Source organism: Rousettus aegyptiacus, unplaced genomic scaffold, assembly GCF_014176215.1.
Source record: "Rousettus aegyptiacus isolate mRouAeg1 unplaced genomic scaffold, mRouAeg1.p scaffold_m13_p_1, whole genome shotgun sequence".
Classification (NCBI taxonomy): domain Eukaryota; kingdom Metazoa; phylum Chordata; class Mammalia; order Chiroptera; family Pteropodidae; genus Rousettus; species Rousettus aegyptiacus.
Genome location: NW_023416284.1, coordinates 60,909,190 through 60,981,278, shown reverse-complemented (window position 1 = coordinate 60,981,278; position 72,089 = coordinate 60,909,190). Strand labels below are relative to the sequence as shown.

General features: G+C 36.4%; 1 long non-coding RNA gene across 1 annotated transcript; it reads left to right on the top strand.

Moving 5' to 3' along the window:
- The first annotated feature begins 28,624 nt into the window (after positions 1-28,624).
- LOC118613618 lies at positions 28,625-61,472 on the top strand. The gene is made up of 4 exons (XR_004955552.1): positions 28,625-28,723; positions 38,677-38,795; positions 60,066-60,112; positions 60,516-61,472. It is a non-coding gene; the product is annotated as an uncharacterized LOC118613618 (long non-coding RNA).
- The last annotated feature ends 10,617 nt before the right edge of the window (positions 61,473-72,089 follow it).

Sequence of the window (72,089 nt, the reverse complement as noted above, 5' to 3'; positions counted from 1 at the left end):
CTGGCCCTCTCCATTTTATACTCGAAGGTAACCGTTCGTCTTAATTTTGATTGAAAGTAGAAATAAGACTATAATTCAGCTAAAAGAGAAAGAGAGGCAAGGCAGGGCAGGAAGAAACCTTAGATCGCTTTGCCTGTTGTTATTTTAAGCTTAGCAAGGAAAATAAATGTGTTTTTCTTTTACTAATGTTACCAAAAGAGAAAAAGCTTTGTGGATTATAGACATGGTGGCTTTTTGAAAATGTATCTGCTGAACATCTGTCATGTGAGACAGATCAGGAAACTTAGGAAGTAGAGATTTTGTGACTCACAATGTGTATTCAGATTTAAATAGAACATTCATTGCCTTCAATTTAATGAAGGACTTTCTGATAATTAACTCTGATCACCTTACCCCATCTCATCTTTTGTTTGTAACTTTCAGCACATTTGACAAATATGAGTAAATGTGTTGACAATGGCTTTGGAGAGATAGTTCATCAAAATAGGTATCTGCAAGGAAGTGGTGCTTGAGGAAATTTTTAAATGGAGAAAGTGAGACAGTGTGACACATACAAACTAGTCACTCAATCTGTATTGAGCTCCCACAAAATGAAGAGAAGAAAAAGAATTCTGTATAAGGGAGAAATTAAAAGAAGTTTGACTAGAAAGGAGTGAAAGGGGTAGCAAAGACAAGTTGTGGGTGTATTCTAGACACTTCCAATTCAAAGGCTGGGACATTGGAGTTTGCAATAAAGAACATGAGGATTCAATAGGTATCTTGAGGAGAGAAGAAAAAGATCATCAATAGATTAAGGAGAGTTATCTTGATACGGGCATTCAGGACTTTGAATTTTGCAACCATGCACAAAATAAATGCCAGATAGGGCTAAAATTTTATTTGTTTCTGTAGTCAAATTGTGCTTATTGTAATGAGCAGGAGATATAAGAACAAATTGATATATTGGGGTTATGTATTAGCAGTATCATCTGCAGTGACAACGGTGTAGTAAGAAAGGAATTGGGTTAAAGAAAGTATCACTAGTGACCATTCATGATGGTCGTATGAAGCAATATGAATTAAAAAATTGGAAGAAACTTGGAAAATGTCACATCTGGGAGAACAAGTCAACAAATGAACTGCGTGAGACAGGGGAAATTAGGGAACTTACATCCTTACTGAACTGATGAGACTTTTGGAAGTTTGCAAATAACATCAGCCTAAGGAACAGAAGTAAAGAATCATAGACTGAGTGGTTCAACAACTGAGTTTAGGAAACATTTATTTCTAACTTACTATGTATAGGCAGCACTTGAGGCATAGTTAAAACAACAACAACAACAACAACAACAACAAACAAACAAAGACTACCAGTGACACTGGAGCAAGAATTCCCTTGGCCATTTTAGCCCAAAAATGCACCTGCTGATGTGGCTCCCGACAAAGTCCATTTCTCCTAGATGTAAGAAAAGCCTGCTGTAATCTTTTAAGCTTTCATTTTTAGGAGGAAATCAAATGTCTCAGTGAGGGAAGAAGTACAACTCCCAGCCCTTCCTTCTGCCAAATCAAAGTTATAATCCTTGGAGAGATGTATGTCCCAGCCAGATCACTTTCACATCCAAACAATATTGTCCAGATTCCCGGAGTAGTAGTCCTTGCCCTAAAGGAGTTTATTGTTTTGCATTTCAGGTATTATTTGCTCAGAAATAATTGGAACGTAGCCTCAAACTACCTCTTTGTCTTATTCTCCCTTCCTCCCTGCCTTGCTGTCTCCATTTCAGGCACATTGGCTTTCTTGCCTCTCACAGAATGTGATAAGCACTCTCCTACCTCAGGCTGTTGCCTTTGTGGTTCCCTTTGCTTGAATATTCGTATCCCAGATACCTGTGTGGCTCACACTCTTGGTGTCTACAACAATGTAACTTTATCGAAGTGATCTTCCCTGATGATCCTCCACAAAATAACTCTACTCCCCCACTGCCACCTTTATCCCCTTTAATCCTGCTTTATTTATCTTCAGATTTTTTTTTATCACCCCACATAAACTCTGTTCTTTTTAAATTATTTCTTTTATTTTGTGACTTGAATATAAACTCATAAAAGCAAGGTCCTAGTCTCCTACACCGAGAACAGTGTTTGACTCACAGTAAGTGCTCACTAAATATTTGTTAGATATATGAATTAGTGCCCAAGGAAAAACGCAAAATGCACTTGGAACAGAGATGGAAGACAGAGTGATCTTAGCCAGAAGGGCTTAGAGAAGATGTTGTGTATCTACTATGTGCCCATCTCAGTGGTGGTGATGGAGGGAAAGGAAAAGCACAGAGGGAGAGAGCGAGAGTTGGAGGGGGGGAAATTCTCATCCAACAGTGCTCTTCAAAGGCTATACAATGTCAAACCATAATTACATCTGAGAACAACGATCAGAACTCAGTCTCTGAAAATTACGTCATTATGAGAGATAGCTTAAGGATTTTTTCATCCTAAAGAAATACACACACGGATTGGTTTTAAATTACTATAAATAATCCAGCTAGTTTCTAAAATAGAGGACACTCAGTTAAACAATTAATTTTATTTTTCTTATAAGTAAGTATCATGCAATACTTAGGAAAAACTTATACCAATAATTTCTTTGTTGTTTCTCTGAAATTCAAATTTAATTTGGGATCCTGTATTTTATATGGAAACCTTATGTTATAAGGAAGAACATAACAAAAGGAAGGTGTGTGTGTGTGAATCTTTAGAACTCAGAATTTACATAATTAATGTAATAAATATAAAGCAGGGGGATTTCATACCAGAATTCATTTATAAATTTAGGACCATTATAACGTTGAGACAGATTTGGTGAATTTCTTTTTGTTTGTTTTTTTAAGTCACTTTTAACTGAATTATTTCAAAGTTTTTGAGGATCCTAAAATGTATTTATTTAAATGTTGCTTTTGTTGTTGTTGTTGTTCGCCATGCTCTATAATTTCATGGAAGATTTTGGCCTAAATAATTCATTGCATATCATGGTGGCAGTCTGGCTTCCTGAGTATTTTAACAAATCTAACTTCCAATTCAATGTTCTTTATTTGGGGCACATTTTAGTACTAATTATTAGCACTAATACTGACAAATGTTGAACTCACTCTTAATAGACGTAATGTGAAAATTATAATTACATTAAAATGAAAATAACCACAGAATAGTTACCAAAACAACTTTAAAAATTTTATTTTGGATAAATAGAAACATGGCTCAAATGATACTGACGAAAAAAGAATACTTCTGTTTAGCAGCTAAAGAAATGCTGTCATAAGGCTAAGCATAAAACTTTGAAATTATGTCTTAATAATTTTTTAAATTATAAATTAATTTTTAAATGATTATTTTTAATTTTGTGCTTAAAGTGAAGAGTTGTTAAGATTTTAAGTAGCTCTATTTCAAATTGCCTACTATAAATATTTACATAAACTACAATGTCCTTATATAAAACTGTCTCTGACCTCAAAAGGCTTAGGCCTGCTTTGGAAAGTAGTAGGAACAGAAATGAAATGATTACAAGAAAATTTATTCAGTGTGCTATCAAGTTCTAAAGCCAAAACTTCAAAAAATGGAGAAATCATCAGGGGAAGGAGCAGTTGGGAAAGCTTCACCAAGAAACAGGGGCTTTATTTATTCCTTATACAATGGTTGGAAATGTATGCTCAGAGAGGAAAGTAAAGGTAAGACCAAAGAAGAAGCAGTATGCACAAAACTTTGGACAGGAAAATAACAATGAGGGTAGGAGAAGCCAGAGATGATGCAGAAAGCAAGAAAAAATAGAAATATTTCCATTTGGAAATGGGACATAATTATGAATCGGAAACATAGTCTTATTAATGAGAATCTTAAAGACCACAGCACAGAGGGTAGACTCACTGTCATGGGATAGTGAACCATCATGTATGCCTGCCCAGGAAGTGGGCTTCATGAGAATGGTGTTTCCGGTGATATTCATTGTTAAGTCAGCTCATCAAAACTGACTCTGAACACTTCAGTACTACCCAACTAAAGTTCAGAGGACAACAACTGACATTATCATTCTCTGAGCACTTCTTTTTAAAAAGTCATCTTTCTTTACAGACTTTCGAGCTTGTAGGGTTACTTCTATTCAGAATGAGGGCCCACGAACAACTGTCTGTGGATAGAAATCAATACTTAGGTCTCTGAAAATTGCAAGTAGGTTGGTGGCTTAGTGACCAGAGGTGAGAGAATAGCTTGATCTTGCATCCTTGCCACAGGCAGATCCCCCACTGACAGCCACAGGGATGCGGCCTATGTCAAGGCTCTCAGATCAGGCACTAAGATTACTTTCCAAGCATTAATCTCTCTGAGACCAGGCACACTGTTCAAAGAGATGTCACTTCTGTGCCATTCTCCCCAGCTAAAGAAGAAGGCATTTTTCTGAGATACATTTTTGCCAGCTCGTCCATCAGAGAATGTTTATTTCTTCATTAATTTCTCTTATGAACATTGTACAAGTTACACGGTACAGTACCTTCTGATCACTTATTGCCCAGATGTACTCTCTGTGACTTGATGGAAAGTGCAACTTCCGAATGGAGCTCTCTCATTCCCTGTGTAAGCCATCGTGCTGCGATTTACAGGATAAAGACATTCTTTTTAGACACCATAATTAACACTTGTCTTATTTATACATCTCCTTTAACATCATGTCCCCTTTAAAAATATTTTTATTTAAAATGACATGCAAGGAAATAGCTCGGCACGCGTTAAGAAGAAAAGAAGAAACAGCAAACCACCGATAAATCCATCTGTTAAAAACCACAGTACACAAATTGAAAGAGTAAGTTACCATTATATGTCTTAATCTCCCAGCACCATTGTTTGTGCTTATTGTTTCTTGCAGAGCAGTCAAAAGATATTTTTTTTCCATTAGACCAACTCCTTTTAGTTGACACCCTAGAAATGCTTTGCTTCTTTTAAATAGGTCTATTATGCTCTCAAAGACCTATATATTTAGTAAGTGCAGCCATAGTAAAGTAACTAGTCTACATGGTTTTATTCCTCTATTATTTATTTTTGTCTTCTCCAGCTCCCCTTTCAAATAATTTATAGTTACCAAAAGATTTATTAAATTGCTCACCAAAGTTTCCCTACTACATGCAAACTATGATTTTGCCTCTAGCAGAGCAAGATGTAGTAACTCAACAGTCCTAAGATTTCTTTTCTTAATTCTTAAATGTTTCCCTTTCTTCATCCCTTGTGAGATAGGTGAGAAAAGCAATTGCCCCCACTGCTTAATGCATCAGAACTCAGAAACTCTCTCCATCCTTGTAATTTTGAATCCCAGCCCAGCTGGCAGTTCCTGGATTTCAGACTCTGAATATGAGTTCAGCACTTTTAAATCAATCACTCTGAACAGTATTACTGTCAAATGGAAACCTTTTCTTCTTTGGCAGAAAGGCTTTCCTGATTTCGACTACAGCCCTGGAGAAGTGAACAGTCTCATAAATGAAACCAGGATGTAGGAGAAAAATTAAACTAGATATAATTTTCTAACATTGTCATTGGAAGGGTCCTGTTCCATTTACTGTTCTGTAAGATGAAGCCACCTCTGTGCCCCGTAGGATTTTTCAAACAGTTTCCCCCTTCCAGGCTAATGGCTTGTTGCAGTTTGACTAGCAAGGAGTTACTTGGGTTAGGTGGAAATAGAAGGAATGAAATACCCCTTGGTTTTTCTTCCCCTAACTCAGAATACTCCCTCAAATTATTAAAATGCTTTTAGAATTAGGTTACTTCATAAATTTTGCCTATTATTGCTGTTAGCAGGTTACGTCCTCCTCTAAAAGACCCGTTGTTGGCAGTGGGATTGGTGGGGCAGTACAGAGACCTCTTGGCTTAGCCAGATGTGACATAGGAGTTTCAGGAATAGAATGTCTCACTCCATTTTGCTAGGACAAGTTTGAATCTCAAGCCTTGAAAATTAAGAAATGTCAAAGCCCCTAAAATAATGTAAAAGACCAATTCTCTTTAGAGTCTTAAATAATAATAACTCAAGAAAATTTTATACTTTTTACTATTCACAAACTTTTCTTGGCTTTTTACACATACTTCTCATTAAGGACCGTACATGATCCACTGTGCTCAAACATCATAATAATACAGAAATTATTTTTTATACTCTCAGCATCTACCAGGCTTTTTTATTTTCTGTATACATGGGTCTCCCATTACATAAAATAATCTGAAATATATAGAAATATAGATTCTCAAATGTATTAAGGAAAGTCCATAGGAAGGTCTAATTTTCTTCATTAGATTGTACTGAAGAATATTTACAACTTTCCTGCCTTTTTTTATACAATGACTGTGTTTCCTATGTCTCTATTTCTTCACAATGCCCCAAATTTTCCATATAATCCCTTAGATATCTTGAAATGATTTTGTCTATAGAAAACCATCAATTTGTGAACATTGAACATGGGACTTTTGGGCTCTAAAGTCATACTGGGATTGGTACTTACAGGTAAATGTGAATACTGAGAAAGAAAGATTTAAAAATGTATGGAGTTGAATATAGCTGACAAATTTATGGAAATAATATTGGAATAAGTACATTCATTCATTCAATATTTATCTAGCACATATTTATTGAGTGTTTACTATTATTGAGTATCAAGTACCAGGCATTATATTAGCTATTGAAATTCAGCAATAAGAGAAACAGACATGGTCTCTGACTTTATGAATTGGCCTCTTTGAAACAGGAGCTCTAAGCTCTTGAATTCTTTGAAGAAACATCACAGGACTCAATTGATATAGAATTCCAAAAGTCTAATCAAAATGTGTAATAGAAAGCAAGGAACATCATGGAAAGGCCATATAAGAATGGATGGCTAAGAAAATCATAGACTATTTGAGCTAAAAAAAAGCCCCTAGATGTAAACTTTTTCCCAGCCTCCTTATTAACTTAAATGAAACCTTTGTTTATGTTCACCTCATAGTTAATGGCTGAGCTGAGTCTGGAACATACTCCTCTTGACATCCGGGAAAGCACCTAAAAAAGGAGTGTTCTTTGAATATTTGTATCATAAAATCTGACTTTTAAGTGTATTCACGGTACAAGAAAAAAGGTGTTATAGGTTGAATTGTGTCCTCCCACAAAATCCGCATGTTGAAGCACTAAACTCCACAGCCTTAGAATGTGACCGTATTTGGAAATAGAATCATCGCAGATGTAATTAGTTAAAGTAAGATGAAGTCATACTGGCGTAGGGTGGGCCCTTAATTTAATATGGCTGATGTCCTTGTAAAAAGGAGAAATTTGGAGACTGACATGCACAAGGCAAGAACGCTATGCAAAAAGTGGAGTTACACTGTCACAAACCAGGGAACCACTAGAAGCTAAGAGAGAGGCCTGGAATAGATCCTTCCCTGGCATCTTCAAAGGGAGCATGAACTTGATGACAGACACCTTGATCTCAGACATACAGCCTCCAGAACCGTGAGATAACACATTTCTGTGGTTTCAGTCAGGCAGTTTTTGGTACTTCCTTATAAGAAACCTATGACACCAATATAGAAGCCAATTCCATCTGAAGTTTATTCAGTTTGTTCAGTTATTCATCAAACAAGTGTCTATTGAGCACCTACTATGTGCCAAGCACTGCACAAAGCATTGGGAATGTAAAGATGAATAAGACACAATTCCTATCTTCAAAAAATACATAAATAATCTAAAATGTTAAATAATTATGTTGTGGGGCTCCTTCCACCCGCATCTGGGATTCACTTTCATCTGTGTGGTTCTTTCTCAATAAATATGATTTATTCCCCTAATTGACACAAAAAGACAAGATTCCACTTCTATCTTGGGCTCAGCCTCTTCCCTGGAAATATGTAGAGTTATTGCTTCCCAGGAGTAGTAGCTCTCTCCAATCTGTGAGTCATGGGCCCGGGGGGTGGAATCCAGGCCAGTGACAGTCCCTTTGCATGCTAGTAAAGCAAGTATATCAAATCCACCCACTAGAGGAGCACACGGAGCCCAGCACTGAGTTCCTGTCATGCTTTATCAGGGCCATAAAGTGAGTATTTAAAATTTTAAAGTTTTCGAATAAAATATACAAAAGTTGATTATTTAGCAGTTTATCAACTTTACCCTCCTGTGGCAAAGGGAACAGACAATAAAATTGTTCAAAGGAGGCTTCAAAACTACTTTCTACCATTTTATTGCAATTTTAAAGAGGACAAAAAACAAGTCCCTCAGTAGGCCCCTGGCTGCCTTTGCTGCTTCCACCCCTGAGAGCTTGTTTGCATTCCTACAGCTGATGCTGCTGGAGTCAGTCCCTCTTTACTCTCACTGGGACCACACGGTCACGGCTTCCAGGGCTGTGCCTGTGACAACCAGAAGCCAGAGGAATTGCGGGAACTCTGGCCCACGAAACCAACCACAGGTCAAGTCATGACTTAAACCGTCCTTGCTTCTAATGACCTGTTGCCTTTCTCCATTCCCCAGGGACCACCTGCTGCAAATCTTTCTGTCCCCACTGCCAGTGTCCACTTTCATGCAAAGAACGGTAAGAATAAATTTAAAAGGAATGCAGAAGTAGACAAAGGTTATATTTACTCTTCAGTAATGTCTCTTTATGAGGATGATAAGAGGCTCACATACACAGCACAGGGAACAAGAGAAAGAAATCGTGCTTCTCCAAAGTTGTGAGCAATATCCACACTATTTATGTTTCTAGAAATCCCACTAGAAAAGCCTGGGAGATAAAATTCTAAGTGAATTTATGACTGTCTTATTTTCCATGTTTTTTAGTGCAGTTGCTATTTTTACATGAAGCCAGCTCCCTTTAAATCTCACCTTTTTATCTAGAAAAATATAAGCTCATAATGTCCAGAGTATCTCTTTTAAGTGGCAGAGAATGAGCCAGAGGTCTAGTGCATCTGAGATCTCTTTAGGGCCTCTTGGCCCTTTAACATTTTTGTTTTATTGTCTCCTCTCAGCTGCAAGAGAGCATGATGGGAAGCTGAAATATTTCCCCTGTGGGTTTCTATAGGACTTCCCGGAAATAAGCCTGTGCCTCACTGGTTAGTCTATTTAAGGCAGTGGGAGCATCTAGAACAACACTCAGAGAGGAGGTGTCCCACAATGAAACACAAAGAATAACCCAAGCTTGAGCAAATGCTTGTGAGACCATGGAAAGAAAAAAATTTAAGAAACAGATTATTATTATAGTTATATATCTATTCACTTAGTCATTTATTTTTTTAAAAAAAATGTTTATTGAGCACCTGCTATGCATCAGGTACTATGCTAACCTCTAGGGATATAATGTTGCACACAAAAAAAGACATGCTTACTATCTCCACAGAGCCCACAATTTGATGAGAGGAAGGCATCCATCAAATAATGATGTAAAGAAATCAGTTAAAAGTACATGTGTGAGTATTGTGAAGGATAATTATAAAGTGCTATGTGGGCATAAAATGAGCGAGTTTTACCTAGTCTGAGGTGGAAGTAGCGGGGTGAAGATCTCAGGGATGGCTTATCTGAAAAAGTATTTATCGAAGTAAGAATTTAAAAAAACTGTGGGAATCATTTAAACAACCAAAGACAGAAGTGGGGATGGGAACGCAATAGGGAGCATTCCAGACACAGTTTAGAAAGAGGTCAAACGTCTTTGGCAAAGGAAGAAGGGCACAGTCAAGGAACTTACAGAAGACCTGTGTACCTCAACACCTGGGGAGAAAGGTGTGAAAGGAAGCTGGAATGATTGGTAGGAGGCAGCCAGTCCATGCAAGGCTTGGCAGACCCTATTAAAGCTTTGGAAGTGATCCAAAGAGCAATGGAGAGCCAATGAAAGGTTTAAAGCAGAGAAAGTAACTTGAGGAGAAAACCATTGTTCTTGCTATGATCAGTTGGAATTAGCTGCAATCCAGAAAAACTTCATGCTATCCTCTATTCCACTCCTGGCCCAGAACTATAGATCCTAGAAATCCAAAGTAATTCCTACAGTTTACTGTGGGAATCTCAGGCTCGACCTCATTTTACTTGCTTGTATAGTGATTGGACAATCTCATGTACCTCAACAAAGTGGATGGCAAATTATCATTTAAAAAGTCAATTTGAACTGCACACATAGAAAAAGTAGCAACTAATAATTGCTAAAACAAAATGTTTCATTTGAAATCTGAGCAGAGCCACCAGCTAGGAGGGTAAGTAAAACTTTTTGAAGATATTTCTGTATTACCTTTAATTTGTTTCAATATCTATAACCACTTTTAATATATTACTCCAGATACTATACTTTTAACATGGATACTACAGACTATCAAAGATTATCAAAAGTGATAGTAATGTAACTTAAGTTGTTTACCTTCAGAAATAATGAGGTGATTCATAACAACAGAGCAATAACCACACTTCTATGTTACCGGCCAAGAAAATTTGGCTATTACCCAAATTTGGGTAAATCACAGCACAAACACATGTTAATTTTGGCTGTCCCTCCTCACTTAACTAAATGTTTATTTCAAATTATCTGAGCTCCCTGCATTCATTTTTACTCTACTCTTCAATACGCTGTGGATGGGGGGGCTCTTTTCAAACCTTGACTCTGCTCATGTCATTTCCCTGCTTCAAAGCCTTCTCTGGCCTCCCATTGCTCTGAGTATGAAGGCCAAACTGTAACAGGGCTGCAGAGTAGGCCTGTGGGTTCAGCCCCAATCACATCTCCAACCTCACAGTACCTCATATTCCCCAACGCTTTCTGTACCTGGCTTTCCATGAGAGGGAAAACAGCCCCTGTCCTCAGGACATGTATGGTCTGGTGAGGGCTGTTACATTACATTACATGGATTCCATTATTGCTATGTAAATGGGCAATTTTTGACAGAGTCGATGCAGGATGCTAGGAGAGAACATATGGTTGACACTTAATTCAGGTTCATAGAATCTGGGGAGTCTTTCTAGATTCAGATTTTTGAACATGTAACTTCAGGAGTGAAGGCCACACAATTTGAAACTTGATATGTGTTCTAATACTGGTCACTCTTTTTTTTTTTTTGTTCCTTTTATGCTAATCTTATTTCCAAAATTACATTGTAAACTCCTCAAAGGCAAAAATTATTACTTACACTTATATATCCTGAACATTTTCCATATGGTGCTAACCACATGGTATGTGCTTCTAAATATATGTTGACCAATTAATAGGACATTAAATTCTTACCTCAGAGTGTGTGGGGCAAGGAAGAAAATGGTAAAAAGTGCTGGATATACCAAATCAACTAGGAATTAAAAACACAGCTAAGGGAAAAAAGGTTGGCACAAAGATAAAGCTTTACTGGTACTCAATTTTTTTTTTCAATTTAACAGTGATAATGATATAATGACTATATGATTTAATTGGAAGGTAGGAGCCAGAAAAAGACCTCACTAACTCACACTAATGAGAGGTAGCCCCACTGCAGTCCGACTGAGGTTATTAGTAATTGATTTTCTATTTTTAAAATATGTGCTTAGCTCACTCTGGCCAACATACACACAAGCTGACTGCAACACAGAATACATTTTGTTCTTGCATTTTGTCAAGTGTAGTTGCATTTTAATTATTTATGATAATACTTAATAGTATATTAGTAAGTGTCTTGTAGTGTGGCATGTAAAAATAATGAAGTCTTAGTAATACGAGAACATGATAGAGCTCTCAGCTATTAAATCTTTGCTGAGAAGTGAAGTGAGACTGCGGGGTTCTTTGTGAGAACTGGGGGTTTGCAGATTAGGGAAGTGAAAATTAGCAAAGTTTTTCTGAATTACATTTATGAAGTATATATCTGGTGAAATTTGAAAATGCATTGAATATGATTAATGTGTTTGAAGATGACAAATATGTTAAGATATATGTTTCTTTTATGTGAACTGCTTAGTAGATATTACGACTTTTATAAAAAGAAAGTAGGCCTCAGCTGTTTCCCTCCTTGATGGCATACTTTTATATACTTTATTTTTATTTCCAACTCCCACAGAACACATTCTATCTCCAGATTATTAAGAATAATTTGAGCATGGGAAGGTTTTTTAAATTTCAAATTAATCTTTCTTATGGTTATGGATGGAATTATAATCGTTTCCTGAGGAAAAATAAGATTAATGTTTTAAAAGTTATATAAGACTTGACTTCATATTTTTGCTATTGGTATATTTTACATAGATTTTTTTTACTTAAATATTCTGTTACATCCAACTTTCCAATTCCAAATTCCAGAAATAAATTTTACAAGATTCAGTTGAATAAATGCCTGCCAAAGGACTCCACCAAATCCTACCTCCACACACCAGCCCTCCTACTACCCTAAAAAACAGCCCTCATTCTCTACAGCAGGGCTTTGTTCTTTTCTGCCATTTTAGAAGCGTTTGCCCAGTTTCTTTCTTTGTCTTGGTAATTGAAAACGTTTCCCATTTCTTTCTGGGCTTTTTTTTGCAGATCATGTCTTCCGTTTCTTGGACTAGCTCCTTCTTCATTTCCTTCCAATTTTGTTTTCATCCCTCTGCTTTCTCAAAACTCATCCCTCATTCTCTTTAAAACCCTCCTGGCACCATATCCTTATTCTAATTGATCCTATTCCCTCACCCACTAATTTTTGAATTTTTTTCTCATTTGTACCACCCTCATAGAGTCAGTCCTCTGACTGAAATTAAGGGTTTCGTCCTATTACTAAAATATTGAGAATATCTATGCTTGAGGTTGTACATTTCAAGTGGCCAATTTTTATTACAGCATTTACATAGTTACTTTAAGTTTATTGGTGAGAGACTAGAAATTGAATGTTCATAATAAAAAGAATTATGGAAAAAAGATCTATTATATTACTGCCAAAAAATTCAGAGATAAAGGAGGTTTTATCTTTATTTTGATTGATAGCTAAAGCAAGCTTATAATAAATATTAAAATTATTAGCCTGGATGAATATTTTGGCAGTTCATTTACTATTTATATGTTTTGAATAGAAAATAAAAAGAATATATATATATAAGTATATATTTTATCACTTATAGGGATTACATTTTTTATTTGCCTTATACAAATAGTTGAAACTTGGAAACTTGGTTATAAGCATTAATCAGGCCTCTCATGAACAGGAAAAGATATGCAAGGCCTGATGTCTAAATAACATGGCTAGCACAAACAACTTAGAAAGTATGGCATACCAGATTACCTAAGAGGAGACCTCAGGGCCCCAGGTCAATGGGCAACTTGTGTAGGTAGAGAATCCAAGAGACTTGATGACGATTATGGTGCCTTCAGCATCGTATCAGGAATTGAGGCAGGTGTTTTGCCCAGGTGGGACACTGGACAAAGTAAAGTAGAGCAGATTCAGATTCAGGGTTAGGTTTTCTCAGAATATAAGTTTTTAGGAAAGTGAGCAGAAACTAATAAAAACTCAGCTGCAGAACTTGGACACTTGAAGAAAGCATTAACTTAGGAGCTCCATGGCTATTATAGGAACACTGAGCCCTTGGTCTAATTAGTAGCACACAAAATGTAGGAGCACAATGGTTAGGGTTGGAGTGATCAGATTCCACTGCATTGGAGCTATGAGAGAAAGAAATATTGCCTACTCTGAAACCAGACTGCTTAGGGAACTCTGATGAGTGTCACCCCTCAGGAGAAGTAATTAAGAAACACAGCTGGGTAAGAGAGAATCAGAAGCTGACAAGCAGTGATTTCCAAAGTGAAATATCTATGTCTATATATGTATCCATTTATGTACACAAATAAATATGCATTTATGAATAAGTATGCACATATACCAACACAGCACAGCTACCCTTCATCTTGCATCAGAGAAATTTGTGGCATAAAGGGTCTAACCTAATGTGTAGAAATACCACTCTTTTATTTATGCCAAATGTATTTGGACACCTGTGAAATTTGATATTTCCCACATTCTAGTGCTCTCAAGTCTCAGAGTATACTAGGTACATACTAGGGAACAAAGGGAGGAAATTATTTTATGAGGACTTCCATTTCTAGATAGCTTGAAAATTCTCTCAGCGGTGAAACACCTAGAAATTTTAGTTAAAATATATATACATACATATATATACGCACACGCGCACACACACACGCACACACGCACACACACGCACACACACACTTTTAAATGTATAGGCCAGATCACAAGAAAGTCAAGGCAAATCACATGGTTCGAAAGTAGATAGAAAATTGACAAGCAGTGCAATAAACTAGAACTGATACTTCAGTGTTAGTAAGAAGAGGTTACCAATCTCAGTAAGTAAACAATAGGAGGCAATACCTAGAAGCTCTGATAAGGGAAAGAGTTATAACTGGGACCAGTTATAAATCTGTAACCAGAGAGCATAAATTTAAAAACCTTGCCCACCTGTATAGGAAAACAAGGATGCTTTTCTGTATAAACATAAACTCTAAATGGGAGAAAAATACACACTTGAGAATTAATACCTTGTGCTTTCCTTTAGGCATGTGTGCTTTTAAAGTTATACTGTTGATATGAGTAAGGATCATCTCAAATGAAGTTGTGATGCTATGTATAAAGCAAATGCAACCCTCAATGGGCTAAATATGATTCTCAGAGATTAATCTCTATTCCAAATGAGCTCTCAATTCAGAATTTACAAAACACATTAGAAAACAAATCACTATAAACAAAAATTATCACATGTAAGTAACAGGATTATATACATCCTACTCTCACATAAGAAGTATAGAAAACAATAAGATAATTATGTTTAAAATGACTAAAAACTTTAAAAGGCAGTGAGAACATGATACAAAACTAAGATACTATAAAAAGAAGACAAGTCTGTCATTGAAAAGAAGGAAATAGAACATATAAAAATTTTAAATATAGTCACTGAAAAAATAAAACTAATAATCTGTTTAAATAAAAGATAGATCTAGCTAAAGAGAGAATTGAGAAACAGGAAGCTAGATCTCTGGAAATTATTTTTTTTAATGCGGCATAGAAAAATAAAATGAAGGATAATATGGAAGAGAGTTTAAGAGATACAGAGAATCAAATAAGAAAGTTAAACATATCTTAAAGAAGTTTAGAAGAAGAGAACACAGAGAATGGATAAGAGATAATATTTAAATGGTAATTGAGAAGTTGTCCCAAAGTTGCTATGAACATGAATTATCAGATTCAGGAAGTATAAGTAATCTTAAACATAAGTAAAATTGAATTCACACCTAGACTCATCATAGCAAAACTTCAGAATATCAAAATTTTATAAAGTTTCTAAAAGCTGCTGAAAGAAAGCAAAAACAAACAAAACACCTTTGAAAGAATAAAATTATATTGACAGCAGAAATCAAAGGAGAATAGAATAATACTTTCAGTATATTAAAACCAAATAGCCACCAACCAAACCCGTATGCTGTTGTAACCACCTATAGAGATGGATAGATTTTTCACCCAGAATTTAGCTCAGATATGATGCCACACAAACACCAAGAGGGTACAAAAAGTTTTTTCATCATAAAATGAGGCTTTATGGAGAGAGCAAACTCCCAAATAGTTCTGAAAGTAGTTTTAGAGAGTATGGAAAGGAGACTGTCTTATGATGGTAAAGTAGTTAAGGGCAGAGGTAAAGTTATCTTTGCATGATCTAGTGTTTATAGGGTTTGAATTTTCTGCTGCTACCACATAAGTGTACATGGATTGTCAGGTAAAAAGGTATATTGTGCTCCTTTGAAAGTGAAGGCAAACTGTGACTTAGAGGATGTTGAAACAAGCATAGAATAAATTTATCTGAATCCATGACTGGATCCATGATTTACCAGATGCTGATTGGATGGGGCTAGTAATTTCAGTAATATTAAATATGAGGGCCACAGCATTAAAGTTGCAGTGATCCATCATGAGATGCTATTCATCTTTTCCACGTTGAAAACAGACAAAATTGGATTTTTAAATAGAAAAACAGTGGCCATAGCCACCCTTTTTCTAAATAGGTCTTGTATAATAGGTTTTAATCCAATTTAATTTATATTGGGCATATTATATATTTTAACTTGTGGGGGGAGGTAAAGATCTTTTTGCCAAGCCAATTGTAATTGTCAAAGACTTAATTTTAATTTATTTATCACTGGGTCAGAGTATTTGTGAAAATTATAGGGTATTTTAAGGCATTCATATACTCTGATATATCCTAAAATTGATATGAACATGGGAGTGATACGCCTATGGGAGATTTAAGCAAGGCAATAGTTCCAAGTTAAGATGAGTCGTACCAGTTTGCGCTCTACTTTATGTTCAATGTAAACTCCCCTAAGATTAAATGGTACCTCATTTAAATTTAGTGGAATCTCCAAGTATAACTGTAATTTGAGCCCCAGTATTGATTAAAGCCATGAAGTTTTACATATATATATATATATATATATATATATATATATATATATAAAATCTCAACCTATATATCTCAGTTGATGTTAAAATTAATTCAGAACCTATGTTATAGAGGCATAAAAACTAATCAACATTCTTTTTTCTTTTTTTGTACTATAACTTGTTTTAGAATATTTGGATATTCAGTTGGGTCAATATATGAAATTTTGCATCAGTTTTTTTGTTTGTTTGTTTTACATTCCAGGTTTCTAAAATTCAGAAGTTTTTGTTTGTTTGTTTTCTTTTGCTTGGTTTCCTGGTGACTGAATAAACTTTGGACAGGTCCTCTCCACCTTGGCCACATTTATAAGTTTCTTTTTCCAGGGTTCATATTAGTATCATCAGTGTCAGGATCCTCCCCCATGGCAATGGTTGAATTAACTACTTGGCTGTTACACGGGATGATGTCATGAGTGTTATCCCTATAATACTGACTATCAGCATCTTTTTTGGTGGCAGAGGTATAATTAGCAGCAGCCACAACAAAGGCATTTTGTAGAGTTTTAGTGAGCAATCTGCTTTCAGGAGTGTGGACCTCAGCATGCTATATGGTGAGTTTCTTCCTTCATATCAGTGACCACTCAACTGGCCTGTATATTGTACAAGGTATCCATCTGTCTTTTCCCTGAGAGCCCCTGTAGCAGTGAACCCCAATCTTTTTGATACCGGGTATGAGATTCTATGAGAATCTAATGCTTGATGATCTGAGGTGGAGCTGAGGTAGTGATGCTAGTACTGGAGAGCAGCTACAAATACGGATGAAGCTTTAATCACTCACCCACTGCTCACATCCTGCTGTGTGGCCTGGTTCCTAACAGGCCATGGACTGGTACCTGTCTATGGCCTGGGGGTTGGGGACCCATGTTCTATAGGATGGAAAGCAATACCTTGTTGAGACACAAAACCAACAGTCACATGATAAGAGTTGTTCCCCTTATCCTGGCATAGGTCATGGCTTATGCTGGAATCAAGACAAACAATTCAGTCTGACACATACACAAATGTCTATGCTAAGCACACAACCCAGGGCCACTTTAAGGTGTGCCCTTATCCCATATGCCTGTCCTTAAGCACCAATTACCAAACTTTCAATTTGGGATCAAGTGTGCTCAGCGAATTCAGTTCAGAGCAAAAACTTTCCAGGAGGCAACAACACAACTTAAAGAACATGCTAGTCAGCAGACAGGAGTGCCAATTATGAAGTCGAAGCAGGAGAAGAAATACGGCTGGTGGTATAGTCATTGCCTAGATACCTTGCTGACGGTACCAATTGTTGTGGTCACTCCTCAAAGATGGAATAGATCTGCCCTCACCCAAAATTTGGTTCAGATGTTGAAACTAATCTCACTCACGTATCAAGAGGAGATAGAAAGGTTTATTACTCATATAGAGAAGCTTGCTGGATAAAGAGGACTGGTTCCCAAGCAGGTTCAACCCATGGTTTCACATTAGGGAGGGGCAAATGACCTGGAGTTTATGGTGCTTAGGGGTTAGAGATGCGGTGAGAGTTCTCTCATATGGACCAGTGTTTGCATGATTTGAATTTCCTGTTGGCCCTAAAAGTGAGAGCATCTAAGCTTTCTTATTAGCTCTCTTAGATGTGTGACAGAAGAAGATGAATAAGTGGTGAAGCTTTAAAAGGGTCAGGAGCCAAACATCAAATATGGAACCAGACTATTAGTTAATTATTATTCAGATTGAGGGTAAAGTAAAATATCCTTAAAAATAAAAACTGAGTTTATCATAAGTAGAATCTCAGTGAAGGAATGGCAGAAAGGTACACTTCAAGTCAAAGAAATATAAACTCAGAAGGAAGGTCTGAGATGGAAGATAGGATGAGCAAAGAAATGAGTAATGTTACCTGGTGGAATCTATTATGAGGGCCAGCTCTCTCCACTGAAGTTTCTTAAACTCATTAACTTATTTGGTAACATTTAAAGAGTGCTATTTTAGTTGCTGACATTGTAGTGATATACAAGGTAGAGAATATCCTAGACCTCATGGAATTTACTTACATTCTCATGGAGAAAGGAAGACTGCACGCCCACAAGCCAGCTACTCTGCTGCTTCTGCAAATTCTTGTGGTCCCAGCACCATATCAAGTTGGTTCCTGTTTTTTGATTTTAGAGGTTGTGCACCTCAGGTGCAAGTACACATCTATTGCTCAACTACTTCCCGCAAAACAAAGTGTGCAGAGTATTATGCTCACAGAGCCTGAGGCTTTTATCCTGAATCAGAAAGGTGAGAGGGCACCTCAGTTCCTGAAATAGCACCTAAACACCTTAAATTGATATTTAAAACTCTTGTAACATCTTGAAGGCATTGACACAGTCATGGATCAACAAGTAACTTCCTAATGAAACTATTTAAAATTAATTATTTCTTCCTTTGTTCTCTCAAAGAACTTCATTCTACCTCTGGTTTAGCCTTTATTCTAAACTGCTGGTCCAATTCATGGTATCTTTGGTGAGCCGCTATTTTATAATCCTAGAGTATGAATTTAAAAGATCTGTGCTTAATTTCTGGATTGCCTCTTTATTGGTTGTGTGATCTTGGGCAGGGTTACTGATTTTTCTGAGCCTCAGATTCCTAATCGACAAAACGGGAATACCAACAGTCCTTAATCACGTATTATAGGAAGAATGAAAAGTGATATAGCCTGTAGTGTGTTTCATTCAAAGCTAATGACAAAACAATATTTGCAAATATTATTTGTTTCTGCTACTAAAATGTAAGCTTTTTAAGACAAGAGACTATGTCATGATCTGCTTTTAAGTCAACTCACCTATCACTATGATATACATATTATGTATACACACACACACACACATATACATAGCTCAATAAAATTAACATTTATTTTTAAATTTATTAAGTTTCAATTTAAATTGAATCCCTATCACTGACTCGATTTATGCTTCTTTCTGCTTCCCTTCCCCTCTTCATTTTATCTCAATTTTTTTTTTTTAATCTCTTCTGGTTTTTTTTTTACCTTTTTTGTCTTCTCAGTCTCCACAGTCATGAAAGTCCCAAGAGATAGTTGAGAAAAATAAGATTAAACAAAACCCTTTTCATAAGGCAAAGCAGTCATGGAATATAAATGGAATTTAATTTCAGAACGGCATTGGATGGTTAGGCATAAACTCCTAACTCCTGGAAATACAATGACAATAACAGGCCTCCCCACCAGCTCCCCAGACATGTGGAGCTGTGTCTTGGTGCAAAGGGAGTGAACTGCTACAATCACTCAGGTCAACGTAGCCATCCGTCCTGTATGTGGTTGTCCTGCTGGGGTTTGGCAAATGTATCAGGAAGTCCTGTCTCCATGCTGATTTCTTGAGTATAAACTTCAGATTCCATCACAGTGGCTGCCATTAACTGATGGAACCAATTAAGCAAGCAGCACTACCTGCTGAAAACTGACCTAGCAAAGACACAGAGGAGGTGATGGCAGTTTGAAACAGATGAAACAAAAAGATACCAGACTGGGTTTTCTTCACGTTTTGTTTTTAGAACATAAGTTCCACCAGTGTGTTCTCTTACACTGACTGCTTTGAGCAACTACTTCCCCAGCAACTCGAACAATCCGCCCCCCCACTCCCCCTTGGCCTCATTCCTTAACCTCACTAAGTTATTACAGTTAATACCGTGGTTAATGGTTTCTGGAAAGACGATATCTATCAGCATCTGAGTGTACACATTTTGGCTTAAATATTGAGAAATCATCGGTATGTAATGCAAAGCCTGGGCGTGCCTGCCTGTAAAAAGTAGCTCATTAGGATTAATCTTTTACAGAGTGACTAATGCAAAGAGAACGAGGCCCTTTCCTCTCTGACTCTACAGACGTTTTGCCCAAGCTTTCAAACAGGTCTCTTTGGAATGCAGCTGGTCACTCACGAAGACTTTACCCAAACATATGGAAATTAAAAACCTTGATTTTTTTTTTTCAATTTTGTATACTCTAGCAAGTTCTTGAAAATCAAATAGCAGAACCTAAGCAGAAGATTGACTGCCAAAACACATGCCCAGTTGGGGAGAAGTGTGTGGGGACTCATCCAGCATACTTCAAGAGCGTCAAGTGCAGCCTGGTAGAACTCTGTATTACCTTCTGTTCTGATTCCTGAGCTCTGCCAGACTTTTGTTTGAAAAAGCATCTCTAGGAAGCAGTGCATTTGTTACATTGTATCTAAGAACACTTTTCTTTCACCTTGGTTCCTGCTTTTAACTTGAGTGGAAGGACTGGCTCAGGACAGACCAAAAGGACACAAGATGGGTGGCATTATGCTGAAGTGTATGTCAGACCTTCTCGGGCCCGGGGTAGGAGGGAGGTATTTTTCTGGTAAAATTAGGGTAAGACAAAAAGAGTTTTTGTCCACATGCTATAGTGGGCTAATAGAAGTCAAATTCTTTTCCAGGGTAATGTACTTGTTAGTCCCCCTTTAAAAAAAAAAAAAAAAAAAAGAGGGTAAATTTGCTGCTTTATCAATAAAAGTATACAGAGCTGAATACCTACACAAAGAAATTTTCAGTATAATTTATGGCATTTCATCATGTTGAACTGCATTCCAAGTAATTCACCCTGGCAGTTTTACTCTCGAAATGGAAATCTTTGTATTTTTTCTTGCCTTTATCAAATAAAATGAGTTTATGTTCAACTGTAGTCCATATACTTGATAATTTGTCTGACTGGGTAAGGTTATTAGCAATTTAAGAAATAAACCCATTTGGATTTTCAGAGAGAGTTAACAGAAATAAGAGATTGCTATGATGATCTTTTAAAAATTACAATGTAACACATAAAAGTGAGATTTAAGTAACAAGATTTTCCATATACCAATAGCACCAGGGAAATTCAAACTCAAATTCCCTCGATTAATTTCCAGGGATTAAGTGTTTGATATTGAAGTCAATGAAAGATACATTTTACAAAGCTGAGAGGTCAATTCAATTCAGAAAAGCGACCAAACGACCAAACAGCACACTGTCTTTAGAGTTTCTGTGGTTAAAATGCATCCAGATCAATCGGGTGAAAGGTTTTGTAAGAGTCTCTAGTCCGGTTAGCGTGAAGTGGAAGGCAATGGTCACAGCTCAAGGATCCTGAAGGTCGCAAATGATAGAATGTTAGACCTGTAAGGGCACTTGGAAATTATATAGCACAACCCCGAAGTTCAATAAAAGAGGAATTTGAGGCTTGAAGAGATTAAATGACTGGCTAGCACCACTCAGTTGGTCTGTATAGATGCTCAGTCGCTTACCTTTCAGATAGAAATTTTTAACTCTACCATCATATTCTTTCAGGAATTAATCATTTTCTTGAGTTGGCTTCTTTTGCTTTTATATTTTATACTAGGGATGGTAATAATTCTTGAGTAAAATCTGATATAATTTTCAAAATTGTGACTTACTGTGTTTAACTTTTATTTATTTTCTTGTGACATTGTGAAAAGGGTAGATAGCATTTTATGCTTGCATTCAACTTTTTCATTTACAAAACACTTGAATATCAAAGACTTTGCAATAATATAGGCTCCTGAGTTTTTAACTCATTTACAGGTAAGTTATTGAGGATGATCGAGGTTAATTAACTTTGCCCAGGTCACACAATCAGGCAAGAAGGAAGCTAGAACTTGTAGTGTGTTGTTTACACCAAATAAGTTGTGCATGGGTAACAAAGGTAAAAGGATCAACTCACAAAGTTCTTACTCAGGAGGAATTGAAATGTTCATTTGTTATGTTCCTGTAAGACCTTCACTTGATGGCTAAGAGCATGAGATTTAGACTCAAGCGGAAACCCCACCTCTACCTTATACTAGTTGGGAAATATTGGTTAAGTGATCGTTTTAAGTCTCAATTATCTCATCTGTTTAATGGTGATAATGACCACCACAGGTTTTCTATAATTATTATTAACCATTGGTCACTGGCACCAATTCAATGCCAACAGGAATCCCCAGTCTGGGACCTGGTGAAGAAGAAAACTTTATTCAGTGCAAACAGCTCAATCGTGATGCAACGCAGCTGTGGAACAGCTCAATAGTGTTACAGCTTAATTATGAAGCAGCAGGGCTGTGAGGTGGCCCTGGGGCTAGGCGGCTCTACTTTGCTCTGGTCTGCTCCATATGCTCTGCTCCACCTGCTCCATTCTGTTCGGCTCTGCTCTGATCCTGCAAGACCTTCTTCAGTGTTTCAGCTCTAGCTAGGGGAGACAGTCTCCAGTGTTTGATGGAAAGGAGATTGCAATCCATTAGCAAGAAGGAAGCTGACTTATACAGAGAAGTCCCTGTCCCCAGTCCCTGATTGGCCCATCCTCATGCAAATGAGGACCCAAATCATTGCAATTTGTTTGGTCCAAAAAGCACTTTCCTGAGTGTTCAGAATGAATCTGCTCTGATTGGCCAATAAAGATACTGGGGGATATAGATGCCCTGATTAGATGGGAAAAGTCTCAGTCTTATTGGTTAAAATATAATTTCATAAACTCCTTTATGAGGGTTGAATCAGATGTCAGGAACACAGTACAGGAGCCAGGCAGTTTAGTGCAGGCTTCTCCTTGAAGCATGGCTTTCGTGAGGCTGCTGTTTAGAAACAGCTGCTAGGCTCTGGTTTTTCATTTGTTTGTTTGTTTGTTTGTTTGTTTAATTTGAGCCCAGTTAGCCACTAGGAGCCCTTCTTGGTAGGTATCTTCTTTCTCAGGGTACACACTATTAAGTGGCTAGTATATGAAAACAAAGTATGTATCTTATTGTTTGCCATCCGATAAACACCGGATACTTAAATAACTGTTACCATTCTATTACTTCAAGTTATATTATCAGTGATGCATAGTAATGTTTCTCTTTTATCAATAGAGACAGACACAGAGACAAGAAAGATGTTTTAAATAAGTTTCAGTGAACAGTGTTAGTAATTATTTTCTATACCTTTCCGAATGCAAGCCCTTTAAGGGCAAAAATATGTGTTTTGTGTTTGATTTATATATAGGATATCAATAATGATGAGATATGTTCAGCCACCTATCCCTAAAACCTAGTAAGTTTCTGGAAGAGAATAGGTGCTTGATAAACAGTTGTTATTGCTAAACTATTGTTATAGTTTAATATTGACTTGAAAATAATCCCTACCCTGGGCTGACTGTCTAGTCAGCTTGCTTATTTATTTATCTATTTATTTATTTACTTTCAGTATGAAATGTGAGGTGTAAATTTGCTTTTCTGTCTTAAGGTCTCAGTTCTCACATGCCTCTCATATGGTGAGCATCTTGCTCTGCTATTCTTTTCTCTGTTTAAAGTTATCATATGTAAATCTTGTAGTATGGTCTCTGCTACTTGTCTGGCAAGCTAACTATACTCACTAACTGCGCTCGACTAAAGAAATTACCTAATCCAGCAGTACAGAAAAAAATTGGATGTTTTGAACTTACTGAAAAATGATATGATACCACTTTACTTCTTGAAATGCAAGGATTTTGATAATCGATGATTTATAATTTATATACTTGATTTAGCTACCTCATAAGATTAAGCTTGACTGTTCAAAAACTGATTTTTGTTATATTTTGCATTAGTTTATTTAAAAGTGAGGTTGAATAAAAAATACATATATGCAAGTGCACCTACATATATAATTTGTACGACTAGTTGAGTGAGGAAGAGAGAGCACAGGCCTGGTTTATAGATGTTTCTCTACTATATTCGGGCACCACCCAAAAGTGAGCAGCTTCAGCACTGCATCCTCTTTCTGGGACACCCTTGAAGGACTGCGGTAAAGGGAAATCCTACCAGTGGGTAGAACTTCAAGTAGGACACCCGGATGTGCACTAAAGGGAGAAACAGAAAGAGGTAAGAGTCTCTATAGATTCATGAGTGGTGGCCGATCATTGGGTTAGATATTTAGGGATTTGGAAGGAACATGATTAGAAAATTGGCAATAGGAAATTTGGTGAAGAAGTATGTGTATAGACCTCTCCAAATAGGTGAAAAATGTGAAAATATCTGTGTCCCATGTGAATGCTCATAAAAAGGTGACTTCAGCAGAGAAGGATTTTAGCAATCAAGTGGGTGGCTTGACCCATCCTATGGATACCAATTGGCCTCTTTTCCCAGCCACACCTGTTGTTTCCCAAGGGGCTCACGAACCAAGTGGCCGTGGTGGCTATGTCACACCATAGACTTCCACTCACCAACACTGACCTGGTTTCAGCCTCTGCAAAATGCCCAATATGCCACACTGGAGACCAACACAGGGCCCCTGATATGGTACTATTTTCCAGGGTGATTAGTCGGTTACCTGGTTGATTGCATTGGCCAGTTTTCATCATGGACAAAGCAATGGTTTGCTCTTACTGGAATGGACATTTATTCTGAGTATGAATTTGTCTTCCCTGTACACAGTGCTTCTGCTCAAACTGTCATGGTGTTTCATATAGTATTGCATCTGATGATAAAACTAACTTCATAGGAAATTAAGATAAGAGAACCCTGCAGCAGGTGCAGGAGGGTGAAGCATATGTAAAGACCAAGAGTGTATACAAAAGGACAGAGGCAGGGAAGGCCATGGTATACTTGGTGATTGTCAAATACTAAGGCCTGGTTGTAGCGTAGATGCTTGTTGGGGAGTGATGGGAAATGAGGGTACCAGTTTGGTAGTCAGGAGTGGTGCAGAAAGGGACATATGCTCTAAGCTAAGGCAAGTGGATATCACCTGGAGATCTACTGAAAATTCTGAAGTCAGAGGATGAAAGCACTAGATTTGCATTTACAGCATTTAACTCCAACAGAACCAAAGATGGAATGAGGTATCACTTATGTTTTCTAGGCCATAATGGCCTGAAAGTAAAAATAGGTTTGCATTAACACGAGGTGTAATTTCCCTGACTATTCACAGACCACTCCCACTTTTTTCCCCTTAAATAGATCTGGGAGTCCTCAAAGGTGTCGCCTGCATGGTCAAGTCCCTTTTGTTATTCTGTGATATTCACTATCTCCTTCCTCCCTATTTAAATATGTAGGAACTGGAGCCAGAGTGCCTGGAACTAAATCCTGTCTTCTCCACTTACTAGCTAAGTGAATTCAGTCAAGTTATGAGGAAGAAATAAACTAGTATATGTAAAGCACTTAGGACAGTGCCTAGCATAGTAAATGCATAATAAATATTAACTATAACAATTATAATTCCTATTAGAAAAGTGTTTTATCCTGTGGGTCTTAATTCATTAATGGATCATAAATCAATTTAGTAGGACTAACCAGCATATTTTTTAAAGTAAAAGAATATAGGATACAATACAATAGACAATATCATTTGAACATAGAAACTATCAGAGTGCCAAGGGTTAGCATTGTTTCATGAAACTTTGTTTCAGTATACATGGATGTATACATACATATGTATGTGTGTACTCAGTTGGGATAGAAAATGTATTTCTCACTGTCCTTAATGGTGAAAAAGCAGAGATATGTTGTTTTAACTGTTGTAGCCATAAAACCTTGTTCTTGGAATGTAGTAGGAACTCAGTAAATATTGGTTGGCATCAGTGAGTGGATGCATGGGAACACTGGCTTCCTGTGGTTATGTCTCCCGTGGTCGTCAATGTCCAATGCCGTTCTGTTGCTGATGTTCAGTCAGGAGACAAAGGCTGCTGTTCGGGTGGCCACCTAAAGACTGTTGATGGAACTGAAGTCTCTGCTGAGGACACCTCCTCCCTACCTTCCTGAAAAAGGTGCTGAAACCAATGTCGCCAAGGGCTACCCTTCCAATTTTACCTGAGATTGAAGTGAAATTATCTTTTGACTTTCGCCTACAGCCACCTGAGACTCAGACAAAAGTCTAGGAGGCTTGCTAGAGAACACTCTTGAGTACAGATATGTTGTTATCTTCAGAATCGCCTCTTTCCTCTGATATTAGCCCCTTTTTCTTGAACCAAGATTCCTTTCTTTGTTGTTATTTTCCTTAAATCTTTTTTTTTTTTTTTTTTTTTTTTTTTTAGTTTGTTTTTCTGGTAGGTTTTAAATCTCTCATGATAATAGAGCCTTGGTGGATGGCCTTGCCTTTCTGGACCTGTTTCAACATGTCTATATCCTATGGTGACTACAACTGATCTCATGCCATATCAGGGCCTACTACAATAATCTTGGCAAAATATGACAAGGGCCTGAACCAAGTCAGTGGCAATATTAATCGAGAGATAGTAACATTAACCTGAGGAATTCAAGACAGCAATCACCATGCATCCACTCAAGGGTAATATTCAAAATACATAACAACCAGTTTATCAAGGACACTGACCAAACTAATGAGTGCCACGAACAATCAGAAGAGACTCCAGACACAGGCAATACTGTAGCTGTGAGCCCTTGTGTACTGGATGAGTCCTGGCTTTAACTTCCGTGATTGTTTTGGGTCATATTTTCAAAAGATCAAACTAACAGAGATTTATGAGCAATAGCATGGAGGTTAGAAGACAAGGGGGGGTGCTTTATTATTAAAGTGCTCTGGTAGAAGTCAGGTAGCTGATAGACTTGTCAATGGTTGTGTTGCTGTGGGCTGAGTCTAAATGAATGAATAACTATGTTTAATGATCACAGCTTAAGAACTTCTAGAGAACACCTACCTTTGAGAACTCACCAGAAAGTTACTGACTATATCACACACAGAGGTGAGACTTCTGTTTTCATAATTGCCCAAAGCCTTTTAGCATGCAGACATTTTACCTATTGATCTGACTTTCCAGTGGACTTAGAGAAGGCAAGACTTTTTACCATTCATGAAATTAGAACATCATTCTTAAGTTGATAATAAGCCTGCTAACTGTTCATTCTTACTTGGCCCAGAAATGCCCTATAACATTTCACAGCGCTAGACCTTTCAAACTGAAAAATTAATTTTGATATGAAAAAAAAAAGATTCACTCCTATTGCATTTGATCTTTGAAACAGTAAAATTCATGATTATTTGAGGCTCAGAAACATTTCCTTTTTTAATTCACTAAACTTGTAAGCTTTATCAGTAGTATGAAGAAAAAATAACTAACCTGATCAATGCCAGAATCTCCTTTAGATTCTCCTAAGTATTAAAACATAACTTTAACGTTTACATTGGTTGGAGTTGTATGTTTTTCATTTCTTCTCTGAGTTAAATATTAGCTATTTTTACCCTACCCTATTCTGTTATCACATACAGACACAAAATTATACGTGTTTGTTGACAGAGAAAGAAAAAAAGTTAATGACAGGAAGTATTTTGTAGGTGTTTTGAGAGCTCAAAGAGGAAACAGGAATGCTGTTTACAATTTTTCTGTATCTTAGCCATGTCCTCCCTGACTAATATTCTTTCTTCTAGATTATTTCATACATTTTAAAATGTTCAGTTCCCCTTTGTTCCTTATAAAGGAGTCGTGGAATGAGGATTCCAACTTAGTTAGACATGTTCTGACAAGAACACTTCCAACAACACAGAAAGCACAAACCTGTTAAGGATTTCACCTTTTAAGAAATGACAGAATAATTACAGGACAGAATGTCCTTCATGAGTAAAAACAACCAAACTAAAGTGCTTTCAAGGCTGGTGTGGCCTACTTCTCTCCTGGCAAGCTGCATAAATCATCAAATGGGAAGGGGCTGCTTCATGGGCACGTGGCACACGTGAGTGAGTTTGTGTGTGTGTCTGTGTGTGAGAACATGTGCAAAAGTGCATGTAGGAATGCACATGGACACCTCATGGGTTAATGCACTCCATTTCGGGTTACTTGAAACTCTGATAATAACCCCCCAATACATTTTACCAACATCTCTCTCCCCCTTAATCTTTAAACCTCAGGCTGCTTTAAGGGGAAAATTTAATCCATATATGTCTACCTCATTTTCATTTAAATCGTCAAAAAAGTTGTTTTAAAAGAGTTCTTTGATGTCCTAGACTCCCTTGAGCCTTTTCTTAGCCTATTTTCTTAAAAACAGGAATTAGCATTTCCCAGGTATAGGGGTGCACCACCTCTCCTCCCTTGCAAACACGACCCCCACCATGTCCACCTCAAGTCTCAACCGAAAAAACAAAACAAAACAAAACAAAACAAAAAATTTGGAGTAACTGAGGGAGTGTTAGTAGAGAAAACAGTTTATCTGAGGATCAAAAGCATTTATAAATATGAACTCTTAATGTAGGGGCCCCACATGGAAGTTAATAATTAACATTTCTGTTCTTTCAGGACCTCACTCTACCCTGAGGATCTGCCCGAAGAAATGCTCCATCTCTCCACACTTGACTGGAGCCTGCATTCTGGAAACTTCAGACACATGGATCTAAATGCAAGCAGGTTTTTCTGCCTTATCATATTTTTGATAGACCTACAGATATGCCCATGTTGAAACCCATATTTTTTGCCTTCCAGGTGGTACTTTACTTCTTTGCTTTGTGCCTAATGTGTATCATTTCATTCTGGTTTTCACATTCAGGACAGAACTTCTTAATCATTTTTAGATACACAGGAGTAGGCATATTCCATCTTACTGTGCACAGTATTATCGAAAGAGTAATCTATGTTTGGCTAAAACTCAAGGGTTCCCACAGTGAAGTCCTAACTTTAATCAATAAAGAAATCTCAGAAAATTGTTTAGAAGAAATGCACAGTTACAGAAAGAAAGCAAATGTTATAGTCCTAGAATTCTTACTTTTTTGAAGACTTTTACAATAAGGGAATTATGTTTCGAATATGATATCTTTCTCTTTCCTTAACCCTGTTGAAGCTTCCCAGTTCAGATTAAATTCAATTAAAATTAGAGGAAACAAATCTGTGATAGTGGTTTCTATGAATCATCCTGAAGAAATCCACAATCATCATACACCAAGTGATAAATCATTTTGGAATCTGGATATAGCATTCTGGTTTTGAAAGCTCGAAATCAATGTTTCTATATTGTTTTTCAAATGCGAGGCTGATTACGTCACCCCATTTAAAGTCTTCATTTAAAGGCTGCTCAGTGCATTCAGAATAAAGGACAAAATTCAGAATAAAGAGTCAACCGAGCTGCACAGGATCTCATTACTGTGAGGCTTCTGCTCCATCTCCGTGTATGCCGTATCACAGCCTCCAAAGTTCCCTCTCTTCTTCATTGGCATATGTTTATATATCTCTGTGCATTTGTGGGTGCTAACAACTATCATAAGAGTGCTCCCCCACTTTTTATGCCTTCTGGGATATTCCCTCATTCTTCAAGACTGCCTTAAAAGATAACCCCTCTGCACATAGCTTCTCTTAACTCCTTCAGGCAAGATTATTTTGATCTATCTGTCTCTTTACCTTTTGGTCTTGCCCATGAAAATGTAAGCTTTTGGGGAGAGACACTGTATAGTAGTGTTATAGGACCAGCACCTGAGATAGTACCTGGCAGAAAAAAAAGTTCTGGGGATAATTTCACACACATCACCCGCTCCCACTCACAGTTGTAAGCCTCCAACCCTGCAGAGAGGAAGACAGTCAGGTGGGCTCTGGGACCTCCAGCCCACTTCAACCAGAGCAGCCTAGCTTTCATCTGTTCACAGTCTAGGTTTCCATAGTAGTACGCATGAGGTATTTATTAGATGTTTACTAAATGGATGGGTGAACATATAGATGGGTGGATGGATGGATAGATGAATGGATGGACAGACACATGGATGATTAAGGTGTAAAATCTCAGAATTCCTGCCAATTAAACAAATCCACAAATATTTACTTACATATAGTGTTTCAGTGTTAGGTCCAATGAGATCTATAATGGAATAAATAATTCAATATCCAGTTGAAGGAGTTTAGGATTAGGTAATGAGTCAGGGCTTAAATACATTAAAAAATAAATATAAATTTCAGACCAAAACAACAATATAAATCACACAGGCAACTTTTGAGGCTGAAGATATAGATGCAATTCCAAACTGAAATAAGGAGGTCTTAAATAATGCCTTAAATAGTATAGTATAGTATTTTTAACTTCAAGTACATTTCCATAGATAACCTGCTCTAATACCACTGCCATGGCTGGAAAGTAGTGTTATGTATGGTTGAAGAAAACATGAGGTAAAATAATAATGATGATAATAATAATAATAGCAGTAATAATAATTTTTTCCATTATTATTATTATTTTAACAATGATAAATTAATAAGTTAAGTGACCAGTCCAAGTTTTTGTAGGTAGAGAGCAGCAGAACCAAGAAAGACTAATTCACATCTGTCTACCAGGAGCAGATCTAGGTTTTGTGAGACCTAAAGCATATACAATTTGGGTGGGGGAGCTTCCTCCAAAAAGTAAGACAGAATTACAAATACAAAATTAGAAAGTAAATATTTATTTAGAATGAGAAAAAAATTCACAACTTAATGTTTTATTAATTGTGTGACATACACTGGTGATGCTTTTTTCCTACATGTTTTTGTCTGTATACTCTGTTCAGACTTCCAACCCTGGGGTTTGTCCTGTATCCATCTGGCAGGACCAAAGCTATGGTAACCAGCCAGCTTGGCATAGTTAAAAACAAAGCCACTAAGACTTGAATAAGAATTGGCCTCCACTTAAGTTGTGTGCAAATTTAGAATGCCCTACAATATTCATTTATGACCTCACCTGCGCCCTCCCTTAAAGGGCAGTCTGGCATGAGCGCATGTTTAAAACTGAAAATAGCATTTTGTTGGACCATCATTGAATGGCCCTTGAGATAATCAGAAAGCCACAGTGCTGGGTTAGGCTGGAAAGGTGTCATCTTTTTCAGATCACCTGGCTCCTGAATCAATAATAAATTCTTAAGGAGAAACTGTTTTGGTTAAATCAGTTTTAACCAAACCGATTAATGGTTAATAACATTTATTACTTTATATCCAGTTCTAAACACATAACATGGCGTGCAGACAGCATATAAACCATATTTGGTGAATAAACAAAGGAATAAATAACAAAGGATGTTTTATATTAAGAAACAGCATTTAGAACAGTTGCGTTGAAGCACCCGCTCCTGTGGTACAGATAGAGAAATTTGAGGAGCATTCCCTAATAAACAGCTGTTGGAAAGAGGCCCCGACCATTATCTAAGGAGTTGGCAAGTTTATACACAGGACAGAGCAAAGGGAGGTAATGGGGTGAGTCAGTAAATGAGCAGGAGTTTCTGGGACTTGGACATAATGCTCTTAGCTATACCATAGGAAAATTCTTCTTTTCATAGCATAGGAAAATGAGTCTTCGCTAAGTTGCTGAATATTTCTATTGATTTCCATTTTAAATTTCTTGTTGAATTTGTAAGAGAAATTGCCCAGGTTTACCTTCTGTGCCCCCATTTTACTTCTGGCCTTCATATCTGTTTGTCAATTGGTTGACAGTTTTCATTAGCCCTGAAGCGTTGGTGATGTTACTAACAGCCTTGTATATATCCTTTACTTCACTACCCAAAATAGAAAAAGGGTTGCCATAAAAAATCAAGGCAAATGAGTTCTCTCTTTCCTCTCTCACTGTTGGTGCTCATTGCAATCATGCACTTTCAAATCTGTGTCAAAAATATATTTGGTTAGTATATGCACACGGACAACACCTCCCACTGAGTTTGGTAATTACTTCCCAGATTACTCCACACGTAACGACCTTGGTTCCAACGCCCCTATTGTTCATTGGGTTTTTGGTGTTGGATCTCTTTTTTTCCAGCCATGTAACTAACTGCAGATCTTCTGAGGCTCAGGATGAGGAATACCACTTTATGCTTGGTGTTTGTCTCTTCCTTCCATAGAGCTCAGTTACTAACCCTGTTGCATACCAAGACATTTTGATCTTGGTTACTCTCTCGTGCCCCTTTTTAATTCTTCTCCAGTACATATTTCCTGTAATGTGATATTTGTGTAGGAGCCTAACCATAAGGTTGATATGCTCTGACCTTTGGTGTTCAAATCATTTGTGAAATCTGCTGCATGGCCTTTTCACTTTCAGTTTTCTGTCATTGCTTCCTTCCATTATTTTGCTTCATTCACATTTGTGTTTGCTTATTGTGCACCCAAATACATCAGATATTTCAATGGCAACACAGATGCAGCACACACATACACACACACATACACACATCATCATCATCTTTTTATTTTCTAAGTTATCATAGGGTATGATCCCTGAACAGCCTTTAGAGTCCTCTTCAGAAGATTATTATAAAAACAGAACAATCAAATAAGATAAAAATTCAATGAACCTCTTGACAAACTAGGCTAGGCTAAATATGAAATAAAGGACATTAATATAATCTTTTCTGTATTTTTTATGCAGTGTTGTATCATTTATCCCCTTAATCTTTGCTTAAACAACTTCTACTGGCCCTTCAGTTTTCAGACTCTAAAGTGTTTCTCAGAGCTTTAAAACACTTTTCAAACTTCATAGTTATTTGGTCCATGTCTATCTCTTTCTGAAACTTTGAACTCCACAAGGAGGACAAGTTGTTTATCCACTTGTTTATTGCTGTATCCCAGTTCTGGAAGATAGGAGGTGTTCAATGCATGTTTGTTGAAAGAATAATGAATGAATCTCACCTTATCTTTTTCTTTAGTTGTTGATCTTCAACATGAATGTTTTCTGTTTTATATTCTTTTATTCTAGCTAGTTTTCTCTTCTCTATTTTTAGAGTTGTAGTGCTTCTTGACTTCCACGTAAACCTTGTCTTGTCTTTTATGTTCTTTTTCTTATTTGTTGGCTTTCAACTTCAGAGGCATCATAATGTGTTTTCCTCCTATCATTGTCTACATCTCTATAAGGAGTTGCTTTCAGTAATGAAGGTAGATGTAGATATCTTGAGCCTGAAAAAGAATTAGGGGTGCCACTTTGAGAACAATAATGCAAAATTATAGAGAAAAATTATGGATAGGCTCTTGGGGTTGGAAAGTTGACCTCTGTCCACTAAACATGTTTCTGTCAGTTTCCCATAGAAATGGTGGCAGATATTGTCTAACCAAGACATCAAGAATAATTCTGAAAGCAAATCAAATTTAATTTTTAAAAATTATTTAACAGAATAAAGAGACAAAAGAGAGTACAGGTTAAGAAGGATGTGATGAAAATTAAGCAGAAGTAAGAATGAGAGATACATTTGAGAGTCAGAAATTTGGGAGTTAGCATCAGTGTGGCTCATGAAAATCAGTGGTAGAATAGTAGTTAATGGCTTTTGATTCACAAGGTTTAAATTTCATTTACTGGTTGTGTGGCCTCAGGCAAATTACTTAATCTCTCTAAGTGTGCTACTTTTATTTGTAAAATACTTACCATATATGGCAATGTTTAAATTTGTTGATGCACGATCAGGTATTTGGAACAGTGCTCACCAAATAGCATTTGTTGTAGTTGTGGTTTGAACCATAAGAAAAGCCTTTGCTCAGGAATTGCAGAAGGAAAGAGAAGAGCAGGAGTGGAAAAAAACACTATTAGTAAACCAACATCTGGTTTCCTCGGGTTTATTCTACCTTCCATGCTATCCAACCACCACCATTAGTCAGGAAGCTATAAAACCAGTACAATTTCTAGCCCTTGAAGGCCATTTCGATGAATGAAGTGAAACACTTGCATTTCAGGAGCTGACTATTGTCCCTGGTCAGTTCAAATGAGTCACAGCAGATCAACTGAAAATGAAACATGGGCAGCACATAGCAAGTCTTTCTCACAACAGCATCACCAAAATGATAAGTGTTCACATTGCTCAGGCCATGATGAGTTTGCTTTGGAAGCCCTTCACTATTGGACACCTGGTTATTGATGCTTTCACTAGAAAGCTCAAGGAAAAAGCCTGGTTTGGTACTGTGGTTCCTCTCAGAAAGAGTGGAGAGCCTGGAGAGGCCTATTTTTCTAAGGCAGTTTGCCTCCAAGCTACAGACTATATCATGATGATAAAATGATAAACACTAATGATTACCACCTCACATTTGAATCTATATTTGTAAAGCAAAATGCATTCTAGGTCACAAATCTAGCATCCTTGTTTATTATTTCTTTGTGCAACATAAAACAAGGGGCTGAAAAAATAATCTTCCTCTAATGTTTAATGTTTAGGTTAGGCTCTTGTGTTTTTGCTTTTACACATGTTCAAAATGTTCAAAAATCCTGCTAAATACTATTTCTTGTTCTCGAAATACAATGTTTTGAACTCTATTATTCCACCTTCATCTGCTCCCCATGAAATCTCATAGCATGGAGTAACTTAAAAGAAATATTGTTCCTATGTGGCTTTCTTGTTCTAATTTAAGACAAAATTCTGAGGTATTGTAAAGTTTAGAAAAGCTACCTCAAAAATCTGAATACTTAGCTGTATTCACCACATAAATTTTGTGACATTTCTTTAAGTGCTAAACCCTGGGTAGACTATCCCATCCATCTTTCTAAACATTGGCTCAACGATTCTGAGGTTATTTTAAATGGCAAGACAAAATCTGATTATATGAAACATTTCTCCCTATTTTTTTCGAACCCTGGAGGTTAGTCTATTCTGGCTCAGCTCTGTAAAATCAGTCTTGAGTTTATCAGAGCAGACGTGGAATGTCTTACAGGTAAAATCTTGTCCCCATAACGACAGCGTGTGCTCAGCCTGGCTCAGAATTCTCTGACCTCTCCATGGGTAGATTTGGCTTGGTGTTGAATTTCTAATGTGGACCTGAGATCTTTTAGGTATCTTTCTTTTTGATCTATAATAAGTCTAAATTTTATTGGACTTCTACAAATTTCTGAGCCTACTCTAGGCCTACCCTAGAACTAAACTAATTTTATAACATGGCAGGTTATGGCAATAGTCCAATAATTACTCACCCCCTTGTTTATTATTACTATCCCTTCAGGAAGAGAGATTTCTTGTAGGTTCCATTTAAAGTTCTCATCGTTTTTACCCCTTCTATCTGTATTACCCTCTATGAATCTTGAACTATGGCATGTCTACAGTATGTATCTGTCTTCAGTATGTATCTGCTTTTATTATATAAAATGGAAAGTTATGCATAGCTGTAGATGTCACTTATCTGATGATCAAAGAGGGAAAGGGATAAAAAGAAGCGAGGCTTGGGCCAGACATGACACAGGATGAAGCTTCGTTATGCCGCTCTTGGTTTTTGAGAGTGGGATTCCTTTTTCAAACAGGATAGAAGAAGCTGTTTTTAAAATGCATGGCCAGCCACCAAGGCAAAGCGCGACGGTTGCCATTTAAATGGAGATTGTGTCTCTGCAACAGCCAGTAAACTTTTTTTGGAAAGAAGTGTTCATCGAGGACTTAGCATCAACTTTGTATGTAAATGTATACTAAAAATAAACCATGCATTATGGATGATAGGTACATGGCACTGTCTCAGGATTTTGCAGACTAGTTGGAAAGCAAGCCCCTTACCTACAAAACATTTCATCCAAACGTCCATTTCCATTTCCAACCAATGTGTTGTGCAGTATTCTGTATTTTTTTTTTTTCCTACCAGAGCCTCCAGACTAGCTGTCGGGGTGACAGACACTCTGCCTTATCACTAGCTCCATGTAGACCAGCATATGGAAAAGTAAAAAAAAGATCTGCAGCCCAAACAATGTGCTTCTGTTGCTTGTTTCTGAGTGTTCTGTTGGGCTGGTGCTCTAGCTGTCCCACTGATAATGTTTTCTGGTCTGAAAAAATGATGAAATCAAACATAAGTTAGAAAAGTATCCAAGAGGAACAAAGAAAAATGTGGAAAATATCTGTGGTCTCAAATGATATGTTTTCATTTGATTTCATTGAAAATGTTTGCAGATCTACAGTATTTGAAATGTATGGCTCTCCCTTGGAAAATTTAACTTTCAATATAGGCAAGCTCCTCAGTAAAAAACTATAGGGGTATCAGTGGGTGACAAGTTAACACAAACTGTTTTTGAGAATGCGCTTGAATGTGTTTAATATTTGACAGTATAGAGGGTCCTTTCGATGTTTTTTGGCACTATAAAGTCTCTCTTTTTTTCTTTTCTTTTTTCTTTTTTTTTTTTTTTGCATATTTGGCCTCTGCCACTGTATTCAATGTGTAGATCAGTTCTTGTATATAGCCTTTGACCCAAACTAGGAACCCCAGTTTTGAGCTGCAAAGATGTCCTCCCTCCTGATGTTTGGCTGTCTATCTTGGGGTTTGAGCTATGTCCTATGTGTTTGGCAAAAGGACCAGCATCCAGGATAGGCTTCATCCTCAAATATTTCTTCAGGAGGCTGCAGAGTTTGACTGCGTTCATAAACATTTTAATTTGGACCTTTAAGATGCCACCTGTTAAGTGCAGCTAGCTTTCTGCTGTCAACAGCATACTTTTTTAAGTATTATTTTGGTAAATGGAGATCCTCTCTCTGGCAAAGAAATTCTGATCCCATCCTTTGCCCTGTTGCCTGAGTACATTGGCACAGGCAAGAGAGGCTCTGAGCACAGATGATCAGCTTTTGAGAAATCCAAGGGGGTCCAAGATGACAGCCTCTGACACAGACAGGCATTGCAGAAGGGTATTAATTATCCATAACTACAAGCATTTCCATGTGCATGCTTTCCACCTGCTGGGCCTAACTATGTGACACTCTGACTTTACCCACTGTGGGAATTTCTAAAAGGCATCATCCTTATGAATGGTCTTTGAGCACTTGCAATGTGAGAACATTACGAGAGGTGCTGGGAACCAAAAAGAGAAAAGGCAAATCTCCCAGCCTGTAGAGACTCACAATCTAGGTAAGAAAGAATTAAACAATAACAACAACAACAACAACAACAACAAAAGCCCAAATACAAAGAGCACTATGTTTAGGGAAATTACATGTGCCACAGGATTTTAAGAAAGTAAGTACTTCAGTCTGTGAATGTGGCTCTAGGTGGATTTGGATATCTTGGACTAGGCCATGAAGTTCTTGAGGATCCAGACTTTGGTCTGATAGAATGGACTCTTGTGGAATTCGATTTCAATAAGCTAAAACAATAAGGTTTTTGCTAAGTAGTGGATTGCCTGCAAGTTGGAGTTGTGTGCGCTTTTTCATAGAAGTAGAAAACTGTACAATAGAGGTGGTCAGCCCTGTCTCAAAGTATATTAAATTGAGCTATGAGGGAGCCATGTAGATGTAGCTGCGGAGGTCCTTGTTTTCACAGGAAAGCCTTGATAGATAAGAAAAAACACTGAGGCCGCAGGCTCCTGCTTTGAACTGTGCAGATGTGAGATGTGTAAAGAATGTTACAAGCCCCCTGCTTTGACACAGATAAGAGAAACAGAGAGAATATAGAGCCCTGGTCGAAGGCTGAGGCCTCGAGAAAAGGCAATGCTTGTGAATTTCAACAAGCGAAGGCTTCTAGCAACCAGGGTATGGGAGAGTTGGGGAGAGGAAGAATATCAGTAAGAACTGTAGTTTTAGAGAAGAGATGAGTATATATACTGGCATAGGAAAAGCCAGGAACCTTGAGAATCAACTGGCCTTCTAGGAGAATCATGTTTGCCTAGAGACCTCATACCCACAAAGAAGGTATAAACTAAGAACATTCTGAACTGCCTTCTATATCTCCAGCCATTTCCAGCCTGGCTGCAGCCTAATAAACTTGTAAGCCCCTGGTGCCTGGTTGACCTGTGGGTTCTTAATAAAATTTGATTGCATTGAAATTGAATTGCTAAACCCCCAGAAATTGACCCAGGGTTGACTCTGCTCCTTCAGATTGTATAAAAGGACTCAATGTCCCCAGAATCACACACATTTCCAGGTGAAGTCCAGGACCAGGGCATGTTAGTGCTTTGTGTTCACTTTTGGGAAGCTGAAGCATTCTGGGAAGTATAAATTCTTCAAGCATTAAGTTTGTCTTATTCTTGCCCAAGCATGATAGTGGAGCCTTTAGTAAATTTTTAACTTGTCATTAAAAATGCCTTTCATATCAAAATTTTCAAGGGCACTGATAGCTGAACAAAAAGAAAAAGCAAGCATAGGAATTATAAAAATAAGCAATCATTCATTTTGAATACAAAAGGAAAATGCACCTCTTTCAGAGTATTTCAAGAAATAACAAAGTGCATTTTTTCTGATAGATTGCTATTAAGGAAACCTCCAAACCGATTAGGCATAAGAATATTGCTTTGCCACTTTTTTTGTAAAGGAGGAAAATGAATGAAGTTGGAAGATGTAAAACTTACAATGTGTTTTCAATTGTGGATCATGGCACTTTCATCCCGAAATTTGGGGAAGATAACTTTTAATTACAGTAATAAGAACCACATGGGCAATGATTGATGTGAACCTGATGTGTCCTATTCCTTTATTAATCTTTTTAATTAGAGGCAAAAAGCATGCTGTATCTGCCGGGAAGGAGATGAGATGGGCTGTGATGCTCTGCTGCACTTCAGGACTGGAGAACCTGATTGCTCACCCAGGGCCTCTGTAACCTGGGGCCAGAGGTGAGGGACCCAAAGCTGGGAATGCTTGCTTCCAGCTGGGAAGGGCTTTTCTTATATCTCTTGCTGCATCTGCATGAACAACTTTTTTTTTTTTTTTTTCCCTGTTGTATTGGTTTTCACTGGCATTGTTAAAACTAAGAGTTAGGGAGAGAATTTAAATTGTTGCCACACCAGTGTTGGGAGTTCACATCTGCCGTAAAAGTGAGGGTGAAGACTTGAAATGGCAGATGTCAGGGAAGATAAAAAGGGAGCCCAGGGCGTGATAGAAGCATGTCAAAAATTGTACTTAGGCCACAGAAACAAAAACAATAGGGTCACCATTAACCGAGATTGCTGGCTAATGACAGAATTGGCAAAATAGGATAATACAGTTGGAAAGAATAAAAAACCTAAGTAAGTAATCAATATTTATGAAACATGTAGTACCCCCTTGAAGTTTAAAGGTTATAGAAGTCAATTCTTTGGGCTCTGTGGTGTAGAATCATTTATTCATTCAACAAATTTTTATTGAGGACTTACTATGTATCAGACTGTGCCAAGCCTGTGGATTCTATTATTAGAAAGATACCCTGGAAGTGCCATAATCTCATGAATGATACAGGTACATATGTGAATATGGAGATACGATAAAGGAATGATCGAGTTGCCTGGTGATGAAGGGGTCAAGGTAGCTCTTGACACAATGAGTAGCATGTGAGCTGACTATTAAAGAAAAATAGGGATTTTCTAGGTATTTATGGAGAAAAAAAATGTTTTAATGTTTTAATAGAAAGAGTAGACTCTCAAAGCTATGGAGCTATGAAGTAGCATTTTCTGTTCAGAAAATTACATGTAGTTGGGTGGTGGGCCTGGATGGGGTGAATGATGCATGGTGAAGCTTGAGATCTAAGTGGAGGCCCGGTCAAAAAAGGACTTCATCGTGTGGGTGATGGGAATCCACAGACCGAACTTAAATAAGGAGTCATTAAAGTGTGGGGAGCGCAAGCTGCAGAGTCAGGGAGACTCTGGACAATAGATTCATCCTTTACTAGGTGTCCAGATTGTGGCAGCATGAATGCCATGGACCTGTATCTGAATCCTAACTCTGTTTACCACTCTCTCCAAGTCTCATTGTTCTTGTCTATAAAGAGGAAAGAATACCTCCTTGAGAGTATTTGGTGAAGAGACAGTAATAAAGGATACAAAAGTGTCTGGCATGTAGCATATGTTCAATAAATGTTATTTTTATTTGCTTGTATTATGTCTAGTTCAACAGAGATTTGTTGCAGAGAACTTCAATAATTAATATGCAAGTTATTTTTTCATAAGTCAGGGTGGCTAGTCCCATTCAGTCAGAGTTTTACGGCAAAAATTGCCAGAGTTTAATTCCAGATTTTCTGATGAACTTTAGTGGTTCCCAAATAGCTAAATTTTTCATAGCCCACTTATTACATGTGCTGCATTCAAAACAGGTTAGCCAAATAAACACTTAAAAAAATAATAAGGCTCTGAGAGAGGGGTGAAGTGTTAGGAGCTGTACTGAGAAAAGAATCTTCACAAAAAACTTTGGATGATGACAACCTCTATTTCAATAGACAAAATCCTACATCTTCCCCTTTAAACCTAGTTTGGAACCATCTACATAAGACTTTCATTACACAGGACATGAATGTAGTACAAGGTGAAGTAGTAACAAAAGCAGAGCACAGTGGGTTTGCTGAGACTGAAGGCAAGTCCACTTCTGGCCAGAGCAGGCCAGAAGAGGGCCAAGCCGTGCTGAGGAGGGAGGGAAAATGCTCATGCGTAGCATGGAAGGCTTCAGGGTGGAGGGCCAATGTTCCTCCTCCTCCCCACAGTGAATGGAGGGAAGGACCAGAGCGAGGGACCAGACGATTTTCGGCCATATCCCTGTACACATGTTTCCTGACAGTGTATCCCTAGTTCTCTCAATGTCCAATGCTGGTGTGTTCTATTTTTATGATCCAGTTCATGTTCTTGGACTTCGATCAGACGGGACACAGATAAATTTTGGCTTGTCTTTTTCAAAAAATTAAAGAGCTTTTAAGTCAGCGCTCCTGAACATGACCTGCCCTTGGGTCCTTTGGTGTTTGGCACTTGATTCTGTGTATGTGTGGGGGAGAGGACCCAACAAGGGTGTGTTCCAATCTCTTCAAATACATTATAGCCCAAAGCAAATGTCAAACTTTCTTGGCTCTCTTTATGTATATAATGACCTGGAGGAGTCAAACTGTGGAGCTCTGCAAGAGAAAGAAAATATGAGAGAGAAAAGCCAGTACAGGCTGCCCCATAGGAAAAGAGATATTATTAAGTAATCTTTTTCCAGAAAACTTATGATCAGTTTCTTCATTGTCCACTGTTGTCTTTAGTAGGATTTGTTGTCAAAATACCACCAAGAGCCAGTAAGTCTTTTTAAAATTCTTTTTCCTCCTTCCTTTTTTCCCCCCAAGGGACAAACAGGTGTTGGTTTGCTCAAATTAAGAAGAACAAAATGAGGGCTTAATCCAGTGTTGTGTGCTGCCTCCAAGGGGTGTCAGCAATGTCATTTGTAAGCAGTGCTTGTAACAGTGAAATTATAAAGTAACATTCATGATAGCAGCTGTTGGCTAACTGAATCTTAGGGTGCCTGATGCTCCCTCATTTTACTCCCTTATCAACCTCGTTGGTACACTCCCTTCTTGTACTTCTTAATTGAGCAAACCAACCTGTGTCTCCGCATGCACAAAATATGTCACTAGCTGGCTCTTGGGAGTCTATTAACATGCCCATCGTGAAGATTCTGAGACAAGCCAAAATTCATGCAATGAAAAACTTGATTTAACCCAGCATTTCCTGTTAAATTGAGTAAGCTCCTGTTTTCTGGGGATCTAGGATGAGAATTGCTGATCAGATATTCTGAAAAAATTGTGAGTCTTCACGCTCGAGTAATAGAAGAGATACTTTGCAGTTTCTGAGGAGTTTTGACACTCAAAGGATACCATGTCAGAGGTCATCTCCTCTTTCTATGGTCAAGCCAGCCTCAATGGTTACCCACGACAGCTGTGTGTACACCTGTGACAAATGCACTTTTTCCTCTCTTCATCTCATGCTTTTATTTCTGCATTTCCTCCACAGACTTGCTTCCCCAACTCTTCAGTAGATATTGAGTATTTTCTTGTCTGAGATTTAAGCTTCAACTTTAGACCATTTAGGTTCTTTTGAGTTTTAGCCAGCAGAAAATAGCTCTAAGACTAACTTCATCGCTTAAAGATTACTGACTTGATGGAAATTTGGAAGCCTAAAGAGAACCGTGGAAAATGTTTTGACTTGTATTTTTCCAACTACTTTAGTTCTGCCAACTGAAGATCAGTAGGAAGAAAGATAAAAGCAAATCCTTGGTTAATTTAATTCCATCCAACGCATCTATCCTAGGATCTCATTAATTAATAGTCATATTATTCAACAAACTTATTGAGCACTTACTATAGGCTAACCAATAGGGAGTCAGGGGTACAAAAATTGATAACCTATTATTAATCTCAAGTAGATTAATGGCTCTTGGCTGAGAGTTTTTGAATCTACATTTTTAACAATCAGAAGATTCTGAAGTGGTCTGAAGACAAAATTCTATGAAACTGTTCAGCAATGATTTGATTTTCTAAAACCTAAATTTATTTTCAAAATCAATGAAAGCGAAGAATGTTAAATACCCTTTAGTTCTTACATCTAGTCCTGTCAGCAACATAGACCTTGAGTCCTGTTGGTGAAGGTTTTGGCAAACAGAGAACATATGTTGACAGTATCTTGGTTGATATTAATGGTCCCAAATGAATCATCCATTAGTGATAAGAATTATCCACCTTAGCTCTCCTAGTGCCAAAGATCTCTTCCTCTATGTGTTGCCCATAAGCCTCCTGTTGGTTTTTCAAAACTGAAAAAAAAAAAAAAAAAAGGTGCTAACTCAAATGTAAAAGGAAGCAGAGGGAGGGGTGAGGCCCTTATTTTCCTTAAGTGCCTCGATATTAGTGAAAGAAGCAGATCTGAGCAGTTTATATAACTCTCTTTGCTCATGAGAAGAAGCAGCTTTCTCCTTTCAATCTTGGCATTGGTTTCTAATGCTCTTTCCTCTTGCCTGTAATTAGAGCATTGATTTAAGTCCTAATAAAGTACTTAAAAGGTACAGGACACTCTGGGCCTGCTGAGGGATAATAGAAGTCTCTGCTCTTCTAAATTACTGTCTTTTGGACTGGACATGAAGAACCCCAGATCAGGATCGTGAGTGTGCCCCAAGAAAAATATTGTCTACATTTTCAGATCATGGTACAGCTTCTTGGCGAGAGCATCAGCTCAGCCCTATAACCTGCTCAGATAAAAATATGGTAATGGTTTTGTGTTCATGGGGTATCACATTTAAAGTGTTATCGTAGAACTCTATAACCACGTAAGTATGTATGATTAAACAAGAGAACTTTGACATTTGAGAACCTAACAGTTAAGACTTTTGCTTTTTTTATGAACAAATGGCCCTAAGAGCAGGCCACTGATTTGCAGGGCTGATGTTTAGCCAGTACATGTAAGTTTATCTCTGCTGGTTGATCATGGCTGGCATCTTTTCTCATTGGCTGAGTGTCCATTCTGATCAGTTGATGGGTCTCACTGGACTTTGCAAATTTTTATTATTATCCTGGTGGCTTGTGATTTTTGTGAAGATGTACTCTTGAGTTCCACTTGTTATGAGTAAATAAGCCCAGATGGACCACTCTAATCACATCTGAAAGGGGCTCTTATATTTTTAAACTAGACTTCACAAAACAATATGTTTTATTGATGTCCATAAAAATAAGGATTTTCAAAGTTTTGAGATGTATTTACTAGGAACGTGAAGAATCCACTAAACTGCAGTTCAAATCAGGCAAACACAAGCTGTTTACATATTTTAAAACCTGAGCACACCATGGTTATTTTCGATGTTCTTTCTCCCCATCAAACTTAGGTTTATAAAGAGACTCTGTTGACCTTCCTTTTGTTTTAAAAACTGTGATTTCAACAAGCTATGGGGCTAGAACTGGGCATACCATAAAGAATAAGTCAGACCGTGGTCTCGCAGACCTTACATTATGATTAAATCACATTTCAGTACCTAAATTTAAAACATATTTTTAACACCCCACCCCAAAGTATCACGTGACTAACACTGCTGTTGCTACTTTACTTCCCTCACTACTCATGTTTGCCAAAAGCCTTACAATTGTTCTCACCTTCTCAGAAACACTGTCTGTTCATGTGCTTCTCTAGATTTATCAAGCAATTACTGTTACAGGCATTATTTTAAGCATTTATACATATTATTTAATGTAATCTACCCAACAACACTGTGAAAGAGGTGTTCTTACCAAACCTATTTCGAAGACTAGTAAATTTAATATCATAGAACTTAAGTAACTTGTTCAAGGTTACAGAATTAATAATGGTAATGCAGGTGGTCTTACTCCAGAACTGGTGAAGATATAATTATTACTTAAACCAAGTAAGTATTAAGTTTTAAATACTAAAGAAATGAACCTAGCATATGCTATGTGTTTTTCCTTGTTTGACTGCTGAAAGTCAGAGCTAAAGTCACTGACCTTCCTGGTTAAAAGAAACCTTAGAGCTCTCAAAGAGGAATTGAGAAATATTTTCCTCAGCAACATCTCTGACTGAACACCATGCAGCTTAGAGCCAATGGTGAGGTATATATTGTTTAAGGTTCTCCATAGAAACAGAGCCAATAGGGTATCTGCATAATATATGAGGAGATTTGTTATAGGAATTGGCTTACATAATTATGGAGGCCGAGAAATCTCACAATCTGCTGTCTGTAAGCAGAACTGGTGATCTAATTCAGCACAAAGGCTGAAGACTTGAGAATCCAGGGCAGGTGCTGTAAGTACCCACCTGAGTCTGAAAAGCTAAGGACCAGAAGACCAATGTGCAAGGATAAAAGATGGATTTCTTAGTTAAAGTAGAAAGAGTGAATTTACCTTTCCTCCACCTTTTTGTTCTATTCAAGCCCTGAAAGGACTGGACAATACCCACCTGCCTTGGTGAGAGCGATCTTCCTTATTCAGTCTACTGATTCAAATGCTAACCTCTTCCAGAGGCATCCTTCCAGATAAACCCAGAAATGTTTTAGCAGCTCTCTGGACACATCTTAGCCTGGATGACTTAATATGTAAAATGAACTAGCACATGGTTCTTGTCACTTCATGAGCCAACACATTTTACTTATAGAAATTTGACTTTTGTAGATTTTTTCTTCCTGAGGCACTGAAATATTTCTCTTGGTAACTTTCTCTCCTTGGGCTACTTCTCTCTTCTAGAGTGATCCAGAATAAGTCTAGCCTGTTTTGATAGGTCCTCTTTCAATTTCTAGCACTGAATTTTCTCTTTTATAGTCTATTTTTCAGAGATGTCTTTGAACCTGTGGCCAAATTTGTCCCACAGATGCGATTTGCTTCACTTGCACAATATTGGCCTTTACAGAAGCGCTTTCCTTTTTAATTAAAATATAGCTAATATTTAAAAGTTGGGAAGTTGGATCTTCATCTTTTCTTAAAAATGATGCTCTCTAAGGTACTTTACTCACTTTCTTATACAGAATCAGTCATCTATGCAGCCACTGTGCCATCAGACAGGAAGTTTCCTATGCGAGGGACCCTCTCGATGACTCATCATCCTGCTTACACTTTTATTTTTCTTAAGATAAAAATTAACATTATAGGACTCATTTCTCTATCAAAGAATGGATGGAGAAGAAAAGGACTGAGAAGTCTGCATTTTCAAGAAAAATAGGAGCAAGAATAATTCTTTAAAGAGTTAAAAAAACTGTTCTTTATACCTGGCCTGCTTGGCTCACGTTTGTTACTTGCTTGGCTCCTATAAGGCTTCTGAGTTCATGACCCAGGTTTTAATTTTGTTTTTCCTATAACATGTTTGCCAAATCTCTTACTATTGTTCTCGCCCTCTCAAAAATACTTTAGTCAGTTCATATGCTTCTCCAGATGTGTTTCACCAACAACAGAAGGCATTGGGTCTTTGACCTAGAATGCCAGTTTGTGACAAACTTCTACTTGTATTTCCTCGCTTTCCCCAACCATAATATTTTTGTCCACTTATTACATATTAAATGTCAAGACAAAAATGTGGCATTCGTCCAGGTAAATTTTTTTTTTTTTTGAAGCTTATAGAAAAATGATAAGGAGACAAATCTTCAAGATGTGACATGGCAAGGCCAGGTAAAGGTCAGGTCTTTAAACATAAAATGCAGAATTTCCCTGTTGGCTTTCTCAACCAAAGTGTCAAAATGTCATTAACCAAATTAGAATCTCAACAGAGCATCTTCAGGCATTGTATTTTTAGGGGGGGGAAAGTAGTCCTTAATAACTATAACTGGGCAAGAGCTCATCTTAATAGCCCATTATATTGATAGAAAGAGCAACTAATGACCCCTCATTAAAATCTAAAGCCTCCAATTATTTTATTATTGTTATTTAATATCTACTGAGTTCTAGCTTTAATTTTACCCAGTCTGTCCTATGAATGTAAATGTCAGTTGGTATGGAATGTAATTTAGGCTTCTTTTTGGAATAATATTAAACATTTTTTTTTCAAGTTTGGCAATTCCTTAACCTTCTCAATACACATGCACACACTCCCCCTTACCCCCAAAGACACACGAATCTGTTGCTTTCCTTAGCATACATTTTTTCCTATTATTTCTGTAATAGAAGGAATAGAGGAAACTTGCCTGAAGAAGAAAAAGGAAACATGACTTTATTCTAATCAATTGCTGAATTAGGATTATTTTAGCTCTTTTTATAGCTACTATTGGTAAAGAATTTGAACTGTAACTATGAAATTTTGTTCAAAAATAAGTCAAATTTTGTCCTCTCATTCCCTGAACTTTAACTGCAATTGATCAGTGACTAAATAACGTATTTCAGAGAAAAGAAACCAAAGTGGGATCAGAGTGCCCATAGCACACTGTCACTTTTTGGTAGCATAAGAAAGGTCTGTCTCATGCTCAGACTTTAGTTTCAGAAGTGGCAGCTAAATTTCTGTCTCTATAAACCAAGAAAATAGTTTTATGACTATTTATTACATAATGATTGTGGGCCTCTGAAGCAAATCATCTCTGCAACCTCGAGTTGTATACCTACTTTCTCATGGAGAATTCAGACTTTTCTCATAATTTATTCAATTTTCCATGCTAATTTATGGAGTACCTATTATGTGTACTAGGTATTTACTGTAGAGCAAGGATTAAGTCCATGCCACCTGTCCTTATGAAGCTTCAGGACTAGAAATCTCTGAGATGCCCATATTCAGAGATATGTTCAAAATATTTAACAGCAGTAGAACTCCTACCTGGTCAGAACAGATAGCAACAAATCAGAATGAATTTTAGATATTTTGCCATATCGGTACATGTAGGCTTCGTTTCAGTCTTGATCCTACACCCCAGTTAAGGACTATTAAAAAAAAAATTCTATTTTCTTGAAAGAGTATTCAAAATCTTGAGACAATAAAGAAGAATGCAACCTAAATTATGTGTAATGCCATTCTCTTCTTTTCTCCTCCACATAGCTGCTCTGGGCTCTCTTCTCTTCCCGGCAAAGCCTGGCCATGTATCTGAATGACCATCCTAAGCTGTCGCCAGCAGATTTCACAAAATTTCTATAGAATGCTTTACAATTACTATTCAGTTAAGCAAGTGAGCTCAAGATCTGTCAATAGATTTTTTTAAATGCCAAAGGCAATATTAGAATTGAAAGAAACACACGCAGAGACACGCACACACGTGCACGCACACAGAATATTCTTTCTAAACATCTGTTTGTTCTTTGCTCTATCACTCTCTCCCTTCTGCTCTCCTGCTTCTCTTTTCCTCATTAATGAAGTGTAGATCAAGATACTAAGAAAACTCTCTAGGAGAAGATACAAGGATGGACAGAAATTTGTAGTTTTTTCTCCTTCATTGTCAATGATCCCCCTGAAAGTTAACAACAACCTGATAGTGAGGGCAAAATAAGGTCAAAGGTAGGAAAGTAACCTAGAATTCCGGCAGCATAATATATTATTAATAAAATTATTTTAATAATAATAGATAATAATTATTTTTATAACAAGAACACGTATAACTTCAAAGGTATTTTAATGTAGTAGTTGAAGTGACTCATAAGGCATTAAAAATAGTGTTACACCATATTTAAGACCATAGCAAGCTAGAATAATAAGAATAAAAAAAAAAACACATGAACTAAAATGTGAAGCATTTTAAGACCTGTTAAATATTGTATGTTTTTCACAATTTTTTAAAACAACTTTAGGGAAGCATATTTTACATACATAATTCACCTATTCTGAGTATACAACGCAATGACTTTTATTAAATTAGCCAAATTGTTTAATCATCACTATAAATCAATTTTAGAATATTTTCATCACTCTAATAAGATCTCATACCCATTTTCTGTTAATTTTCATTTGTATCCTGTGCTCCAGGAAGCCATAATGTACTTTTTATCTCCACGTATTTACCTTCTCTGGACATTGATATAAGTGGAATCATATAATTTGTAGCTTTAGTGTTGGAGTCTTTCACTTAGTATAATGCTTTGAGGTTGTCTCTGTCAGAGCAGGAAGTAGGTTGGTTTGGGGGCATTTGTTTGTTTGTTTGTGGAGCAGTATTCCATTGTAGAGCTTTATTACATTTATCTATCCATTCACCAGTTGCTGGACATGGAGATTATTTCCAATTTTGCTTATTGTGAGTAATATTACTCTTAAGATGGTAAGTAATATAAGCATCCAGATAGAGGTACAATTTCTTTTCTCGTAGGTAGATACCTAGGAATGGAATACCTGGGTCATATGAGACAGTGAATTATAATGAGAGAGGAAGGAGGAAAGCCTTTAAATTCAGGCAAATCTCAGTTTTAGCTATAACTCTTGCATTACATTGGGTCTCTCTATATAAGTCTTAATATTTTTATCTGTAAAATGGAAATGCAGTCTATATTGCATTGGGTTATTGTGAGATGCAAATAATAAAATATAATTTAAATCCCCAGTCTAGAGCCAAACACATAGAAGTTACTTGGTAACTCTTATGAATGAAACATTATAATCAGGAATAAAGAACTATATTTAAGATTATAATTCATCTAAAGTTATCAGAGCAAAAAGTAATAGTGTTTCAGACCAGGTTTAACCATTCCTCATTACGGACATGGATAGATAGATACCTAACTTTTTTGAGCCTTAAGTTTCCTAGTCTATATAATCCACCTCTCAGAGTTGTGAGAATTTGGTGGGATCATATGGGTAAAAGAAATTAGTATAGATCTGTTTGACTTTAGATGCTTAGTAAGTGGTAATCCCTGATATTATTTTAAGGGAGCCTCCTTATATACATTTATTTTTCTACAACCGGACTCTTCAGCTATATAAGCCTTTTTAGAAACTTAGACAGGAAAGTGGGCATTCATATAGTCCTTCCATAGGTTAGGAAAACTGAGTTTCAAAATAGAACATCATAATTAAAATGACAGCTAATATTTATTGAGCATTCATTAATATGTAACACACTAAGATGAGCATTTTATATACCTATCACATGGAATCTTTCTAATAATCTTATTTGTAGATGCCCATGTTGATAGAGTTCCCTTTCTATAGGTGAAGACACTTATTTACAGAGATTAAGTAGATAAGAGGCAGAACCAGGACAGAGCTGTCTGCCTCCAAGGCCATAATCTTAACCATTTGGCTCTAATGTCCTATGTTCTAGGACAAGGAGTAAGCTCAACCTACCAGACTCCCAGCCCTCTTGGACTCTGTAAGTCATATGTTCTCTGTGAAATGTGATTTCTAAACTCAGATTAAATTTAACCCCTGCCCTCAATATTGTTGGTGGGAAAGCCAGCCCCAGTTAATTTTCAGGGTCCTTCTATGTTTTTGAATTGTTTAAGAATCCTGGACCTTATGCAATCCCAAAATTTAAGTCCATTGCTTTCAGTCATCATGATCACTGCTGAGATGCATAATATTCATGCAAGTCCAAGGCTAACAAATTTTTTGCTCATGGCATCTACCTCTTCTTTTCTTATACTTTGTCCCTAAATGCTTCTCCATAACTTCCAAGGCTTCTGTAATTACTGTTTCATCCCATCTTCAAATGTTATACTTTGAGAATGTTGGAATCTCTATGGTTTGGCTACTCCTTTTTTCCTCTTTGCAAACAAACTCTCCAAGAGTTTAGGTTTTGCAAAGCAAAGACCTTTCAAATCTCCCCTGAGAAAGGCAAGCTAAAACCACCAAACAGCAAAGCTTTGGCTGCCCTCTTCAAGAAGGCAAAAAAGATTCCCAATATTTCATGGTAAACCCATAAGGTACAGTTAATTTTCAGTGTGATTATTCTATAACATTAAATTTTCAGTAAATCTCTGTGCTACAGGTATGTCAGGTATTTGAAAAAGTAGATCAGATAGTGAACGAGCTGATGCTCTGCTAACATTTCACAATTTCTGAAAGGGGCCTAGCATTTCACTAAATCTTTGATTCCTAACATACAAAACGATGGCATTGTAACAGGAAGTATGTGTCTGAAGCACTGCTGTTCCATGGAGTTACTGCTAGGAATAGTTGCTTGCACAAGCACAGGTTTAAGTAGTGCAATTTGTGAAAACTTTTTCCATTATTTTCACATTTTCCTTTTTCTAGGTGTATTTCTTTGTTTTTCCAATTATATTTAGCAACACAATTAAAAAGTGGCAAAATAGGTGTCATAGTTGCTAATTATATAATTATAAGAGTACAAAGCAGCCTTGTAAAGGATGGTGGAAAAACTTACCTGTCCCAATTAGGAAATAATAAATAGCCCTGCACCAGGGCTCTGCACTTGTCTCTGGCCCTCATTTCCCTTTAGAGGGCATCACCACCCAGTCAGTATTTTCAGGATATAGCAGGAAGGTCGCTGGGCTCGGTGTGAAAGGCTGATGTGTTTGCTTCACCTAAGGACTTGAGGGAATGTCAAGAGGCAGGAGGTAGGCTGTCCTGGGGAAAGCACTCCGTGCGTTCAAATGAAAGCTCTAGACCTTTTTCGAGACCATTTATTTTGATCCCGATAACCTGTACAGCTTTAAAAATTGTATGTGGGATTGAGCCAATCCTAGAGAGAAATCTACTCAGCATCGCTTTCATCACAAATGTGTCTCTTTATCTGAAAGAGTTTTAAATAGGTGTTTTAACAGTATTTTAGGAAGTATAGGGCTGAAAAGGTGATATCTTTCCCCAAAAGGTTATCTTCCTTTAGCACAGAAAAGTTGGTTACCATTGGAGGAGGTAGATTTAATAGATTGATTTAGCCCTCATTAAAGGTCAGGAAATATTGCCTGCCTTCCTTGTTTCCTCTTTTTCCTTTCTTTTCTCCCCTCTCCTCCTTTTTTTCTTTCTCTTTCATTCAAATACCCTTTTTTTTTTAAGTTAAAAATGTTCTAAATTAAATATTACACACAGGGGAATATTTGTAACATATGGGTAAAGTTTAAAAACTAAAAATACAGCAAACACCATGTAACCCTCCACACAGCTAAATGAATAGAACACATGTTTGAAGCTCTTCTGTACTTCTCTTGTTTTCTTAGAGTTAATCATTATCTGTATTTCCCATTCTTCTTCATAGATTTAACACAAATGTATTTCTCCCTAAATAATATATTGCATAATGTAAGAATTGTATTATATTGTTTAGATCTAGTAAGTCATACTATATACATAATTTTCTTTTCCATCTAACATTATGTATTTGAAGCCCATCCATGTTTGTGCCTATAAATAAGTTTTATATATTTTCACTATATATATGGTATATATATACACACACACTATATATACATATATATAATATATATAAGCATACATTATATATATTATATATTTTATAATATATAGCAGAGGTCCCCAACCCCTGGGCTGTGGACTGATACCTGTCCTTGGCCTGTGAAGACCTAGGCCACACAGCAGGATGTGAGCAGTGGATAAGTGAGCAAAGCGTCATCTGTGTTTGTAGCTGCTCCCCAGCACTAGCATCACTGCCTCAGCTCCACCTCATCATTAGGCATTAGATTCTCATTGGAGCACCAGTCCCTGGTGCCAAAATAGTTGGGGACCACTGATAGTATTATACTGGGTGAGTATATCATAATTTTTATTCATTTGTCAAGGCACAATTAGGGGTTTGTCTAGTGGTTCTATTTTGTTTTTGTTTTGTTTTCTATTTCAAACAAGTGGTTATGATCACTCTTGTGTATGTTTCTTAATTTATTTTGCAAAAAGTTTTAGTGCAGCAATTCTCAAACATTCTGGCCTCATCATCTTTTTTCACTCTCGAAGGACTCCTAAGAGCGTTCATTTATACGGAATATATAATATTTAAAATCAAACTTCAGAAAATTTCAAGTGTTTTTAAAATTAATTTAAAAAAGTAATAATCCCCTTATATATTAATGTCAACATTGTTATAAAATAACTATTTTTAAAAAAATAAAATAAATTAATGAATAATTATTATTATTTTACATTTTTGAAAATCTTTTAATGTACTGCTTTAAAAAAAATTCTTATTTTCGTACTGCATTCATTCTGTTGGGTTTGTTGTTTTGGTTGAAGTTTGAAAAAGCATCTGGTCTTGCACAAATACATAGTTGGAAATGAGAGGACCTGGCAGACATCCTGAAAAAGTTCTCACATCGCACTTTGAGAACCACAGCCTAGGAGTGGAATTGCTATCCGTAATAATGTCAAATTGCTTTTAAAATTGATTATTTCAATTTATACTCCTACTAATAATGTATACGAGTTCTTATTGTCCTTACCCTTGAAGTAATGACCTCTTTTACTTTCAAATATTGAAAAGTTTTACAATTATCTGGTTGATCATGTCTGAGTTTTATGAATTTTATTAATCTTTTGAACAACAAATCTTAGATTTCGTTAATTTTTCTCTACTCTCTTTTCTATTTCATTAATTCCTGTTTTTATCTATCTTTTTCCCTGTATTCCATTTTCTAATGTTCATTCTGTTCTTTTTTTTGTAACTCCAAAACTTAGACCTGTTGCTCATTCATTCTGAACCTTTCTATTTTTCTAATGTGAGCACTTATGGCTATAATTTTTCCTCTAAAGACCACCATAGCTGCATTTCCCATTTTCATATCTATTGTATTAAGTAGTTTTATTATTGTTTTGTACTAAATATTTTCAAATTTTTGTTGTGGTTAATTCCATTATTCATTATTTATTTAGAAGTATTTTGAATCTTGTTGAGGCTTCCTTTATGAACTAGTGGGTGATTAATTTTCAAATTCATTTGTTAGATATTATGTTTTGTATAATCCTTTAGATGAAGCATAGTATATATAGTTTTCAAGTCTATATTCTCATTCATTTTTGTCTGCTCAATCTAGCAGTTGCTGAAAAAGTTGTGTTAAAATATCCCCAATGAAAGCATATTTATCAGTTTCTTCTTGTAGTTCTTTCTAGTTATGATTTCTAAATTTTTAGATTGTGTTAATAGGAATAAACTCATTTAGAAGTTTGTATCTTCCAGGTATATTAAACCACCACAAATTACACAATAATACTTTTAATGTCTCATAATGTTTTTAATATTGAAGTTTATTTTGAATTATTTGACTTATTTTATTATAATCTGATAACACTTTGATTGGTATTTTTTTAACTCTTTAACTTTAAACATTTTTTAATCTTATATTTTAGATATTTTTCTTGTAAATAGCATATACCTGGATCTACTTTTTTTTTAATTCTAGCTTCCGATATTAGTCTTTTATTCCCAATATTGTTTTTTAACTGAAGTGTTTATTTCATTTCAATGATTGTGGCTACCAGTATTATTCATACTAGCTTCTCAATTTTATTTTATACTTTTTGTCCAATGTTGTGTTTAATAGAACTTTATCTGGGAAAATGCATGGAGATGCAATTTCAAGGAGCTTTCCTTTATAGCAAATATTTATTACTTACAGTTTGGAACTTCCAAACCATGATATCTTAAAATATTTTCTAGGTTTGGCTTTTTTTTTCTTTGCCAAGGCAGGTAGTATGAATATGTATGGGCTACAAATTTGAGTGAGAATTGGTTTACGAATTAATAGGACAAAAATTTCCCTCTACCCAGACACAAGTATATTCATTCTCTCTCTCTCTCTCTCTCTCTCTCTCTCTCTCTCTCTCTCTCTCTCTCTCTCTCCCTCTCATCTTGTAAACAAATTTTCTTCTCATTCACTCATCCCCTATGGATGAGGACCTTCACGGTCTTGGCATTATGTGATGCTCTCCTACCAGAATCCCCCAGTTAGATTGTCTTTAAGATTTGCCTCCTATTTTTGCCCTTCAAATTCATCAAGACTGAACTTCAGATCCCCAAGGAATAGCAGTTGCCTCTCAGTTATTTTAGTTTTGTTTGTTTTGTTTGAGGCTTCAAAGTCCTTACTACTCTGGAGTCTTACTCTTGCTCATGTTTGGTCCCTGAGGATTTTCTCTACCTCTTGCTGACTCGATTAAACATTAAAAAAATTTAGCATGTATCTATATAGAAGTTTTATAGCAGGATAATTGTTTAAGGTATCTAATATCTCACATTGCTAAATCTGGAATTCTTTCTTATCCTTTCATTAAACATTTATATTATATTTGAATATTGAAAAACTCTGAAGTTCATCAAATCATAAAATTTTAGTTCTAATTTATGACAGAACTACCTGAAGGGGGTTGTAGATCTGCAAAGTCCTTTGATTGTGAGATTAAAAATAATCTGTTGTAATTTTTTTAGTCTGCATATGTCCAATGTTAGAAGAAACACAAGTTAACCTAGGAAATGGAGGTGGAATCCTGATATTCACCCATGTATTCACCCAGTCAGCATAAAGGCATTCTGTACTTGTTCTAGGTCAGAAATTGGGCTGCACACTGAGAGTATAGCTGGAAACAAGACACAGAATGTTTGCCTCACAAAGTTGACTGTCTGAAAGTAGACTAAGGCACATATGACAAACTAAAGGGATCTGAATGGGGGAAAAGCCAACACATAAACAAGAGTTGGTGAGAATTAACAGGAAAGCCATAGACTATACGATAAATGGCTGTTCAAGTAAAAGAAGTTTCAGGAAATTATTTAGGAAATACCAGTTTTGCACAAAGCAGTTACATTTCATGCCAGGCCTACATTCTTCAAGGGTAAATAAGATCTCTTAAAGAGACCATAATGTATAGATAAAGATGCGCATTAAGGGAAATGTCTGTACCAGGTTTTTAGAGTTTTTAAATACCTGTAATAGAATTTTTGCATCTGTTGTGCATCCCAAATTACAGTGGATAAAGTATTGTGAAATAACAATGAATAAACTAGAACTAAGATCTCAGGTGTCACTTTTGTTTTAAGTAAGAAGTCTAGCATTTAACTTGAATCTTATGTGGGTATTACATACCTTTAATCATTGGTCATTTTTTGGATGTCAAAAATGTCCCTTATTTGTGTTTTATCTCACCCAAACTATAATCCAATAACAATTTTCCTGGTAAGTGCTTCTCACATGCCACAAGGAAGCAATTCTTTTGCTGTACTATACTTTAAAGGAGTTTAAACTAAAAAGACAAAAAAAAAAATTACTGTCTTATCTACATTGGTTGTGAATATGCTAAGAAAATAAATTTAAATTATTGAATTTTCACTCCTGTGAGACATCAACATAATTGCAGGGAGGGCACCTTTATTTTTTTATATATTTATTTATTAATAAAGAAGAATTTTCTATTCATACTCCAAAAATACTGGTCCAGTGGAACAAAACAATAATGCAATGAAACCTCTAGTTCATTAAATTGGAATGCTGGGATTGAATTACTAATTTATGTTGTTTTTAATTTCATGTTATAAATTATACTATTTTAAAATATAGGAGGAAACTGTTCCCTGGGAGTCTGCTTACTTCCAACTCTGACTAGGAAGTTTTATTTGTCCCTGGGGAACTGGGAAGTAGGGGATCCACTGAAAAAATGCAGTTTCACAGGAGCATACCATGAAACATTCATGGACACGTTCCTACATTACAGGAAGCTTAATAAACATAGGCAATCACTTAAAAATATATATGCATTCTAAGGCTTTTGAAAGGCATTTTCATTTAAAAAAGAAAAGGTAGGTTTTGAAAATTTGACTTTAGAGGTGTCATGGATGTTTTGCTGAGAGTGTGTACTCTGAGATGAGGATGTGTGAATGATGGCTAGGGGGTCAGCACTTTGGAAAGAAGGGAAAGAAAGGAAGTAGGATTGGGTAGATGGGGAGACTGGGCTATAATACAGTCTCAAAGAAGGTCTCAGCCAAGCTCTCAGGAGCTCTGGAACTGGGCCGACCTACAGAGATAAGAAGAACTACTCTTTTACCTCTGGGTGGACCAGGTATTGGATACAGATTGACCCTAGGAATGGGCATAATCTGCAAAAAGTAAATCTCTGCAATTGAGGCCATTTCCTGGAGGGCTGCAGCCAAGGACTGTCTGCTGGTAGTGCTGACAGCACTCGCAACAGCAGAAAAAATAAGCTGTTCAATCCTGAAGGTAGATCTGGGATGTGCATCATAGGATCCGCTATTTAAAAAAATTTAAACAAAATCAGACAAATATTTGTCCAAAATAAATGTACAAATATCTGACTTGGGACATTTTAGTCCATTAAACATTATCTTTTATTCATTTAGCAACCACGCCCTTAGTACTTATTATGCGCGGACATTTTACCAGATGTTGTGGAAGCACCGTGGAGATGAATCAATCACAGGAAGTAGGAACCACCATGAACTCTGAGGATCCACCATAGGGCAAATGATTTATATGGACTGTTTTCATCTATTCCTTGAAAAACACATATGAAATGGGTATTAAACTGAGATTTTATGAGTGAATTTGTCCAAGGCTACAAAGTAGAAGGTGGAGCAAGGATGCAGTGTATTCTGTCTAAGCCCAAAGCCGACTCCCTTTCTCCGGTAGAGCATTATGTTGTCACCAGGTCATATAGACAACCTTATCACAGGCAAAATAAAACTATGCCATACTCCATGAACAGGCAAAGTGCCAAGAGACATGAAGAAATTATCAGTTCTCACCGGGAGACTGACAGTTGTAATAGTCTGGAAGATTGAGTAGGGTTCTCCTGGTCAGAATAAAAGGGACAAAGGGATGGTAAATTGATAAGAGACATAAACTATTCATTCTTCACAAAAGATTTATTTTAATCTTTCTGAAACTAAACCACATTATGGTTAAAACTCTTGCTCTGTACCTCACTCTTTCACGATTCAGCTCAAAATCCTTGTTGTGGCACATAAGGCCTAAAGCCATTAACATAATCTGGTCCTTGCTTACTTTGCAGCCCTCAGCTCTTAATTTTCTTCAGTTTAAAATCTACACCCTAGGTCAGGCTGAACTGCTACCAGTTCCTTCAGGCCTTGATCTCTGTGTCTTTTTTGCTATCTCTATCACTGTCTATCTTTTTTTTTTTTTTTCCTGACTCTTACCCTATCCCACCCCACTCCAGCCCCTGTTTATCTTTTGTCTCACTGCTCACTCTTGGGACATTCCCCACCTCACTGTCTCTTACTTGGCTAATTCAGATCTCTGCTCAAATGTCATCGTGGGAAGATTTCTCCAGGTTTGGTTCCTCCTACATGACCCTCTGTTTCTATCCACCCCATCACAGTGTTCCTCAGACTTTGTTGAAACAGCCTCTCTTTCTAATGGTGTCTGTTCCTCACTAGTTTGTTAGCTCTTGGAGAAAAGGAACCATGTCATATTTATATTATGCTACTTGCCCTAAACACAGTATCTAGTGTATAGTAGGTATTCAATCATACTACAAAGAAGAAAGGAAGGAAGAAAAGAAGAGAGGAGGAGAGTAAGGAAGAGAGAAAGGAAGGAAGGGAGAAAGGGTGGGCGAATGGTCAGGTGAGCAAAGAGAGAACTGAGAATTATATCTAGCAATTCAGATTTATAAAATATTGTCTTGTGAAAAACTATTGTAAAATTACTAATAGCTTTTAGGTTAAAAAAAGAAATTTGGGACATTTAATTTTCAGATTTTAATAAGAATACTGAAATGTGTCTTAAATGAGATAATTTTTGGTAGTAATTTTTAAAACAAAAATTAAAAGTTTTAATATTTTAAACCTTTTGTAACATGGGTGTTACTATGGCCTTGACATTTACTATTTTAGCTCCTTCACAGTTTCCCTAGTGAAAAACATATATTTTTATTTTTTTACTCTTCATCATTCAAATCTACCCTCTCCTTCACAATTTTTAACTTTTCAATTATAAAATGATTATATCTTATTAAAGAAAGTTTAGAAACTACAGAAATATATAAAGAATAAAACTCACCACAAATGCTCCTACGATTTCAATTCTGCATCCTGTTTTCCTCAACCAAGCATATTATAAACTTCTCCTGAAGTCATTAAAATTCCCTCAAAAGATTTTGTTAGTGTGAGATATTTAATTACATAAGCACATCTTAATCCATTTAACAATTCTCTTGTTTTTGAACATTCAGTTAGGTTCTATTGTTTTTGGTAGAAATCTAACTAAAAATTAAATTAGCAGTAAGTCTCAATATAGCTTGGAAATGTCTCATATTTGGAGTGGTGATTTTAGTTATATCAGCCCTCTCTATTTTAGCTGCAGTTATTTTGGCTATTATTAATTTAAAAACAAAAACAAAAAAAACCAACAAAAAAACCTCAGTTTACTATCCTGAAATTAAATGCCACTTAAAGAAATTATGAGACTGTACTGATATCTCTTAGAAGAAAAAATATCTACATTTATTTATGCATTCATCACACATTATTAATTGTTGTTCTGTGGTTCTGGTCTAAAAACTGTAGAGGTCTTCAGAAAGAGTACTTCTGAGAGTGTATGGTTTAATGTGACAGCCAGTCATGTGCACAAATATCCTAATATAAGACGAGGCTCAAAGTCAAGAGAACTCAAACTACTAAAATTACAGAATTTCTGGAGGTAGAGATATTTTCTATCAGGGTACTAAAGAAGGCTCTAAAATAATTATAACATTCTAGAATAACATCATTTATTTATGTATACATATATGTATGTACAGATGTTAAAGGGCAAAACTTGATTATTTTGTTCAAAATTCTTAATTAGCTAATTAAAAGCCATAATTAGTAATAACTAGTAAGATTCATTCAAAAATGTTATTCCAAAAATAAATTTTAGTTCTCAAAGATTATTAAAAAAGTAAATTTTAAGAGTAATTGTGACTTGAAGATGTCTACAAGGAAGATAGATCATCAAAAAGAATAAACTGTAAAAAAAAATGACTTGAAAATGTCTACAAGAAAAATAAATACAGATATATAATGGTTTGTAATATTAAAGTTCATCTCTCTAGTACATTTAATTGCTCAAAAAAAATTGTTAAGTTTTGTATACATCTAAAGTGTGACTATTCAAACTCCTCCACTGCGATGTAAAAGAACATATTTTTACAAGAAGAGAAATCATACTCTCCTACTGTTGCAAATGTTTGTATATGTAGCTTACTTTGGAGGCACTCTTTATCTGTCCTCATCTCAGATGGAAACTCCCTTTTTTGTTGTAAGGTCCAACTCATTGTAAGATCATGGAGTTGGAAGAAAATATCAATTCCTTCACTTTCCTCCTCCAAGCATGACTTGGTTTTATTTTTGGAGTTCATGCTTCTGAAACACACTATTTTGCCTCTCATGTCATGGCTACTACTTTAAAAAGTTGCCCATGCTGCATAACATAGGTTCTCTTCAGGATGATGGTTGAATGCCATGAACCTTGACTATTTCTGAGAATTTAAAGAGGGTATCGAGTCTGAGTGCCTCTGTGAACTCATGGTCCAAGGTATTTTCAGGAATTAACTTTTCATGCCTTGTTGCCTGGAAGACTCAAAGATTGTTTCCATAAAATGATAAATATAAATGCAAAGAAGATGCCAATTATAAAATATGAACCAGATTTTTAAATAATACAGCATACACTTTTCATTACCCTTTTAGCTCTGTTATTTTCATCTTCTACTTGCATGGGGGAAAGCAGGATGGATGCTAATGTGTTTTATATTTATCTTTCTGGAACATATAATTTTTAAAGTAGTCTTCATACTAAAAACAAATTCTTCTAATAGGATTCTGTTCAGGAAGAGAGACCAAGATGAAGAGTTGTACCTCTGAGGTAAGAAACACAGCTGTTCTTCTTGCCATGATTTGTTCAAAGACGAGCTCCATTAATAGGAAACAAATGATTTATAACCCATGAGTTCACATATGAAAGGCATTGTGCTCTGAGTAAGTAATTGGCTGTAGGTACAGTATAGCTAATGTGCTATATCTGCAAGCATTGTTCATGCAGTGTTAATACTGTGGGTCATCATTAGGCAGATTGTCACACCATACAGAGCCACTTGTCACTCGCCTGTTTTACCAAAGAATATTATTTTAATATTTTTATGTCTTTGACCTTCTTTCTTTTCTCTAGCCATAGTTTCCATCAAAATATCTGTTTCTTGGATTTAGAATTTTCTAAAACTTTTCTGTTTTCTATTTCTGAGAATGAGTTATTTAATTGCTCTTACCAGCTCCCTTCAGAACTCTGAAGAGATTCATCCTCATCCACTCGTGGCATTCAAGAGATCTGTTGCTTACAGTCAGCAACAGATTATCAACACAGGCTGAACAGGTAACAGGGCAAGAAAGAGGGGAGGCCATCTTTCCACAGCAAAATCCTGGTTTTCAGCACAAGAAAATAACCCCATGTTGGCCTTTCAGAAGTAAAATAATTACTCACAGGTGAAATAACTGTAATAATTATTCCTAGACATAAGAATTTCCTTATAAGTGGATCAGTGATACTTAACATTAATTAAAATCATGGAGAATTACATGAGATATACAAAATACTCAGTGGCTATTTTAGTCATTTACATACAAGTGACACAGTACAGCCAGAACATTTGTAAGAAAGATGTATTTAAATGAGCAGTGAAGATATTTGGGGGGTCCGACAAGAGAGGAAATGATGTTTGTTTATTGTTTCCTGGCTTGTAACTGTATTTTTCTTTGACTTTACTTTTAAACCCATGACTGTTCATCCACTGTTCTACTCAGAAAAGTGAAAATAGATATTCCTGAATAGGTTTTGAGGAGTGGGTTAAGTAAAACAACAGGTTAGTGCAGATTTCTAGAAAAGCGTGCTATGCCTTCAGTCTCTTACAGTTGAATTAAACCTGGATTTTGTTTCCTCTTGATTAATTGACTGCATTTGTACCAGGAATAAAACAATATTGTTGATGTTGGTGTGAGCGCTGTTCCTTCATATGGAAAACTGGTGGGTCAGCCACTGTCCCCAAAACCAGAGAAGTTAACAACAGATACACCGTTACAGAAAATCGAACATGAAATGTTTTGGAATACACTATATTCTCTTTTAGGATGTAATGACAGGTCCACAAACATGATTCGAAAATTTAAGGAGTTAATTATAATGATATAAAGCACATTATTTTTGATAGAACTCTGAAATCTGCAATTCTTTTCACTGGCACTCTTCCCTTATACTGTGCTGTACAGAACATGTGCAGTACTATTCTGAGTTTTCCGGAAGTGAAACAACTTTATGGAAATCATATGCAAAATGTTTCTCAAGTTTTTTTGCAGTTTACTTTTTTATGAGTCTGTTAAAAATTTAAGAGAAGCCTTGTTGACATTTTATATGCTTATTTTTCTTTCAAAGAAAAATTGGAGGATTTTTAAATTTTCATATCTAACATGATAAAAAGTGAAATAACATCATAATTCTTATCTTGTTGAATCTGATATTTGGTTGTTTTATTTTCTTTTACGAGTTTTGTTCATCTTGTAACCAGTCTTATATGTTTCATTTAAAAAAAAAATAAAAGTTTATCTCACTTTTTCTGTTTTGAAGAATTTGCCTAGAGCTAAAGCATCCAGATAGAAAAACCTGATCAAAAGATCTAAATTTTCAAAATCCTTCCTCCGAAAAATGTTAATAAATAATGTAAATATTTTAAGTACCCCAACAAGTGATTTTGGCGAATATTTTGTTATCTGAGAAAACTAAAGAATAAACATATTGTTTTGAATATGTTTGAATATCACAATCATTGTTTCCCTCTCAGTGTGTTCATGAAATGAAATGTTTTTCATGGAGGAATATGGCTACAGCCATTTATTACTTTGTATGTTTTATTCATCCAACTAACACTAAGATTTTTATAGTTCACCAAATACTTTATTTCTTTGTCCATCAAAGTCCCTTTGTGCTCTCTTAAGAGAGAAACGTTATGACATTTGTAGATACAATTCATTAGGTTTAACACAACTATTAGTTCTTTAATTAAATATTGACTTGAACTGCCAGGCTCTACTTCTGGTGGAAGAGTGATCTTTTATCAGCAAATGTTTGTGCTGATTCGTTGCACTTACTCAACCAACATTTATTGAGTACCTCCTATGTGCGAAGCAACACTTAGGCACTGTGAGTATGCATATGTGCGGGACATGAATTGAATATCGAAATGAAAAGCACTTATGTTTTATTTAACTTTTTTATTATTACAAGGATAAGAATTAGAAAGCTATCAAAAAAGGCTGATGAGTTCTTCCTAAATAGGCAAGCATGTAGCAGCTGGAGGAGGAGGAGATGAAATGGTGGCGTTTTTAAAAATGGCATTTGGTATTACAGATTGATGCATGAAAAATAAAAACAAGGATGAACTATTGAGTCAACAAATTATTATTATAGCTATTTTTATGGGATGATCTTGCTCTGCTTTTGGATTAAGCTGCAAATTTCAGTCACTCATTAACATTCCTTCTTTGAAATGACTTTATTATGGTTATATATTAATTCGATTGCTACGAGTTTCCTGAAATAGAAGATCGACTTGACCTGTGGCTGGTGCTAGAGAAATCGCATCCTGTGTCATATCAGCAAATTAGCACTGAGTTTAACCCTCATATAGTAAAGCCTGGCACGGCAAAACAACATCGTTGCTATTTTTCTAACTTCCAGCACTTCATTAACTATGGCACCACATAGGGGTTATATAACTGTGAGCATAACTTTGTAAAGTTTATAAACATAACAGAGAACGTTCTCACGGGTGTTTTAGGCCAGGCCGCATGCGTCGCTCCTCGAGGTCACCCAAAGTTCCTTCTCCAGAAACAGCTCACCCTTCAGTTGCAGGGGAGGCAGGCTGCCCACATTGGCTGTCCCAGCGCTAACCCCTCCAGTGATCAGCAGCCCTGTACTCCTGCCAGCATGTCGCCAGAGGAAGATTGATTGCCTCTTAATAATGTTTCTCGTAAGTTTCACCAATCTGGGTCTTTTTCCAGTCCCTAGGTTCTTAGCACTTGACCTCCACAATGTGGCATTCCTTGAGGCCCTGGCCTGACAAGACCGTCGAGAAAGAACCAAAATGTAGTCACTGCTGCAGTAAGAATCTCTGACTGAGAGGTCTATGAACAAACACCGACTGTAAGCAATTATAGCCACTACATACAGGACACTGCAGCCTTGTCCCCAACCTTGGGAGACGCTTAGAAAATTTCCTCTAAGTCTACCATGCCCAGCCATTAGGCAGAGTGGTGATAAGCTAAGGCTGTTCTTAACCTCTCTCACTATGCAAACATCCACATACAGAATTTTAAAGCTATAAGAAGTAGAGGCCACTGGGGACTTCTTCTCAGGAATGATCCCTCCCAAAGCCCTGATGTTAAGATCTTCATATTTTAGATGACAGTCTTGGCCCCGACAACTTCTTGACGTTGTTATCACATAATCTTAAAATATCAAATATTAAAGTTCAGTGGATGTGTATGCGTGTCTGCCTATATGTATGTCCTGGTGAATAGAAAACCCCCAGACCTTTATACATATGGGACTAGTGGACAGGATGCGCCACCCACACTACAGGATAATTGTGTCACATTAGGCCGTTACTCTTTGGCATTATATTTCAAAGTCATTATTTGAACCATAGTAGATTTAAATGGCCACAATGACTGTGCTTTACACACCTTCTCTGGGTTCCTTTTTTACCCTACTCTTTTAATTTGGAGATCATTAGGAGTGGTTTTCCCCTCAATTTCTGTGCAGTGTTATGGAACATATAAGATAATGTTTCTCTCTTGAATCTTTTTTTCCTCTCAGCATAGACCATTTTTAAACAAACACACATACAAATCATTCTCCTTCTCTTTGTCCAAATTTAACTGGGCTAGAGATAGTCATGTTCGAGTGAAGACAGATAGCTTATTCCTCCTCTATCAGCCTCTACCCAACCTTTAAAATGGGGAACTATCTTAACTAAGAACTCACTCTGCCTGAGATCCTCTGGGAAAACTAGGAGGCAAGGATATTGGTGGTAGTCAGACTGGAGTTTGAACCCTATATCTGGCATTCAACTGCTCATGGCCGTGGGCAGCTTACTTAATCCTTTATGTTTCAATTTCCTCATCAATAAAATACAGGTCATAAGAAATTACTTGACTTAAGGATTTAGCAAGTTAAGCTATGTCTAATAATACCTAGTAGTGGCCGGCATACAGTAAGTACTTAATAATTAGTAGTGAGGATTGAAAGGGCCATTCCTGAGACAGAAGAATGCCCCAAACTTTGTATACAATGACATTTTGTTCATTTTCTATTTGTTCCTTTTTTGTTTTTTTTACAATAAAAACACCTTTTTTTAACCAACCCCTGTATTCTACTTATTGTCTTCTTTTCTCTGCCTATCTCCATGGTCCATAAACTATTAGTTCAAATGTGATTTAAGAAAAAATTTTCAGTCACAAACATCTCCTCTGTCATTTCCTCCTTCCGTGTACTAACACTGCCCCAGACAGAAGGAGTAATAATTGCATCGTTGAAACCTTCTGTTGGCTTTATCTTTATACCTAGAGGAACCCACACGCAAGTGAAGTTATTTTCTCTCGGTGTGGTAAAGAGACATGAACTCTAAAGAGAAAAATAAAATACATTTATTTTTTTATGAAAGAATGTTTCTTTCTCATGAAAATTAAGGAAAAGATGATCAACTCTCCAGATTCTTCTTTAGTGGATTTCCAAGTGGTGGTTGCTTTTTCTGATAGTCATCTCTGTAGTTGTTGTCCAAGAAACATTGTACTATTTACTTAAAGTACAATAAAAATTCCAATTAAAATACAACTTTCGAAGGTGCAAGTAGTCAGAAAAGGCTACTTAGGAGCAAAAAAAAAATCAGCAAAAAGTCTGGATGTAAACTTGTGTCCTTAGCATCTTTCTTATCATAATGCTTTTGATAACAGAAACTTGAACAAAACCATGAAGCTAAAGTAAAAGCTGTTCAACACTGAAGCAAACAGTTTTGTTTTTTTTAAACCTATATTGTGATCTAAAATACTTCAAATAGTCACATAGTTATAACCCAGAAGTTATGTATATTTAGTTATTCTTTCACACAACAAGCACTTTTGAGCACCTACTCTCACAAAGCATTAAGAGATGCCTGAATGTACATTGGTAAAGAAAATGATCACAATTTTTGCTCTCATGGAGCTTAGAGTTGAGGAGTCAGACAATAAACCATCAGCAAATAAATTATGTAATGACACACATATATACAGTGATAAATGTCACCAAAGAGACCAGTTGGTATGAGCAGGACTATCTGGGTAATATCCTTAGATCAGGTGTTCCAAGAACGCCTTCTGAGAAGAGGCTGGATCAGCCCAAGACTGCAAAGTAAAGGTCAGCCTTGGGGAAAGTCAGAGAAACAGACCTTTAAGTAGAGGAGAAACCAAGAGCAAAGACTTTGAGGCAGAAAGACTTGGGGTATAAATAAACAGAAAAGAGGGGGACACAATAGTTTGACAGACTGGCCTCCAAATTTGCTGGGTATTAACTGAGCAAGTTCTTTTGAGGTAGTGATTATTAAAGTTAGAAGTCTTAGTAACAGTCGGACTCACGGGGTTCACTTGGCTTCAGACGTGTGTCCTTTAACAAATTTTTCAAACTCTCTGTTCCTTAATCTCCTTCTCTGTTAAATGGAGGTAATAATACCTAGTTCATTGGATTGTTGTAAAGATTACATAAAATTAAATATAACCATGTAGAGAAGGGCTTATTACATAGGAAGCAAGCGTATAATAAATGTTAACTATTCCCATTTTTATAATAATATTATTGTTATTACTCTGAGCCTGAGAATGTTAAAATGAAGATAATACTAAAAATAAAGTCTAATTCATAGTATTCTGATGAGGATTATATGAGATAATATATGTAAAGTTATTAACATATATTGCCTAGCATATATCATTCAATTCTCTGGTAGCGATTACTACTCTTGTTTTTTTTTTTTTAATTAATAGTAGTATTAACAGTAGTATTGGCTGTAAGTTAAAACTAGTATCAAATCTATGTTTCTAAATGGACTGAACCTAAAATTTCTTAGAGTATAGAAATATTCTTAGAACTGAGCTTTAGCCAACATTTTATTTGGTTTGAGTCCATATTCTATACATAAAAAAGCGCATTTGTTATACTCGAGTTTTCATATCTGTCACAAGGCCATCCTCACTTGTCTCCTGTAAGTGCTGCCTTTCCCACTCGAGGACTTAAATGCGTAGTGGAATGTGCTTGTTGATGTTTGTCATGTTGTCTTATTAATACCTTTCCTTTTGGCTTCAGAAAGGAGCAGAGAGAACACGGAATTAGATGTGGCCCATCTCCAACTTCTCACAATCCCAGTCTCACCAACTTGTATCGCAAATAAGGGAGTAAAGGAGCTTTTAGTGCAGGGTAATGAGCTAAAGTTTTATCACCATCAGTCACCAGTCTGGCCAATTTTGTAGGATATTCAGTGAGGCACAGAAAATTCTGGAAATAATTTCAAAGAAGGAGGCAAGGAAGGGAAAGAGAAAAGGAGGGAGGCTAGAAGGGAGGGAAGGAAGGTAGAAAATAAAAGAAAAGAAGGAATCAAGGGTGAAGGGAGTAGGGATAAGCACACTGTACTAGATCACAGCCATGCTCAAAGAGAGCTGTGGAAGTTATAAAAACACAAGAACTCTTGTGTGCAAATCAATTTAAATGAGTTCATAGACAAAATGACAGTCAGGTATTGGTTCTAACAGAAATATAATACTCTCATCACTTTAACTTGTTCTATTCCTGTTTGATTTGATCTTCACAAGAAATCTGTTTATGAGCAACCTTAAAGCTTGATCTTTGCAATGCAAAAACAAATATAAATTAATATACATGTGTGTATCTATATATATACGTGTATATGTGTGTATATATATGATTTGTTAATTTAATTGAAATTCATCTTTTGCTCTCACATCAACTCTGTGCATATATTTGATAAAAAAAGATATTAATACCCCCCTAGAATGATGTGGAGAAACATAAAAGTCAGGGTGGAGGTGTGGTTTTTAAGGAGTAGATTCCTTATAGCTGAAATGTTTACATACATTTCAGGATTTATGGATTTTTTGAACTTAACATTATTTGAAAACATATTTCTAGGATGTTTTAATGAAACTGCAAAAGTCCTTGATTCTAAAATACACTTATTGGTTATTTTTCCCATTAAGTAAAGCAAGAGAACACTTAAAATTGCTTTCCTTAGAACTCATGGATTCACTTTCTCATCAATGTAATGAAAGGAGCTCTGAAACTAAAATTAGAAGGCCCAGACTTCAGCTGCCTAAACCTATGAAAACTTAAGTTACTTAAATTCTCAAAATGTTTATTTCTCTAGTTACAAAGTGATAGAGTTGAATTATATGATCTCCTTCCATAAAGATTTAAGCCTTCGATTGTAATCAATTCTATAAGTTCTCTTAGTTATTATGCCCCAAATTTTGATGAAATACTAATTTCTAGGTACCAAACAGAGGCCAACTCATGAATTGAAGGGTGCTGTGAATGTAATTCTTTCTGTAATACACAACATTGTTTTATCAAGAGTTAAGTCAAACCCAAACCTAAAATTTTCAACTGCTGGTTTCTCTCAAAGTATGTGTGTGTATATAGCACATACATGTTTAGCAGCATCCCCATTGAACATGTGATTATTTCAGGGTACCCCCTTAAAGCAGGTCGAGGACAGGGGTAATGAAAACACCATCACCTTTCACTATACGTGTATGCTTGGGAGAATGTTTTTAGGTTGCAATTTGCCAAAAAAAATATGTAATACGGTTTACAGTTTTTTTTTCTTTTGTCTTCTGACTACCCCACTCAACTTATAGTTATGTCTTTGTCATTTGAAGTGAAAAGTACATAGAGAATAAAAGCAAAATCACCTCTTATACTAAAGTATTAAGCTTACACAAGGATAATTTTCACATTTTTCCCTTTAAGGATAACTGAAACAGTTTACCTTCTGTTTTTTAACCCTCATGTTGTTGGGGTTGGGGACAAGATTTAATTAGTGTGCCATTGAGTTCATTTAGTAAGAAATGCGGAGAAGTGAAAACAGCTGAACAATATTCTTTATCAGTGTGGTGGAGAAGAAGAGGCTGTCTGCAGAGCATTCTTTTCATACTTTGTAGCTCTAAAAGTAGCCAGTTAATTAGATTCCATGGTTACTGCTATTGTAATATCTGCTTATTTGAAGTGCAAAGATAATCATCAATTGCACACTCTTGACTATACTATTAATGGCTTTAATACCCACATTGTGTTTACATTTTGCATGGTAACGAACACTTAGCTATTGTGGTTTTTAGCATATAGTAATTCAGTGAATACTGTCTCCACGTAATGCCCTTGCCATTTCATTCCACAGTATTAAGTGTTGTTTTTCTAGCAAGGTCTTGAAATGTGGGGCATTATGTATGAGTTATGCTAATTTGTTAGGGCAATGAATACATTAATTTCATTAGTAAATGGCCTCAAAGCAATAATTACCAGTGTAGGTGTGTCAGAAGCGATCATGTTCAGTTTTGCTAGTTAATTATTAAGATTTTGTTCTAAGGGGCCCAGATTTGACATCCAGCTTCAATTTAGCCACGAATAAAGCCCTGAAGTATGTAGGGATGAAGAAATGAAGACAAGAACTTGTTTTGTACTTATGTACTTCCACTTTCTGTCCAGTGTAACTGCCAATAAGATGCAAAATAATTAGCGCTGGTGATATAAAGTTTTAGTACACCCTAAAAAAAGGCATTTTATTAAAAATAGCAATTATGTTTTCTTGATAACCTTCTTTGCTTTCATAACTGGATTTTAAATGATCCACAAAACAGTGTATAAACTTGCTAAGATGAATTCCACTTAGAATTATTGTCTGCAGTTTCTTTTTTAAAGCTAAAATCACTTTATTTTTTTTTAATAAATGGAATTTTCCTCTAATGGATTAATTGGCTCCCTGAGCCTGCTATATTATTATACTACTTAAACCATTTGCTGCTAAGCAGTAATAGTAGAACCTATATTCCAGTATTAATTTCCACAAAAATTTGACATTCTTTTTATAATCGTACACCTGTTAGAACCATTTAATGCATCTCCATTTGCTAAAATGATGTGTGGAAGTCATTTAAAACTGAGCAATCATTCAAGCTGTTTATGGAATTTTGGAATACTAAACCATTTTCAGTCTCCTGATGTTCTGCTCTAATGGGAGGATAATATCCTCCAAATTTTTGAAGGAAAGGAATACTATGGAGTTCGAGAAGCAGATGACACATATGTGTAAAGAAAGGACATGTGAGCCATTCGATGGAAAGGGACAAAGAAAATGCAAACTAAGGGGTTGGAAGAGGAAGCCATTACAAAGAAAATGCAGGAAAGGAGCTGGAAGGAACCTTACTGATAACAGGGCTTAATCAGTCAAAAAATGCTTGCATCATTTCTGCAAGTGATTCTTGTCAAATCAAATATCAATAACAATACTAAACATAATAGTAGTGATAATGAAGATGGAGCTGAACAACTAAGAAGCTGGTTCTCTTTTACATTCTTTCTGTTTCAGGAGGAAATGGCTGGTGCTTCTGTTCCCTTGTCTAATTTTCCATACAGCGACTCTGCCATGGTAGCCTCTACCTTATACTCCAGGCTTTAGTTTTGACAGTGTAATGGTTTTAAAAAAAATGTTTCTAGATTTCAAGCAGATTCTTGATATCTGAACATGGGCTGCTATGTGCAACAAACCATTTTATCCTCAGGATTTAGAAAAGACAATATTGTTTTACTTCGAAGCGAGTTTCCTTTTACCTGAAAGGATAATCAACATTGAATACTATTAATTTTAACAGATCATGGCAGTTTGGACAAAAATTGTACAGTCTGTCAATTTGGTGATGGTGGCCCTCAATACTGAGGATCAGTTTTAAATTATTTTCCTTCCTCCTTAAGTTAATACAAGAGTCCGAACTTTAGAAGGATTCTGATTTCGACTAGAAGAATCTAGACATTATTTAAAGATATTTGACTAATGTGAATTTATCTTGAGGAGAATAATTAGTGGTAATCTTGACTTGTTAAGCTATTGCCTACATTTGAAACACATATACAGACATGAATTGCTGTTTCTGTGAAAAGTACACAGGAAAAGTTAGAGGCCAAGGAGCCTTCTTCTGATCGAAGACATTAATTTAAGATGTAATGTTTTATTTGCTCATTTAAAGAGGTTAAGGGCATTAAATTTGAGTTGCAAAGTAGGTATTAAGAACGGGGGTTCCACATTACACAGCCCCAGAGTTGCACCATTCACATCATATAGTGAACAAGAGCCAACCCCAGGAATCGTGCAGCCATACATAGCAACACCCACTCTGGCTCAGGAGTGAGAAAGATCTAGGTTTCTCTAAGCTCTGCCATTTACTCTCGGCATTACCATAGACAAGTCACATAATCTCCCCGAGCTATAGTCTTCTCATCTGTAAAGTGGCAATAATAAAATACTACCTGCTTCACAGAGGTGACATGAAGTTTAAATGAACTAATGCATGTCTGCAAGCCTGTCACATGGCAAAAACCTGATTAATATTAGTTATCATTATTTTTACTCTTAGTAGTGGTATCATTTTTAGTTAAGTGGTAATGCCAGAGCACCATAAAAACTGGAGGCGCAAATGTGAAGGCATACTTTCTGTCTCAGCTCTCAATGGCAATTTAGATGCTAAGACTTTGCTGATATTAACTCAGTTGCATATTTCCAGGCTTATGGGTCTTTTTGACTTATTGCCTTGCTATAGTAATTTGAAGTATCCTCCCAGCTCCCTAAATGTCCTTTAGTTGTTTGACAATATTCTTTTTCTCTTATTTTTTTCCCCTTTCATCCCATTTTCCTCCCAGTGCCTCCATCCTCAGCTACAGTCACATTTGCCAGGTCAATCCCAGACCTGCAGTGCTCCCGTTTGTTCTCATGTCCCGAACAGCACAGGCAAGTACTGAGCCCTGACCTGCACAGAAAACCCTGAACAGAGAAGATGGAGCCAATTGATTTTAAAGAGAAACACCCCCCAAAAATTAAACTCTGATATTATTCCCTGGAACCTCTTACTTCTAGCCTGTCACAAGGTACTTACAACCATTCTTACAAATTTTGAGTGTTGCTATGCACCATCAATTGTGCTAAGCCTTTACATAATTTTATTATTTAATAATCACTAACTTATAGGTATAAATATTATTGCTCCTTTAGGAATGATAAAATCTAGACTTGGAGAGAGTTTGAGTTACTTGCCCAAGTTCACACAGCTGGTAAGTATTTAAATATTTATTTAAGCCCAGGTATGACTACAAAGCCTTCTCTTAACCACTACCCTCTACCTCTTTTCCACTACATTTTACAGATTCTTACTGTTTGAGTCAAATGCGTGATTTAAACATAAGCCTTGGAGCATTGCATAGGAGGAAAAGTAAGATGAGCTGCACCTCTGTGCATAACCTTTTTTTCTCTTTACTTAGAATGTTGACCCTAGTTTTTTTTTTTTTTTTTTTTTAAGTGAAAGCATATCATTAATGTAAAAAACACCACAAACCTTCAAGCTAATACTACAGTGAAGGTAGAGGTATCTACGTGGTTGAGAGGCATGATTATCCATTATACTTTTGTTGTCATCTAAGGTTTATCATCTAATCCAAGTAGGCTCTGTTTTTAAGCACTAAAGGAATAGAATGATGTTAGCAA